Consider the following 72,089-nt stretch of genomic DNA (forward strand, 5'->3'; position numbering starts at 1 on the left):
TCTAATCTTGTTTTAAAACAAAACACAGTGCACACCCTCTGGGAGAAAGTGGACCAATACATGCATAATATCTGCCCTGGCCTTGCCCGTGAAAAGCTCCAACTGCTTCTCCTGGGTTGCTTCCAATTTCATTTCCACATTCAACGAGTGTTCCAGAGAGCTAGGCTCACAGGCTCACAGCTCTACTTGACCGTCCTACCAGGTTACAACATTAGTTGCATCAACTTACAATCATGTGGTTTATGGGCTAGAGCGGCCAACTTGGCAGCTGGCGAACTATCTTCGAGTCTGTCAACTGGCTGAAACAATTTCTGTGATTCTGGGCAAATCACTTAATCTCCCCCCTACCTAACAAAAAAATATGAACCTGTCCGTCTGTAATGCAACTGGTGCTCATGTAAAGTTCTCTGAGTCTGATACCTGCTGGTCCAGTTCGCTCTGTGTAAAACGGAAAAAAAGGCCATCCTAGCTTCTGTAACAATTATTTTATGCTCTATTAGCAGGTGAGTCGTGAGTGGAGTGCCATGCCATATACAACCAACCCACCAATATCAGATCTCTAGCTGTTACCAGTGGCTGCCCTCCATTTATTGTGTTGATTCAATTACTCCTGGTATGTTAAGTGTATATTATTTATGCAATACTTTCTAATCTTTGGTATATTTCATATGATGGGAGTATTCACTGGAGGCCGGTAGATTAGTACGTACAGTAAAGCTGGGTTTTAGATTCCTCTGTAACATTATGCTTAGGATTCTCGCTGTTCTGTGGTCATTCTTTGGCAGTCCAAAGTGTAGTCACTGTCTGACCCCATTCCTTCATTCGGTTCAGTGGATTGAATTCTCATTGATTTTGCTGTATGGGTGACATGGGTTCTTGTTGCTTGCACAAGCGAATTAAATGTCCGATTTTCTCACTTGTGGACTTAAGGCTGAGAATGTATTGCTATTACGTTAGTTTCTTGTGAATGCATTGGCAATGCTCTCTATGGAGAGCAAGCTTGTTCAAAATATTGCTGACTTTAACATTCAAGTAATTGAAAAATTTGCTGCGCTTAAAGACAGACGTGCTGAATTTAGATACAAAAAGTAAATATGTTGAATGGTGATAGTTTGTGACCTGTTTAGTTGGTTCTTTTGTTGTTTGCAGTTTAAATCAAAAAATGTGTTTGTTTTGTTGTTTGCAGTTTAAATAAAAACAATATGTGAGGTTTTCAGCATTATATCTTGAAGTCTGTTATAAAGCTCTGTGGTTATACTGAATAAGCAGCTACCTATGTTATATGACAGCTCTTTAATAATATAATACCTGCACTTTCACAATTGCTTTATTAACCTTCCTGCTTCCTCAAATTTGCTTGAAAATGCGCCATTTTTCCACTATTTTTTCAAAATTTTCTCGGGGGGAAATCCCCCCGAACCCTCCTTAAGGGGTTCGGGCTCGCTCGCTACGCTCGCTCGCTAACGTGCAGTGTGAATAGGAGTTTCTGCCCTGCCACTTTCAAATGTCACCAGCCGCCACTGCAGATAGGTTACTCTATCACAAATGTGCCAAATATCCCACCCACCTTATTCCAAGTGCCATTGAATGTAATTCAGTTGTAATGGCAAACAGGTTATCTGTCATGTTTGTGATGGAGTAATTAGTCCACTGAACTCTAAATCAGGCCCTCTGTCTGTAGAGCCTCTACTCTATTTCTATCACCTTCTGCACCCCAACAACTTTTTCTAGAGTAGGAAGCACCAAGAATGGTCTATCCATTTTAATCCGAGCCAAATTTTCTGAAGAGGTGGCCTTGTAGTATATTTATTCTCCTTATTATCAGTTGATCTGTGTGGGGGACATTGATCCACACACAAATTTAGGGGTGAATTTTTATTATAATGTTTTTGACCATAAGAAATGTGGAGTACTGAAAACACTTGAGCATGAAAATGTAGTGCCCAGAATAGTTCTGACTTTTCAATTTTGGGGATGGGAGATTTTAAAGCTTGTTTATGTAAGCTGCCTTCCAGATAAAATATGTGGGATTGTTAGCATGTCTAGGGACTAGCAGACTTATTTTTGCCTTTGAGTTATGTTAATCATCTGGCCTCTGAGTGCGAACTTTCACAGGTAGTGGAACATCTTCTACTGTAGATTTCATTGTTCTTTCAGAGATATTGCAGCTGTCCGCGTGTATCCAGTGCGCCCTTATAAGAGGGCTGCCCCTTAGTGCTGCATTCTGGCACCCTCACCAGGCTCTACTCACTGGGAAACCCCCAAGGGAGGCCCCCTATTTACGGTGCTCTTCTGGCATCATTTCCAGTGTCTAGCGGGTTGGGGCCAGCTACTTATACCTGATCCTAACAGGTGCCGGCCTCATTGTTCCCCTGCGGGACACACAGTCCACAGGTCGACCTGATGGTTCTGAGTCGTATCGTATTATATCATATCCTCAAGTCAGGAGGCAGTGGCAGTGATTTACTGTGGTGAGAATGTGCCCTTTGGGGTGGTTTCTCTCTTCTTCTGGCAGCACTCTTTTGGGGCCTGGATGCCCATGGCATTTTGGTGGAGCGCCTGGCTTTGGCGCTGTCGGGGGGTACAATTTGATCAGCATGTTTTTTTTATGTATAAACATGCAACATGCACTGGGGAGCTTAGGGGTAATTTGAGCATTCCCAGGCAGCTCAGGCTGGTTAGAGCATGGGTTATTGCTGCAGAGGTCATGGTTTTGATACCCCTACAGGGCAAGTGTTATGTTGAGCCAGCAGTTCATCATGGTGGGGCTTATGCTGGATGGTATAGGTAAAAGGTATGACTGGCAACCATTTAAGCACATGCACCTCTGCCCGCCTTAGCTTATTCATGGTACGGCCTCAGAGGGGAGGTTCTCAGATACCCCCCCTTTCAGGGTTAGAGCATAGGGCTTAGAACGCCAAGTTGTTGGTTTGATCCCGTATGGGCTGAGGTTCTAGTTAGGCTTTCAAATGCAATTTCTCCAGCAGTTTGTCAGTTTTAAACATTCTACCAAAAGAGCTTTGAGTCAAGGGAGATCAAAGACAGCCTATATTACCTCAAAGTATTGGCACAAGTAGGATACAATCTTGAAACTATGTTTTAACCATGTTTTATTACATGCTTTGCTATGTGCGGGCCATTACCTTTCATTTGCCTACAGGACGCGGTTCTTTTGCGAGGCAAAGCACTTTTGTCCTGTTGAGCATAACCTGGAGTGGTAGCTCAGAGGCAAGGTCTTCAGCATTTGTTGTTATGAACCCCTCCAAGACAAGGTTCAAGTCCCGGCAGTGGTGGCAAGGTCATCCTTCTGTAAGGGATTCATTACTGTAGGCAAACGGTGAATGCTATTTATTGTTCTTTTGTTAAGGAAGAGCATTATTTAACATAAGTTTGTTAAAGAGAGAGCCTCAAGAGTTCGGGCATCTTCTGGTGTGCCATAATGCATTTAGCCACCGGGTGGCATCAAAGTTTTACTTTAAATGTGCAGGAGGCCTATGGTAAATGGTACATGATAATTGTTGTTTGTCTATCTTGAGCCAGTCACGCTAGCACAGGTGAGGTATGCAGAAGGTTCATTGACGCTCTACAGAAGTACAATTGAAAGCTGCCATGAACTTATTTATGTGCTGATTTGAGGTGGCGAGATCACCCTCTCCACAGTTAGACGACCAAAATCACCCAGATTGTACAAAAAATTGACAGACTAATTTGCATGTAGCCAGGTTCTGAGCTGGGATGGTGCAGTGAGCTAAAAAACAGTGATGGATCAAGCCCTGATCTGTTGACTGGGTAGGAGTGTTCTGTTTAATTCAGATACTCTGTCCATCACCACCCCCTTTTCTGAATCATTTTGATCACCACAAGCGTGGAAGGGTATGCTCAGACATGAGTCCCTTGCTCACTGCACCATCAGGATTCAAGCAAGCCGGGCAGAAGACGGCTGTAATGCCAGAAACCGGTCCCCGGAAGCTTGTTTCCTTTCCAGTTAAAGAATTGGCTTGGTAGTTTGGTCTGCCCTGTTCCCATGATGCACTGGGCCAGGGACAGACTAATTTGCATGTAGCCAGGTTTTGAGCTGGGATGGTGCAGTGAGCTAAAAAACTGTGATGGATCAAGCCCTGATCTGTTGACTGGGTAGGAGTGTTCTGTTTAATTCAGATACTCTGTCCATCACCACCACCCCCTTTTCTGAATCCTTTTGTCCTGTTGAGCATAACCCGGAGTGGTAGCTCAGAGGCAAGGTCTTCAGCATTTGTTGTTATGAGCCCCTCCAAGACAAGGTTCAAGTCCCGGCAGTGGTGGCAAGGTCATCCTTCTGTAAGGGATTCATTACTGTAGGCAAATGGTGAATGCTATTTAATGTTCTTTTGTTAAGGAAGAGCATTATTTAACATAAGTTTGTTAAAGAGAAAGCCTCAAGAGTTTGGGCATCTTCTGGTGTGCCATAATGCATTTAGCCACCGGGTGGCATGGCATCAAAGTTTTACTTTAAATGTGCAGCAGGCCTATGGTAAATGGTACATGATAATTGTTGTTTGTCTATCTTGTGCCAGTCACGCTAGCACAGGTGATGTTTGCAGAAGGTTAATTGACGCTCTACAGAAGTACAATTGAAAGCTGTCATGAACTTATTTATGTGCGTGCTTTGAGGTGGCGAGATCACCCACTCCACAGTTGGACGACCAAAATCACCCAGATTGTACAAAAAATTGTTTTCGCCAGCACACGCTAATGTCAACATTTATTACATAAATAACAGATATCAACAATTCGTATCTTTCTTTGTATTTGTTAGGTTTATTCTCATATGTTCTTGTTTAGTTTTTTTTTGGACTCTTTTTAGCCAACACGTGTTTCGTTGCCCATGGCAGGTGGCTGCGACTTCCTCAGGACTGTTTCATCTGTATAGTCTGTATAGTTAGTGTTATCTTTTAACCGTTTGTAATTCCGTCCCAGTTTCCCCAAATAGTTCCTTATCTTTGTTAGTTTTTCTCTCCCAATTGTATCAGTATTATGCCTTATTATTGTTGTCATCCGTTTTACTGACTTCCGAGTGTTTGCTCGTGCAGCCTTCTGTCGTCCCAGCGAGTACTATCTTGTGCCAGTCCGAGGGGACGATATGCTTAATAGATTAAAATGCTTGTTTAATTGATATATTGTTTCAGTTAGAAGGGATGATTATCCTTATATATGATATGCCCCTGACAATTATCCTTTGATTTGAAATTCCTTCATGTCAATCCTGTTTAAGTTTGGTGGGACGAGTTGCCGAATAGCTGATAATGTATCTTTGACAGGCCAGGTCGCTGGCGGAGCGAAGGATGCTTTCCTCTTGGGGTTTTCACTGAGGCATAGTGGTTGAGGTCTTGGATTATTTGCTCTGTGGGTTGAATGTTCAGTTCCTGGTGTCTCAATGGTTGTGTGCATGCACTTTGCTCAGATGGGCAGTGAGGATTAATTTGTGGGCCAAGCCTTGCATGTCACTTTGCGTTTGTTTAAGTGACATGGGCGACGTATTGGAATTTGTTCCGGGCATGTGGCAGAGAGATATGGGGCCAGATGCATCAAGCGAAATGCACTCGCAAAAGGGCCAGATTCTCAGAATCTGGCCCTTTGCGAGTGCAATTTTTGCATTTGGGATGCATCATCCCAAATGCAAAAATCGCAAATAGAGAATTCGCTAAATTGCGATTGTTTGCATTTAAGGAATCTCAAATTGAGATTCCTTAAATGCAATGCATGAAAGTATCAAAAATAGCGAATTCGCTAATAGGGCACGCAAATTACCACGAAGTACAACTTCATGGTAATTTGCAAAAACTTTGAAAAATACACTTTTGTGCATTTTTCAAAGTTTCATGTTGCGCACACACATGCCCTAAAGGCATGTGTGTGCGCAACATATGTGCACAGATCACATTCAGGGGTGTAACAGGGTGTCCTTTGGACACCCCTGCACCCTTGAACTCGCAATCTCAATTTGCGAATCGCTAATTGCGATTCGCAAATTGAGATTGTCTTCCCATTCATTCCTATGGGCCTCTAGGCCAATAGGAATTAATGGGGAGGTATTCATTAATTGCGACTCGCAATTAAGGAATTCTAAGGAATCGCTATTTTTATAGTGATTGCTTGATGCATTCCATTTTGCTATTCCTTATTAGCGATTCCTTATTTTTTGCTAATAAGGAATCGCAAAATGGATGCTTGATGCCTCTGGCCCATAGGGCCAGATGCATCATGCAAAGAAATAGCGATTCCTTAATTGCGATTATGAAGGAATCGCAAATAAGGACTCGCTATTGGCGATGCATGATGTGGAATGCGAAAAAACAAGGAATCGCTAAAAATCGCTAAATACTATAGCGATTCCATGTAAAGTAATCGCAATAGTAAAATAACTCCTATCTCGCAATTAGCGATCCCGCTATTTGCGAAATCGCAAATTGCGAGATCGCAAATTGCGAGATCGCAAAAAGCGGGAGCGTGAAAATTACAGAGTCGCATTGGGAGCAGGCTGATGACATCACAACCAGGAAGTCAATCAGCCCATGCTGCCACCTGTGCACAGAGGAACACTGAGGCAGAAGCTGAGTGCAGGGAGTGAGAGCAGAAGAAAACAAACTGCAGGTTGCTAACTGGTGGAGACAGCCATGTCCCAAACAGCCACAGAGGAGGGAGCAGTGGGCAGGAAGCGCAAAATCAAGTTCAGTGAGGGTGAACTTGACCTCCTCATTGAGGAGGTCGCAAACAACCATGAAAAGCTATTTGGCAAGCTCTCCCTTAAAGTGCCAGAGGCAGACAAGAGAAGGATCTGGAACAGGATCAGGGACAAGGTGAATGCTGTGGGGGTCACACACCGCAGCATAGATGACCTGAAGAAGCGCTGGTACGACCTGCGCAGTCGTGCCAAGGAGCAGGTTGCTGAAAGGCTGAAGGAGGCGAAGGGGACTGGAGGAGGAGGACCAACAGTCCCAGACAACACACCCCAGGAGGACATGGTAGAGGCCACAATTGAGCCAGAAGCAGTGGTTGGAGTGACGAACCTGGACACATCTGGGGCAGCCTGTAGCACACAAGGTAAGATGCATGACTATCAACAGCACAAAGCACATACTGATAGTGACCAAATGTGATTTAACCTGCAAAAGAACAGCAAAAATAGTCCAGCACACATTTAACATAGGGAGACCAATGCATCATGGGACTTGTAGTCAGTAGTACCCATTTGCCTGTTAGAATCCAACACAGTAAGCCCAAATGCTAACAATAAGCAGTACAGTGACAGATGAGAGACAGTTATAACATAAAAGTATAATTTTATTAAGGTTGCTGAACTATTGAAACACATTTAAATAACATTGCACTGTTTCACATCACAGATGCAGCTGAAGCAAACACTGATGACAGTGATGTTGGAGACAGCACACAGCCCAATCAAGAGTCTGCGGTGTCAAAACCTGTGTCACCACCACCCAAAGGCAAGGCACCAGCAAAACACAGGGCCACAGTTGCACCACTACAGCCAATGGAGGTAGAACAGGATACATCTACCGCACCTAGTACAAGCCGTGAAAGTGCCAGACACACACCAACACCGCAGGCACATGTCCGGGCAGGAACACGACGCAGACCAAGGAGCCCTACTTGGGCACAGGAAGCAGGAAGTCCCAATCAGTGGGGTGGCGTGGAGTCACAGATGGTGCGGGTGCAGCGCATGCAAGCGAGGCACATGGGAGCAATCAACCTGCAGATGACAAAAATGAACACTAACATTACTGCAATGGCTGACAGTGTGAGGGAGCTCACAACTGCACTAGTGGAGGCTCACAGGGAATCCAACAACGCCCTGCTGGAGGTTGCGCGTGTGATGCACGAGGGACACACCACACAGAGGAAGAGGCATCACCAGTTTCTCACATGCATGGACGCCTATACCAAGTCAAACAACTAGATCAGCACTAGCGTGTCACACCTGTCACGTCGGTCTGTGGGAATGCAGATTGATATGGCCCATTGTTGTGGGGATGTGTCCAAGGCACTGGGGCAAATTACAACAGCCGTTGAACTGATGCAGGCTAGCACTGGTGTTCAGGGCGACGTTACAGGGGAAGAGGGTAGTGAGGCTTCCAGCCTCAGCAGCATCACTGCGCCACTCAACACTGTCAGGAGGAGCAGTAGCCGTAGACAGGCACCTCCCGCAGCATCTGGGAATGCAGATGCTGAAGCAGGAGAAAGACATTTGGGTGTGAGAGGGAGGAGACGGTAAACCAAATTGGAGGGGTGTTAGACCTCATGGTGACGTAACCATGTACAAGACTATCTTTGTGACTGCATTACAAGTCCTTAGTGTGTCTCCTCCGTCCATTGGTGCATGGAGTAAATGTGCTAATGGACACCATTTCAGGTTGTATTGACACCCCATACCGCCAGCCGTGATAATAAATAGTTCACCTTCAAATGCAAATGAGTGCTGTGTGTCATTGTTACATACCTTAGAAATAATGCTGGGTGATGTCAGCACGTTTCCTCTGTCCCTCCGCTGAACTACCAAGATGTGCACGGCGTGGTTGTGCTGGGGGCCGGTTGCCCTCTGTGTCGGATTCCTCAATGGGGATGCCTCTCCTTGTTGCTATGTTGTGCAACATTGCACATGCCGCAATTATCCTGCAGCAGGTTTCCGGTTGGTACAGCATTGCTCCTCCAGTTTTATGCAGGATGCGAAAGCGACTCTTGAGCAATCCAAATGTCCGTTCTATTACGTTACGTGTCCTGATGTGGGCTGCATTGTACCTCTGTTGTTGTGGGCTGGCTGGGTTCAGGTAGGGAGTCAAGATATAATGCCTCACCGCGTATGCACTGTCACCTACAGAGTAAGAGGCAAGATGTCAGAGTCACGTATGCTTTGCCAGGACTAAGTCAGTGATGTGTATGGTATTGCACTTACCTAGCAGGTGTCCATTGCCAAAATCTCCCCTGAGCAGACGTGTGTGCAAGCCGCTATGGCGGAAGATGTATGAATCGTGAGTGCTTCCTGGGTATTGTGCGACAAGGTCGGTGATGATGTTATCAGCATTGCACACTGCTTGAACATTCATTGAGTGATATGCTTTCCGGTTGCGGAATATATACTCATTCACGGCAGGGGGACATATGGCTACGAGGGTGCAATCAATGCATCCAATCTTGTGTGGGAACCTTGCTACTTGGAAGAAATCCTGTTTTGTTTGGCTCAATTCCTGTGGGGTGGCGGGGAAGGTGATGTGGTTGTTGATCACAGTCATCATGGCGGCCAGGAAGGATTTGAAGAACCGCGAAAGGGAGCTCTGTGATACCCCTCCTGCTTCTGCCACTATGTCCTGGAAGCTACCTGAGGCAAGGAGGTGGAGGCTACATAGCACCTGGACATGAGTAGGTATAGCCTGGCTCCTATGTGTTTGGCGCTGCAATAGTGGGTCCAATTCATCTATTAAGTCCAGTATCATTCCAGCATTCATCCTGTACTTATCATAAATTTGCTCAGCTGTCTGTCCTAACAATGTGATGCGCAGACGGAAGATTCTATCCTGGATTCTCCTTCTGGCCTGGCCTGCTGCAAGTATCCTCCTCCTCCTCGCAAATATGTAGAGTCCTGCCATTGTGGAAGGCCACTGGGGCCTCATGGGTCTGTTTAAATACACCTCTGATGCCAGGCAGGTGAGTAGATTTTTTTTTTTTTTTTACCACCTGATTGTGATTCCCTGTAAACTGCTCTTGTAAAATAGCGATTATTGACAGAATCGCAATTTGCGATTTTACATGCATGGGAATAGCGATTTTATTGCGAAATCGCTATTTGGATATAGCGATTTCGGAATATGATTCGCATTTCATTGATTTCTCGCTACTTGCGAGTCGCTAATGGGGTTTGGCCTTGTTTCTGCAATTTTATTGCGATTTCGCAATTTTGCGTTTGCGATTTCGCATTTTCTTGCGATTTCACTTCATGCATGCCGTTTCTTTACTTTGCGATCGCAATTGGTACTTCGCACCAGTTGCGATCGCATTTTTGGTTGATGCATCTGGCCCATGGTCGTTTTCAACACAATGCAACACCTAGAAACTTAATCTGGTTTAGTATTTAAGCCAGGAAATGGTTGCTGGACTCTCTCTGGCCACTGGAGTTGGTTAGTCTGCTGGCATACCGTTTGTAGCAAGCCTCGCACATTTTGTGGTTCGCCTCTCGTATTGCAATCTTTCTAATAATAAAACAGCTGGCTTGATTTGTTCTTGAATTTAGCTAGCCCAGCAACATCGCTAAATGGTGCCACATATCATGTTTTCACTTTCCCTAGAGTAGCCATCTTCTAGACTCTGTGCTACTTCTTGTTTCAGAAACCCGAGAGAAATCCCACAAAATGTGGCTACTGGCCTCGCCCAAGCTTCCGAAATGACATTGTGACTCTCTTGCTTGACCTTTTCACACAATTCAATGTCTGAAGAGTTCCTGCTGTGAAATGATGCAGTCTTCGCCAACCTGCTGAATTTCACTAACATTCAAATACTGGTGGTGCAACTCAGAAAAAGCAGAGTTCCCCCCCCGTTCGAAAACCTTGCATTCTTTATGGGGGTCAAAAGTTTTCCTGGGCTTCTTTTAGCATTTTATTACGCTTTAAATAGCCAGGGACTGTCTGGTCCTGAGTACCTGCAGTCCTTTAACTTGAAAATGAGAATTCAGTTTTTTCAGCTATACAGCAATATATGTATTGGAAGAGTAAAGGCACTTTCAGTAGCAAATAGGTACTCTGAATAGAGTACCAGCTCTTTTATGTTTCCATTGAAAGCACTGCGCTTTATTGAAAAGATCTCCCTTTTCTTCATGCTGTTCATTTCTGTAACTGAACTCTCAGGCAGGTGTACTGAAAAGACTGCCCGGCACACTTATTGCGATTTTACTGCATCCTCATTAATATTGGTAAAAAAAAATCCTCTTAAACATATTTACAGTACAAATAAGTGGTTGTGTTCTCTAATTATATGAAGAGATAAAATATACATTGTCCTTGGTAAAGGCATTTGCAAATGCAAAAAAATAAAATAAATCATTTGAAAAAAAGACCGCTGCCCTGGTGGCAAATAGGCCCAGATGCATCAAGCTAAAATCCGCTCGCGAAGGGCAGATTCTCAGAATCTGCCCGGTATTTTTGCATTTGGGATGCATCATCCCAAATGCAAAAATTGCAAATTAAGAATTCGCTAAATTGCGATTACTTGCATTTAAGGAATCTCAAATTGAGATTCCTTAAATGCAATGCATCAAAGTAAAAAAAATTGCGATTTCGCTAAAAGGAGTTGCGAATTACCATGAAGTTCAACTTCATGGTAATTTGCAAAAACTTTGAAAAATGCACTTTTGTGCATTTTTCAAAGTTTCATGTTGCGCACACATATGGCCTAAGGGCATGTGTGTGCGCAACACATGTGCACAGATCAATTTCAGGGGTGCAACAGGGTGTACTTTGGACACCCCTGCACCCTTGAGATCGCATTTTCAATTTGCGATTCGCTAATTGTGATTCGCAAATTGAGAATGTCTTCCAATTCATTCCTATGGGCCTCTAGACCCATAGGAATGAATGGGGAGGTATTCCTTAATTGCGACTCGCAATTTGCGACTCGCAATTAAGGAATTTTAAGAATTTGCTATTTTTTAAGCGAGTTCTCCTTGCATAACATTTTGCTATTCCTTATTAGCGATTCCTTATTTTTCACTAATAAGGAATCGCAAATGGATGCTTGATGCATCTGGGGGTTAGTGTTTAACACACATTGTAAGCATTTACACTGTTTCCCAAGCCAATAATCCATAAGCCTTTTTTTTAAACTGTGCCACAGGAAGCTGGTTGCTTCAAAATGGAGGGGGTGAGATTATTTTCCTCATTGTGAAACTGTTCAGAGGACAATTTTATATTTAGAAGTGTTCCTTTCCTCAGGTTCCTAAAACTTAAATCCTCTAACGCTCGCAAAGCCATAAAAATTCAAAAGGTCGAATCAACATCTTTGTCAGGCTCTTGTGTTATGCTGTCTGGGGAGATGTGCAGGCAGGGAAGGGCCCTGTAGTTTCAGTAAAGCCAATGTAGAAGTAAAGGGGTGTAGGGTACTTCCTTTCAGCGCGCGGTATGTTGTGTACAGCAGTATATAACAACAATCAGTTAGGTAGGTAGAGATGTAATAGCTTCCATGACGAGCCTTATTGTGAGTGAAAAAAGCACATTGTGAGGGATGAAATGAACTCAAACGTGACAGCTGTCTCGCAGTCTAATTATCTCAAAAATAACATCCAGACATGTTGTGTTATCGCATTTAACATTAAGGTGCTCCTTTTAACTGAATGAGACCAGCGTGATGTCATTAATTGCTCTGCTTACTTTATTTGTCCCAGCTGTGACCGCATGCAATGGCAGGTCTATTTATAGGTTATTTGTTAATCAAGAAGAGCCCTTCTGTGAAAAATTGAAGGGTTGTTATTCTTTCTTTCCACTCACAGGTTTGTTTGGGAAAATACTCACAGGAGGTAGAAGATCTATTTAAATATGAAGTATATAGGAAAGGGAGTGGAAGGAAAACTAAAAAATACAAGGCTTAGTACGAGAAAAAACATTTCCGTTTTAACCTTTAGCCGATATACTTTATAATATGGGGAAATATGGGAACTGTGGGGGAATCAATATTAGTTCCGCTGGACAACATGGTGCTGGCCCTACCCCAAGGCGTTTACCCATGACCACTACTCAATGATTTTCTTTTTGGAAATTTTTTCCTGGTTTTTTTTTTTTTACCTCCACACAGACTTTGACTACAGGTGTCCCTTCCCCCGTACGGTCTCATGTTGCCCCTTGGCTGCAACAGTTATGTACGTTCAGTGAAACTAGAGGTTTTTTTTCTCCTAGTAAGCCTGGTATTTTTAGGTTTTCCCACCAACTTTCCTATATACTTCATCCTTCAATAGATCTTTTACCACCTGTAAGTGCTTCCTCGTAACTCGTAGGATGTAGCATGCCCCGTTCCGCAGCAGAACGGGAAGAAACCCTCAGATGAAGCATGCCACCAAGGTGAAACCCTGGTGGGTGATGGATATTCATGGAAAACACACCGTTTTCCTAAACAAAGTTGTGACTGGAAAGAAAGATTAACAACCCTTAGATTTTTCACAGAAGGGCTCTTTTTGATTAACACATACCTGCTAAGGAGGATGAGCCATCTCTGAATCTTTCCTCTATCTCCTCCTTGTTTCTTTACACTATTTATGGGTTAGTCATTTTGAACATAGGAGCTAGGGTGGAAACTACTCAGGGCTCTAGAGGAGTGAGTGGAGTAAAGGAAGGACGACTACCTAAGCAAGGTACAGCGAGTGAGCTTGGTGGAGCGGTAGGGGAAGTGGGAGTGGTGCTCAGAGGCAGGAACTCAGGCCTACAGGTATCTTAGAGAGTTCCCTGGAAGGCCTCTGTCATTGAAAGCCGAAGTGAAACACAAGTTGGAATACAATGTTGAGAAACAAGGTATTGGCTTTGAGCTGGTAACCGGCACATGATTTACCTGCAGTCGATTAGGACCTATTTTACTGCCCAACGAGTCACTATGAATGTATAGCTGCAAGGGGGTGATGGAGCGAGGGTGAAAACAAAAATTTTGTATACCCCTCGTGAAATTGCCTTCCCATAACTGTAATATGTATTAATCGTGTGGTTTTAAAATTAACCAATGTAGAGTAGAAAGCACACACACCAATACACGTGGGAAACTAATATGTTTGTGCTGCAAACCTTAATCCATTAATTATGTGAAGCTGTCTTACTAATATAGGGGCCCATTGTGATCGCGGTTTTCTCGCATCCTCCGGGCCGGCGGAAGCCACCGCCGGCCCGAAGGATGCGGGAAAACCGCTGCGGACCCACCAAAGACCCACTGCCACATTAGGATGGCTGGTGGGTCTTGGTTTCAGTCCACCGCTTTTACGCCGCGGTCGGCTTACAACCGTGACGGAAAAGCTCTAATAAGGTGGCGGTGTCTCTCAGACACCGCCAGACATATTAGGATGGCTTCTAAAACATGCTTTTCCGTGGCGGATTCTCCGCCGTGGGAAAGCATATGGATCTTCACTTCGGAGGCCCGTTGCGGGCCCCCTGGGTGAAAGTTGGGTGGGGGGTGCACATGGGGGTACCTATGGTACCCCCCTGCATTTACATGCAGAAAGCGGCAGGCACCACGCGGTGCCTGCCGCTTCCTGCATGTAAATGCAATGCATGCCTTTTTAACATTGCGGCGGGTGCAGCTTGAAGCCGCACCCGCCGCAATGTTAAATATAGAGGATGTGACTGCCAGGGTGGCGGTCACATCCTAATTGCACAGGTGTGGAACGCCGCAGCACATGCGGATGTTCCCTCCTACTCAGGGCTCGCGACGGACGCAAGTCCGTCCGCAATCGTAAAGAGCCCCATAGTGTGGAAATGCTATAATCTAATGAAAGACTATGCATGCATGCATCCTAGATGTATTATTGTGGCAGAAATGATGGAGAATGGTAAGAAAACAATGCATAATTGTGGCTTGAAAAACTAGGTAACCACTAACAGGGTGAACATAGAATGGGGGAGGTAAACAGACGGGTTTTACTTCAAAATCTAACGTTTAATTGTGTTTGTTTCTATAATAGTTCCCATAATGGCAAATGCGACCTAGTAAAACATGGAGGGTTTGCGAGACTCACATTGAGTGTCCTTCCACGCATGCACGACTGTGCTCGAGATATGTGCAAGCAGCCTGTGCCTGTGCGGCTGGTGTCAAGGGCAGCGTGGCCTGAAAAGCAGAATGGTGCCAAGTTAAGATGTCCATGTCATGAACCTGGGAAACTATACGAAAGTGACAAGTTAAAGGACAAGGGTGAAGGAGTGTAATAATGGACAAACGGAATCTTATTGTGTATGAAGCAATGACTAGGCGTAAATATGGACAATGAGGAGATGAGGTTATTCTCATCCACCCCTTGAACGGACCAATGAGAATTGAATGTGGACCCTAAAAGTTTCAAATGTAGTCAGATAGTTTGAGAAAAAGAGTGTAAAAGAGGTCGTTTGGAGGAAAGAAAGGAGCATGCTTTTGAATTATTTTTCGCACCCCGACATGCTGTCGGACCGATTGATTTTTTCCATGGTGCAAAGACTTTGAAATTTTCCTGACTTTAACTTTTGATGGGACGGAGTCCTGCTGGGAGGTGAACATTGAGAAAGAACAGAGAGGCAGTTTTTGGGGACTCTTCTACTTTAACTCCAATTCTCATTGCTGATAAGATTGGTAATATGTCTTTGACTTATTTTTCTGAACTATTCTGCTAATAAATGTAAACTGTTTGCATTTCATTTTCTTTTTCTTTAGGTGAATGTATACATGTTTAATGGTATTCGAATTAAAAGGTTAAATAAAATAAGGTCATGCTAGGAGATTAAGGGCCACATGCATCAATGTAAGGTTTTGCGATTCCTTATTTGCGAAAAATAGGGAATCGCAAATAAGGAATCGCAAAACGGGATGCATCAATTTAATCGCATAATTTTTGCAATTTGGTAAAAATCGCATTTTTTACCGAATCACAAATATTATGCGAATTCCAATTTGCAATTTCGCAATTCCCATTGATTCCTATGGGTCAAAAGGCCCATAGGAATCAATGGGAATTGCGAATTCGCACATTGGAATTCGCAAAATGTTAATGCATTCCATGGGTGCAGGGGGGGTCCAAAGGACCCTTCCCTGCACTCCTAAAATGTATTTTTAAATGGATGTTTCACACACACATGTCCTAAGGACATGTGTGTCTGTAACATGACAGTGTTTAAAATGCTAATTTGAGCATTTTCAACCTTTTTCGCAAATTACCACGAGGTTCACCCTCGTGGTAATTTGCCCCCCAAAATGCGAATTCGCAATTTTAAAATTAATCATGCATTGCTTTTAAGGAATCGCAAATTTGCGATTCCTTAAGAGCAATCGCATTTTTGGAATTCGCTAAAAATAGCGATTTTTCCAAATATGCTTGATGCATACTACAAAGGTATTTAGGAATCGCAAACGGCCGATTTTACCGAATCACACCGTTTGCGATTCCTAAACAGCTTGATGCATGTTGCCCTAAATCTTTAAATAAAAATTAAATAAATGGAGAATTAGGCTGGTCTTGTTGTCCATTAGTTAACTTTTACTAGCTTATCCATTGACCAAACAGTGGGGTGTCTTAATGTTTTCTTAAGAGTTAAACCATGGTAAGATCCAATAAACAGCAGATGTATATAATGTGTAGAATTTAGATTAAATAGATGAAGTAGGACACTCCGCTATTCCAGCAGCTCATCCTCTGGTTTTCACTGATCTTGGGAGCATGGTGATTTGTGTGAGTGGATGACTTGCAGTGTTGTGGGCCCCACCAACGAGTAAAGTGTGATAGCTCCTAGGATTTATAGTGATGGTTTGGAGGTTTGGTTCAAAGCAGCGCTGGATCCATTTTTCTTGGTAGCAGGAGTCTGGTTGCTATAGATTAACTTGGACAGGTAATGAATAAACTTCGTAGGGTAATGTATAGAGAGTTTTTAATGTAAAAAATGATGACTAACATTATATTTTAAGTCTGTTTTACGTTATGTGTAGTCGGAATTTTGAGGCTTTTGAGAAGTAGGAAGCTGGTTACTCTGCCTAGGAAGAGGAAAGTGTGGCAAGTAAGTTGCACATTACATAGTCTGTTTCAGAATAGTAACTTCATCGTGTGTTACAAGTTAGGAATATTTTAAGTGTAAAAGTGGTGAATGTATAGCGAAGGACACCTGTAAATTCTTGGCTCTAAGCACAGGAGTCAAATGTACTCTGCATAAAACTTAGCCCTAAGAGAGTAACAGAGTTGTTCAGAGAAGGGTAAGGTAGAGGGAAGTGCTACTTTATCGGCGAAACAAAAATTCTGTGGTAGAGAAGAGGTAAGCGCTGTCTACTGGAAATACAGAATACTTGTGAGTTTGAGGAACCTATCTCTTTGGTTTTAGTGAAACAGACAAATGGAAATGTTTTATGTGGTTACTAACTGGTTTTAGTTGTATAAATGTGCTGATAAAATTTGTAAAGGAGGGGTTAGCCAAAGCTGCAGAAGCCGGAGCAGGGCTGACGTCAGAGGTGTTGCGCTAGGATTAGTCCGCGTGACTAGAACGGAGTGATTGCTGATTGGTGTGCTAGCAAAAGCTGTGTAAGCATTGGTTGAGTGCGACTGGAACGTATTCTATTCTGAACCACGCTGTGATAGGTTGGTGCAGTGAAGCAGTTTATGGAAGAATGCGCAATTGTTTGAAAATCCGGAAACAATTGAAAATATGGAGTTTTATTATTGAGAAGAAAGAGAAAAACCTACATGGTTTAAGAAATTGAAGAACGTGTTTAAAAAGGACAAGGAAATAGTGAAAAGAGAGGGAAAATTGCTTCCTCCACCTAAAACACCTGCATCGTATATGATGATAAAATATGGCTATCATACCTGTATATGGTTAGAAAATTGGGCTAGATACACTAAGAATGAGGCGTATTAGCATTTCCAGAAATAGATTCTTTTTTCGTACCGCTGTACTACGAAACTCAAGAGAAAAGATGACTAAGCTTGAACCGAAGACCTAGACCAACTCAATTTGAGGCATTGACCGAGTGGGAAGATGAGATGCATGAATTGGAGCGAGAAAGGTTTGAGGAGTTTAGAGGGCCTAGGAGTAAATTGCGAGGTTTATGGGGAACGACTCATGAGAGTAGAATGCGGAGATGGAGAAACGCTGATATGTGTGATGGAATGTATCCAGTAAGAACAGTTGATAAAATGGTAGGTCGAAAATGTACGGAAAAGAGAAATAATGTAGTCAAGTCAAGTCAGAGAATTTATATAGCGCACTACATACCCAGAGGGTCTCAAGGCGCTTAGGGAGGGGAGGACGCTTACTTGTCAAATATCCACGTTTTAAGTTGCTTTCTAAAAGCTAGGTGGTTCTGGGTAAGGCGAAGGTAGGTGGGGAGTGAGTTCCATGTTTTAGCTGCCAGGTATGAGAAGGATCTGCCTCCCATGGTGGTCTTGTTGATGCGGGGAACAGTGGCGAGGGCTTGGCTGGAAGAACGTAGTTGGCGGGAGGGGGTGTAGAAGGACAGTCGTGAGTTGAGGCATTGTGGTCCGATGTCGTAGAGTGATCTGTGTGCGTGGGTTAGCAGTCGGAAAGTGATCCTCTTATTGACGGGTAGCCAGTGGAGGTCTTTCAGGTGGCCAGAGATGTGTTCGTTACGCGGGATGTCTAATATGATCCTGGCTGAGGCGTTTTGGATTAGTTGGAGTTTCTTCTGGAGTTTAGCGGTAGTACCTGCGTAGAGGGTGTTTCCGTAGTCCAGTCGGCTCGTGACCAGAGCATGGGTGACTGTTTTTCTGGTTTCGGTGGGGATCCAGCGAAATGTTTTTTTGAGCATGCGAAGAATGTTGAAGCAGGATGAGGATACGGCGTTGACTTGTCTGTTCATTGAGAGTGAAGAGTCCAGGATAACGCCTAGGTTCCGTGCGTGGTCTGTCGGGATGGGTGCTTTTCCAAGGGCTTCCGGCCACCAAGAGTCGTCCCATGCAGAGGGGGATGTACCTAAGATGAGGACTTCTGTTTTATCTGAGTTCAGTTTCAGACGGCTTTGTTTCATCCATTCGGCAACTTCTTTCATTCCTTCGTGTAGGTTTGTTTTGGCGGTGCTGGGGTCATTGGTGAGAGAAAGGATCAGTTGAGTGTCATCCGCGTAGGAGATGATGTTGAGGTTGTGTTGGCGAGCGATGGCCGCAAGGGGGCTCATGTATACGTTGAAGAGAGTGGGACTGAGTGAGGATCCTTGTGGTACGCCACAGATGACTTCAGTGGCTTCGGATTTGAATGGTGGAAGGCGGACTCTCTGGGTTCTTCCGGTGAGGAACGAGGTGATCCATTCAAGTGCTTTTCCTTGTATTCCGATGTTTCTGAGGCGTTGTAAAAGGGTACTGTGGCAGACTGTGTCGAAGGCTGCAGAGAGGTCGAGGAGGATGAGGGCGACTGTGTCTCCATTGTCCAGTAGAGTTCGAATGTCGTCTGTTGCTGCGATGAGGGCGGTCTCAGTGCTGTGTTTTGCTCGGAAGCCAGATTGTGAGGAGTCGAGGGATTTGTTGGCTTCGAGGAAGGCGGCGAGTTGGTTGTTGACAGCTTTCTCGATGACTTTGGCTGGGAAAGGAAGGAGCGATATGGGGCGGTAATTTTTGAGTTCGGTGGGGTCCGCTGCGGGTTTTTTCAGAAGGGCGGTGAGTTCAGCGTGTTTCCAGCTTTCCGGGAAGGTGGCGGAGTTGAAGGAGCAGTTGATGACGTCTCGGAGGTGCGGTGCTATGACTGAGTCTGCTTTGTTGAAGATGTGGTGAGGACATGGGTCTGTGGGGGATCCTGAGTGGATAGAGTTCATCAGGCGGATGGTGTCCTCAGTGGAGATTGGGTTCCAGTCGTTAAGAGCGTTCAATGGGGGAGAATGTTCAGCATATGGTTGGGTGGGTTGGTCTCCGGGTTGGTTGTCGAAGCTGGTGTGGATGTCTGCAATTTTGTTGTGGAAGAATAAAGCCAGGGAGTCGCAGAGGGCTTGAGAAGGGGTGATGTCGCTGGAGTTGGCCGAGGGGTTGGTAAATTCCTTGACGATGTTGAAAAGTTCCTTGCTGTTGTGGGCGTTGTTGTCTAGTCGATCCTTGAATGCTGTTTTCTTGGCCTTTCGGATTAGTTGGTGGTGTGTGCGGGTGGCGTTTTTGAAGGCGTCCTTGGTGCTAGAGGTTGGGTCTTTTTTCCAGGCCTTTTCAAGGGAGCGGCAGAGTTTCTTGGACTTCTTAAGATCATCGTTGAACCATGAGGCCTTCTTGCTGCCAGGTTTGCGTTGACGTTTTTTCAGTGGTGCTAGGATGTCGGCGGTGTTGGATAACCATAGGGTGAAGTTGGCGGCGGCTTGGTCTGGGTTAGAAGAGTGGGCTGGGGTGTTTAGAAGGAGCGATGAGGAGATCTGGTCGATGGTGATTTTGTTCCAGTTTCTTTGCAGAGTTGGTTGGAGGTGGTTGGTGGGTTTCGGCTTGTTGTAGGTGAAGTGAACGCAGCTGTGGTCAGTCCAGAGGAGATCCGTAGTGTGGCTGAAGGAGACATGATTGCTGGAGGTGAAGATGGGGTCGAGTGTGTGACCTGCGATGTGGGTGGGGGAAGTGACCAGTTGTTTAAGTCCGAGGTTGGCGAGGTTGTCCAAGAGGGTGGTGGTGTTGCGGTCGTTGTTTTTTTCAAGGTGAAAGTTGAGGTCTCCCAGAAGGATGTAATCTTTGGAGGGGAGCGCGTGTGGAGTGATGAAGTCCGTGATGTCTTCACTGAATTTTGCGCGGGGTCCTGGTGGTCTGTAAAGGAGGGTGCCTCTGAGTGTGGTCTTGGGGTCGATGTGGATCTGGAAGTGAAGGTGTTCAGAGTTGGCGAGGTTGACGTCAGAACTGGTTGAGATGTGGATTGATTTTTTATGGACGATAGCGATTCCTCCTCCTGTGTGGCCGGTACGGTCCTTGCGAGTGATCTTATAGTCTTCAGGGATGGCAATGGTGATGTCTGGGGCGGAGGAAGCGTTCATCCATGTTTCTGTAAGGAAGGCGATGTCTGGAGAGATGGTGTCTAGTAGATTCCATAGGTCAATGGCGTGTCTGTGGACCGATCGAGTGTTGAGAAGGATGCATTGTAGGTGGTTGGGGTCAGGAATCTGTGGTGTGGTTGTAGCGGAGATGTTGTCGGTGCCGATGAATTTGCAGGAGTAGCAAGAGAAAGGTCCATGGGTTTGTCCAGGAGCGGCTTGGACGCAGTTGGGGGCGCGACCGGGGTTAAGGGCTAGGAGGGTGGCGGCATCGTAGGTAATGCGGGAGGGCTGGGCAGCGCGAAGGGCAGGGGGTCTGGCGCTGGGCGCGGGCCAGGCGCGGACGGGCGTAGACGGGCTTACCTTTGGCGCACCTTCGGCGTGGCCGTAGCGCGTTGGGACATCAGGCATAAATGAAGTGTGGAGGGGGCGGAGCGTGGGAGGGTCAGCTGGGAGGCGGGGTCTGGGAGGAGGAGACACGGGTGAAACTACAAACAAAACCAAATGGCCGCCCAGAAAGGAATCGAAAGTGGGGCACAGCCGGAGCTTCACTCTAAGATTCAAGTACAAAGTTAATGAATAAATGAATACACGCTACGCCGACAATAACATATGCCACTATACACAGATAAATGAATTGGAGCAGTGCGAGCGCGAACAATAACAAGCGCTCAGCGTTATGCAAATGCTTAGGAAAGGCAGTGCGAGTAGAAACGATACCAAGCGCAGTTAAGTGGTCTATGCGCTCTAGCAGGACGGCAGTCAGCAGGTCAATGCAGGCAGCAGGCAAGGCAGGCAGCGAGCACAAGGCTTCCGTGAAGCAAGTGGAGTGCTGGGGGAGCGACCGTGGTGGAGGGAGTCCAGACGGTCACAGGGAAAGAGAGGACGGGGCTACTGTTGTGTATCAGTGTGTGGGAGGGTCAGCTGGGAGGCGGGGTCTGGGAGGAGGAGACACGGGTGAAACTACAAACAAAACCAAATGGCCGCCCAGAAAGGAATCGAAAGTGGGGCACAGCCGGAGCTTCACTCTAAGATTCAAGTACAAAGTTAATGAATAAATGAATACACGCTACGCCGACAATAACATATGCCACTATACACAGATAAATGAATTGGAGCAGTGCGAGCGCGAACAATAACAAGCGCTCAGCGTTATGCAAATGCTTAGGAAAGGCAGTGCGAGTAGAAACGATACCAAGCGCAGTTAAGTGGTCTATGCGCTCTAGCAGGACGGCAGTCAGCAGGTCAATGCAGGCAGCAGGCAAGGCAGGCAGCGAGCACAAGGCTTCCGTGAAGCAAGTGGAGTGCTGGGGGAGCGACCGTGGTGGAGGGAGTTATGGGATTGTGAGACAGAGTATGAAGTGCTGGAGGAGATATTAAATAGAAGACCCCCTCCATATCAACCGAGTCCTGTAACAGTGACTCCAAATGCTCCGCCAATGGAGACCAGATTTAATGGTACATCAAGACGATATTCTGAAATGAAAGACAGTACAGAGAGAGAGGAATTGATATATGATTCTAATGCCCCATTAATGGAAACCAAACTTACTGGTACTCCCAGACAAAATTGTGAAATTAGAGGTAGCATGGATAGAGCAGAAAGGAGATTTGAAGGAAACCCAAGTACGTCTGAATATGTGCGGTCTACTAATAAATTGACTGAAAAGATACAGGAAATATAGAAGCTGTGACTGTCCCAGTAATAACAGGTCCTGTGATTCAAGTGTTCGAAAATCAGAAAATAAAAGAACCATCGTTAACTATCCCTTTGAATCAAAGTTTACAAAAAGTAAGAGAAAAGGTTTATCCAGATTTATCTGAAGTTAGGCATACTAGTCAGATGACACCGCCTAACTTGACCTTTAATCAAAGTCTCCCATATAAGTTTGCAACGGGTGGGGAGTCAGATTCTGCAACACCCGAGAGAAGTATAGAGAAAATTGATTTATCACAAAAATCCTGTAGGACCGACAGAAAAGGAATTAAGTGATTGGCTTAAAACGTTAAAAGTAAAAGATCAAGAAACTAAAGCATTATATGTGGTTAGATTGAAAATCGACAAGGAAGAATTATTAATTGAATCAATTGGAACAGATAGGTAAAAAGCATACCAAGATGAGGAGTTAATGTTCATGTGTCAGAGCATTACATGGAGAGCTACAAGTTTGCATAATCGACTAGAAGGATTTCATTTCCAATCTTTATTTCGGCCATTTGGCCATAAAAGATACACAATACACATAAACAATCACAGATAAGTCAATTCATAAAGGGATAAAATCATTGGAATGCATATGCTAAAAATGCTATAAAAACTATGCATCTAAAATTTTTAAGAAGGACCCAACACCTTTAAAATACGGTTACGCGTATGCCAAACATTGGTAAGAAATTTTGTTAATGCGAAAACAGTTGGGCCAGAGACATCAGATTTTAAAATCCTATACATTGGTGCATATTCCCTGCAGCCCATATTCCTTATCAATGGGAGTAGCCAGTATTTTCTCGCTACCTTGTAGGCTGGGCAGAAGAAAGCCACATGCAAGTCGGTTTCCTCCATTGTATCACAAGCCGGACACTGCTTTGTGGAGGAAGACGATGACCAGGTGCTTGTAAAGGACCGGAAGGGCAGTGTGCCATATCTCCATTGGAGAAACAGCTTTCTAGCGAGTACAGGGGAAATAGGATCCAATACCTTCTCAAACCTATAAAGATCCTTGCTTTGCAAAAACACAGAGGATAAGGACCCTTCTGCCTGGGTAGCTTGGGCCCTAGCTAATTTTTGTTCATGGTATACATTAGCCAGGGACCTTTTGGGGATGTTTAATGCGGCATTCGCCGGCTCAGTCCATAAGTCAGGGAGCCCTAATTCCATGCAAGTGACTTGGATGTTTTTGACCCAGGGGATGCGGAGCGCTTTTGGGTGATTCAATAATTCGACCAATTCTGCCCTGTATTCTGCAAGATCATTACTGCTCCACAGCCTACGCCAGAAGGCTATGGGTCTCAGGCTTATTTCATCAGCTAGCGGTCGTAGACCCAAATCAAGCCTCAAGGGGAGGAGCGGGGTGCTGGGCGGGAGTGCGGCTATCTGTCTTATAAACTTGTTTTCCGTTAGTGACAGACTCCGGCAAGGTGTATGACCCCACAGTTCCGCCCCATACATGATCGCTCCCCTAGCCTGGGCCTTGTATATCTGGATTAGTGCCCCCAATGGACGGTATGATGAGCCGGTCATCATCCGGGCGATACCCCCAGTAGTTTGTATAGGTTTGAGGTTTGCACTACTCTGGTGGGATCCCCAAGTCATGGTTTCGTTAAGAGTCACACCAAGGTATTCAAAGGTGGCTACTCTCTCGAGCCGTACAGCTCCCAATTGCGGATTCGGCTGCAATTTTTGGCTCGGGTTCAAAACCATGAATTTGGTTTTTGCCGCATTAATTTCTAGCCCCCTATCAGTACAGAAGGCTACAAAGGAATCAAGAATCCTCTGTATCCCCATAGGGGTTTTGGATAGCAGCAGGGTGTTGTCCGCAAACATAATTGCGGGCACCCTGCTGCCATTCAATTTGGGGGCGTCAGTATAGTCAGTGGCATTCAGGTGGGCGATTACCCCGTTGACGAAGAGGCAAAACAGGGTCGGTGCCAACACGCAACCCTGTCTTACCCCACGGTCAACGGGGAATCTATCGGTCAATTCCCCCGACCTCCCACACCTCACTCGGGCGTAATTATTGTGGTGCAGCCTCTGTAAGATCAATAGGATGTCCGGGGGAACGCCCATCTCTGCCAGGACGCTCCAAAGTTTCCCCCTGGGCACCAGGTTGAAGGCGGCCCGTAAGTCCACAAAGATTGTGTACAGACTACCGCCCTCGAATTTTGCTGCCCTCCAATAGATAAGGTTCAATCTGAAAACCTGGTCCACTGTGGATACCCCCTTCCTAAATCCCGCCTGGTAGGGACTAAGGGCGCCCACCTCTTCCATCCAATCCTGGAGCCGATTCAGCAAAACCCTACCAAACAGTTTCTGTGCTACCTCTATTAAACTGATGGGTCTGTAGTTGGCTGGGAGGAGAGGCGAGCCCTTTTTGAAGATGGGGACCACCTCTGCCCCCAGCCAAGTACTAGGGATTTCCATGCCGCTAAGAACTCCGTTGAAAAGGGCGGCAAGGTAGGGCGCCCAAACAGTGGGCTCCTGTTTAAACATATCCCCAGGTAAGCCATCCAGTCCCGGCGCCTTTCCGGAAGCCAGACCTGAGATGGCAGCAGTGACCTCACCCAGCGTTATTGGCTCCCCTTCATAGCCCGGCCAGCCCACCTCAGTGACAGCAGGAGATTCTCCCGGCTCAGAGCTGTATAGAGACTGGAAGTGTGCCTGCCACACCCCTGGGGCAATATTGGGCTCCAGTGCCGATTGTAGATTCCCCGACCCCCCGCTCACTATCCTCCAAAACAGACGATGGTTTTGGATCGCTAGGGCCTTGGTGAGTTCTTCCCACTGATTTTCCTCCCATTCGGCCTTAGCGTGGGCAACAAGTTTCTTGTAAGCTCGCCTGCTTTGTTTTAGGCTATCCCCCCCTGGACCCTCCTTAATTAGTCTGAGGAGTTCTGTTTTTGCCCTTCTACATGCTGGGTTATACCATGATGTTTTGCCTTGCCGCCCCTCTCTTAGCTTTCGTGAACTACAAGAGAGATGAGGGGCCGCAGCTTTTAAAAGGTCCTCATGAGCCTTGTACAATTTGGCCTGGGAATCTTTGTTGTTTGCCTCGGTATCCAAGCTCCCCACAGTTTCCAAGATGGGAGTTATCCCATCATAGAGCATGGGGAGTTTGTTCTTGCTTGTAACCAGGTGCTCCCACCTGATTCTTCTCCTGCTATTATCCAGGAGAAGCGCAGGTTTGTTCCCTTCCACATTAGTCGCGGGTGCTTGGGGACCAGGGTGGACAAGGTCAAGCTCAAGTGCATTGTGGTCACTATCGGTCCTTTCCGTCACCCTAAAGTCCTGGATTGTCGGCCACTTCACTATTTGGGCCAGGACATAATCCAGGCGGGACTCTCTTCCCAGTCTGTTACAGGTGGTTTTACTGGGTATGTCAGATTTCATTCGCCCGTTGCAAGCTCTAATTCCAAACTTTAGGGTGAGGGCTGTGATTTGTAGTGCTAGTGGGGTCCAAGCCTTCGGGGGGGGAGCTTCCACTAGGGGCACTGCCCATCTGGCCTCTTCTTCCGATGAGAACCCCTCCAAAAGACCAGGGAGTGGCTCAAAGTGAGAATTAAAATCCCCTCCCACCACGTAGAATGAATCACTCGGTAGTTCAGATATATAGTTCGAGAGTTCATCTATGGTCGGTGATTCCTTTGCAATTCCCACTGGCCTAGAATAGATGTTAATAAACACAAGTTTATCTTGGTTAGGCCAGGATAATGAAACCACAAGGATGTCTTCGGAGTTAGCCGACAACCGTGTTGCCACGCAGCCCAGATGAGATGCAACCCAGGTCGTAAGCCCCCCTGACGGACGGCCTTTGCCTTCCCACCTAGCTGGAATGAAGAATGACATGTAGCCTTGGTGACCATAGTCCTCTCTGGCCCAGGTTTCCTGGAACATACATACGTCTCCAGTCTCGATATAATTTGCCCAGTCCGGGTCACCCAATTTGTTGGCCAGTCCAGCAACATTCCAGCAAATTAGCCTCAAGTGTTCAGGGGTGTCAGTTGCCGTGCCAGAAGGGCTGGAGGAGATGGTTTCAGACACTGTTTCAATCGGAAGTTCTGACGCATTACCAACAGTAGGGGCAGATGGCTCAGAAAGTCTACAGGAGCCGTTATCCACAAGCACTGGCTCATTCAGTATTCCAGAAGCATTGTCAACACTATGGGCAGATGGATCAGAGAGTCCGCTGGTGCCATTATCCGAAGTCACTGGATCGTTCAGTAGACCAGGGGTTTTACCAACAATCGGGGGAGATGGCTCAAAAAATCTGCAGGAGCCGTTATCCCAGGTCACTGGGTTGTGAGCGGAGAGTCAATCAACCCCATCCAAGCCGTTTAAGCAATTAAAACGGTTGAAGTGAAAATAGGGTGTGTCCGGCAATTGAAGATTTGGGCGTTGTGCATAATCCTTGTGTCTGCGTCTACGTTCCACCCTTATCCATTCATCATGCGGTGGAGCATAGTGCATGTGAATAGGAGGGAAGAAGAAGGATACTGGAAGGGTCTGAATAGTGGAATCCAGTGATCTATTTATTCCTTCACAGATATGCAGAACAGTGCCTGGATCTTTAAAAGTTACCAAAATACAGTCCCCTATTATTGTTTTTCTGGTCTTCCCTAACCAAGGGACCCTTCTAACCATAATAATCTCATTATTGAAATGTGATGGTAGGGGTCGGTTCCAATTTAGCCATTTAATGACCTTTTTCTTTAGGGATTGGTAATCTTCATTTTCTCCTGTTCTTAGATGGGGGGCGCCTGCTAGCACCACCGTTAGACTATTAGCTTCTGGCGGCAGATCTGGTCTCCGTGGTCTTGGGGCTGGCCGACCCGGGGAGAGTAAAAGGGCACTGCCAGCTTCTTGGTGGCCATCATTAGTCCCTGTCTGGGAGCTTTGAGGGGCAGAGTCTATTGGTTGTGAAGGCCTATTGGTTGAGTTATTGCGCGGTGCCTGGACTGAAATAGCCATTAGTGGCTGCAGGGGGGGGACAGTAGGCGCGCTCTGAGGGGGGACTTTATTGGCACCCTGTGAGGCTGCTATTTTAGGAGGGTTTCCTGCAGGGAGATAAGGTCCCACATTTTTGGATTGCTTACTAACTAGGGTGTTCAAGGTAGTAAGAGATGTCTCTAGTAAAGTGAGCCTAATCTCAACTTTTTTCAGGCTGTCGCTAATGGGCTGCAGAAGGGAACGAAATAGGAATTCTATACTCCCTATAGATGTGAGAGGGGGGTTTGCATTAGATGTGTTGGCCACTGGATCGTTGTTGGTAACATCTATGTTGGAGCTTGGGACCTTAGAGGGAAGAGCGATAGGCGCAGTCTCATTATCCTTCCCAGATTGGAGTGCGTTTATATGTTTTTTACCAAAATCTAGATGGGATAGTTTGGTTTTCCCCCGCCCCCCCATTGACTTCCTACTGCGTTTGCTAGGTGGAGGCCTATGCAACTCCACCACAACACTATGTTTTGGCTTGCTCTTCTTAGTTATATGCAAAGGGGGAGTTTGGGTAACCAGATTATCGGGGGTAACGCATGTCATGGGAGGAGTTATGTCTATAATCTTTCCAGGCACCATACCAGGGGTGCTAGGAATTTCCCGAAGTAAAAGGGGGAAATCCTCAAGAGTCGGGGGATTTAAGCTATTGGGGGGCGTACCTTCCTCTTGAGAGATAGGATACGGGATAATTTCTGTCAAGGGTCTTTTCTTCATGGATTCAATGGAGCGCCGTCGCTCCGCCCTACGTCTCTCCAGGGAGTTTTCTTTGCCCCCATCTCCTTTGGCGTATTTAAAGTAATTGTCCAGCGTCCCTGTGTTGCTGCCCCCCTCCCTTAATGGAGTTTCACGTGGTGCCGGCGAGGGCATCACCTTAATCAGAATGGAAGTTTGAAGAAAAAGGTAAGGGATATGGCCCTGCCCGGCCTCCTTTGGCCCCTGACGGCCACAGACGGTCCCGCCCTTGTCCCGGGCTTCTCCCGGCGCGCTCCCGCGAAGCGGAAGCTCTGATCACCTTTGTACACAGCCTCTCCCTCTTGGAGGGCTGATAGGCGGGGGGCGTGGCCAGGGGGGAGAGCAGCCCAGGTGTAACTGGTTGGGCGCGCAGGGACTCCTGGACGCTGGAGTCCCTGCCTCAAGCTCGCAGCCCCGCTAGAAAAGGTTTATCCAGATTTATCTGAAGTTAGGCATACTAGTCAGATGACACCGCCTAACTTGACCTTTAATCAAAGTCTCCCATATAAGTTTGCAACGGGTGGGGAGTCAGATTCTGCAACACCCGAGAGAAGTATCGAGAAAATTGATTTATCACAAAAATCCTGTAGGACCGACAGAAAAGGAATTAAGTGATTGGCTTAAAACGTTAAAAGTAAAAGATCAAGAAACTAAAGCATTATATGTGGTTAGATTGAAAATCGACAAGGAAGAATTATTAATTGAATCAATTGGAACAGATAGGTAAAAAGCATACCAAGATGAGGAGTTAATGTTCATGTGTCAGAGCATTACATGGAGAGCTACAAGTTTGCATAATCGACTAGAAGGATTTGCAAATGAACTCAATATAGACCTTGCAAAGACTAAAATATTACAAAAGCCTTACAGAGTAGATTTCACTGAAAAAGATATTGACAATATAAATACTGCCGGAAGACTAACCCAGATAAAATAACTAATTATGTTATTGAGGAAGTGGGGAGATGTGGAACGATGGAAGAGTAAATGGACAAAGAAAAGGGGAAAAAACAATGATAAAACATCATTAGCGTTTCCAGTGAAAGTAAAAGAGCCTGTAGCAAATTAATTTCCTATGAGAGAAATACCAGGAGGAGGGTATGTGCATGTTCCTTGGACTAGACAGGATATATTGTCATTTACAAATGATTTCTCTAGGTTGAGAGAGAAACCAGTAGAATGGTACCAACAAGTGGATCGATTTGTAAAAGTCTCAAAAGTGCTATAGGAAGATTTAGATGGGTTGCTTGACATAGTAGTACCAGCAGACTTATGGTCTGAATGTAAGATTACAGTAGACTGGCAAAAGCTGAATATCCAAGAGATGCTCAAACAGGTCCTCCTGGACCTGAAGTAATGCAGAAATATGAACAAGTAATAATATTCTTGAAGAGTAAAATCCCTCCGACAGAAACAGATTGGGTAAAGATTGATAAGAAATTGCAAGAACCTAAAGAATCCATACATTCATTTTATGAAAGGTTGTTGTTAATGTTTAAGCAGTACAGTGGATATGAGGAATTGAGCGAAAAAGACATGAGTCATTTTGTGTATCGTTTTGTCTTTGGATTAAGACCAGAAATAGGGGATATGATCAAGCATAACTTGATGGGTTGGCAGTCATGTTCTGTCTACGAAGTGTTGAGGCATGTGAAATATTTCAGTGATGAGATTGAGGTTAAGTAAAGAAAGCTTAAAGAGAAAGCCATGTGGGCACAAGTGAAAGTGGTCGAACATCAAGTAGCTCAATTAAAGAACAAAGATCATGAAGGAGGTAAGGTGAAAATGAAAGAAAACCTAAATAAAGGAAAAGGAATGGGTAATCTGGAAGAGGTGAAGAAAAAGTTTCCATGTCACAATTGCGGCAAATGAGGGCATTGGAAGAACTAGTGTAAGTTGCCACCAAGAATTAATCCCGAAAATACATCATTGACTCCACAGGTGGAGAATGAGGTAATTCAGCAGTCATCGCCACCGCAACAGGTAGCTACACTACAGAGCCAGGTGCCACAACCACCACTTCCACTCGGTGTAAATCTACAGAAATACAGTGCAGAGACAAGATTCTTCAGAGGAGAACAGGTAACAAGATCACCTAGAGCAGGGGTCTCCAAACCGGTCCTGGAGGGCCGGATCCATGCCAGATTTTTAAAATAGCTACATGTATCTCAATGGGGATAACCAAAAATCTGGCATGGATCCGGCCCTCCAGGACCGGTTTGGAGACCCCTGACCTAGAGTGAATGTGAGTCCACAGTATTGGCTGAAGGAAGATGGGAATGAGTCCGATGAAAGCTACTGACGGTGCCTAGGCGAGGGAGAAGAGTGCGTACTTAACGCAACTCTAGAGGTAGATCAATCTGGTCCTTTTGTTAATGGAAAGGTGAATGATGTAAATGTGACTTTCCTAGTGGACACAGGTGCTACCCGTTCTACTGTTAGATCAGTAAAAGTTCAAACTCTTCCTCTCTCAGGAGACAGCATCCAAGTAGTAGGCGTACCGAATAGACAGATTACAACATCCCTAACTGAACCGGTTGAAGTGGAATTTGGAAATTTCAAAGATATGCATCGAAATGTAGTGTGTGACAGTTGTCCTGTAAACCTTCTTGGAAGGGTCATACTGTGCAAAATGAACTGTGCCATTTACTGTCCACCAGATGGCACTGAACTCCAAACTCCAGATGAAGATAGTTTGTATAAAATGACCATTTCACTGATCGATTCAGAACAAAATAGCATGTTTCCTGTATTTGACAAAGAAAAGATACCTGGTGAGTTAAAAGAGACAGTCAAAGAAAAGGTGTGGGATTTCACAGGAGAGGATATTAGATTAATGAAAGGTGTGGATCCTATGAAAGTTTCTGAAAAGGAAGGAGTAAGCTACCCAAATATTCCTCAGTATAAATTGACAGCAGAAATAATTGAAGGAATAACTCCCGTGATAAACAAAATGATCGAACAGGGAATTTTGAGAGAAATAATAAGCAGTCCATGTAATTCACCTATAATGGGATTGAAAAAGCCTAATGGAACATTTAGGATAGTCCAGGATTTACGAAGAATTAATAAAATTGTTATCCTATTCTGTCCTGTTGTGCCAACTCCAGCAGTGATCCTGTACTAAATTCCACATGATGCAGAATGGTATACAGTCATTGACCTATGTAATGCGTTCTTTATAGTTCCATTACACCAAGATAGCCAGCCAATATTTGCTTTCCGGTTTGGAGACGGTATTTTGGCATGGTGTCAAATTCCTCAGGGGTATACTGAGAGCCCCTCCATCTTTAATCAGCTGTTAAAGAAGTCATTAGAGAGTTTGAACATGCCTGGAAATTCAGTATTGGTTCAATATATTGATGACCTGTTGGTAGCATCAAGAACTAAGGTCGCATGTGTTTCAGATACCATTTCATTACTGAATCATTTGGCAGAAGGAGGACATAAGGTATCACCGTCAAAGTTACAGTTCTGTCAGAAATAAGTACAGTATCTAGGTCACAAGATTGCCCAAGGAATCAGACAAGTTACCATAGAAAGAATACGAATGATACAGGGAATGAAACCTCTTAAAACTCAGAAACAGGTGAGAATGTTCCTAGGAATGGTAGGTTGCTGTCGACAATGGATCAGTGGATTTTCCCTGATAGGAAAGCCATTGCAGAGACTGATAAGAGCAGATGTAAGTGACCCCATAGTGTTAAACAAGGCAGAAATGGAGGCTTTTGAACAACTAAAAACCAGTCTGTGTGAAGCACCAGCATTGGGTATGCCTGATTATGAGAAAGAGTTTGAACTGTATTGCAGTGAATGAGAGGGATGTGCATTATCAGTTCTAATTCAGAGACATGGGAAATTGAGCAAGCAAATTGCATATTTCTCAGCTGTATTGGATCCAGTTGCCAAAGCATTGTCAGGATGTTTGAAAGCAGTAGCTGCTACAAGTGTGAGTTTGGAACAGAGTGAAGGTATAGAGATGGGATACCTGTTGAAGGTATATGCACTTCATTCAGTGGAAAATCTCCTCACTAGGACCAAAACACAGTTCCTTACCAATAGCAGGATGGCAAAGTATGAAAAAGAAATTCTGGGTGCAGATAATGTGACAATAGTGTGATGTGTAAATATAAATCTATCTACTTTGTTACCTGATGCCATGGATGTGGAGGTGAGAAATGAAGTTGATCATAAGTGTCTGGATGTTCTTGAGTATTGTACAAAACCAAGACCTGACATTAAGGATGAGCCATTGCCTGAATCTGATTATGTAATGTTTGTAGATGCTTCATGCCTGAGAACAGATGAGGGTGCTCCGGGTGCTGCATAGGCTGTATGTACAGTGGCAGATGTCCTGGAAGCATCTTGGATGAAACGATTTCGTTCTGCTCAAATAGCAGAATTGATTGCTTTGATTCGAGCATGTGAACTGGGAAAAGAAATAAGAGTCACCAAAGTGACTGACAGTCAGTATGGTTTTGGGTTGTCCATGATAATGGTCAACTGTGGTCCCAAAGAGGTTATTTAACTTCTGCAGAATCCCCCATCAGAAATACTGAGTTTGTGAAAATGTTGATTGATGCAATCTAGTTACCTGACAAAATTGGTGTTGTAAAATGTGCAGCTCACAAGAAAGGAGATGATTATGTCACCAGAGGCAACTGATTTGTTGACTCTATTGCTAAATACTGTGCTAAAAATCTTGCATCTATAAATCGGGACAGAAAAGCTGGACATGTTTCAAGTCCTTTAATGATAACCACAGTAGTTGAGACTTGGCAGGAGGTAAAACAGATGCAGGAGGAAGCAAGTGAGGGAGAAAAAGATATTTGGTTAAAATCAGGATGTAGACAAAGAGAAGAGGATGAAATTTGGGTTTACAAAGACGAAAGACCAGTAAAGCCTGATAGCATGATCTCTAATATGGCCCGATTGTACCATGGTCAAGCTCATATTGGGAGGGATGCAATGATCAGGATGTTTAGACAGACATGGTACAATCCCAATTTCAGGATGATTGCTGAGAGCCTCTGTCAGCGATGTCTTGTTTGCCAGCTGATGAACCCAAGAAGAAAAACAGTTTTGAGTTTGGGAACCATAGGACAGGAAAGAGGTCCATTTACATGAATGCAATTGGATTTTGTTGAGTTGCCACCCTGTAATTGGTTTTGATATGTACTTGTGATCATTTGTCTATTTTCCCGGTGGGTGGAGGCCTTCCCTACCAGACGGGATGATGGAATGACTGTTGCAAAATTAATGTTAAGAGAAATCATTCCACGCTTTGGTTTCCCAGTAACAATTGAGACTGACTGTGGGACTCATTTTCATAATGAGTTAATGCAGATGATTTGTGAAGCACTGGACATCCGTCAGAAATTACATTGTGCTTACAGACCAGAGGCTTCTGGAGTAGTTGAGCAAGTAAATGGAACCATTAAGAACAGAATTGCAAAAATGTGCTTGGCCATTGGACTGAAATGGCCTGATGCTTTACCGCTTAATCTGATGACCCTAAGAAGCATACCTGATAAAAAGACAGGATTGAGTCAACATGAGATTCTGATGGGAAGAGTGATGAGACAAGCATCTGTGCCAGTTGATAAACTATTGACTATTAATGATGATATCATACTGGATTACTGCAAAAACCTGCCTGACATGGTAACTTCTGTGTTCCATCAGGTGGGAACTGAGGCAAACTCGAAAGAGAAACATCCAGCTCATGATCTAGTCCCTGGAGATTGGGTTTGGATAAAAGTACACAGGAGAAAAAACTGCCTAGTTCCTCGTTGGCAGAAGCCAAGACAAGTCATTTTGGTTAGCACAACTGCAGTTAAGTGCGCTGGTGTAAAGAGATGGGTACGTGCCTGCCACACCATCAGTGTGCCTGAGCCTGAAAATCCACAGGATGAAGCAGAAAGCACAACTGACTCAGATTCCGAAGATGAACCTGATAAAAGTCCTGATACTGAAGCTCGACCTGTTCGTCGACATCTGGAAATATCAGATGCAAGCTCTGCGTCTGAAGGAGCAAGGGAAGTCATCAAAATACCAAATTCTGAAGTTCGACCTGAAAGTCGAGATTTGGTAAGGTGTGATACCAGTGTGGACACTGATCAAAGTGAAGACAAAACTGGTAGTCAGATAAGTATTGCAGGACAGTCTGAAAGCTCTGAAAGCAGGAACAGAAATCTTGAAACTGGTGAAAAGGAAATAACTCACGAATAAGGATGAGCTTCCAAGTACCAGCTATGGAGAGGTTCCTAACAGAGTGAAAGAACTGACCAAAGTGAAAACAGATTCAGTGAAGAAAACAGACATCATAAAGTTCACCATAAAGGAAACTGATAAGAAATCCGAAACTGAGTCTGATGACAGTGAGGATGAAACTCAATTGAGGAGAAGCTCAAGAAAGAGAGCTTGGAGAGTGGAACGTAGCACTGTTGAATCTGAAACTAAGTAACCACGTAAGGGAGATAATTGGCCTAAGGAAAATGATGGACTGAGATTCAAACTTGTTAACAAAACTAAAATCCAAGAAGATCAAGTAAATGAACTAATCAGTCAAAAGGAGTTGTTGGGAGAAAAGATAGAGATTGTGCAAAGGCCAACAAGATTAAGAAGACCAAATAAAAAATACAAGTCACCTGAATGGTCGTATATCGCTTTGCCTCCAAAAAGGGAAGTAAATAGCAGTCAAGAAAATTTTAATTATCAAAGTGGTGAAAAAGAAAGTGAGTGAACTGAAACTAAACAGAAAAAAAACGAGTACCTAAACTGGGAAACCAAAGAGAGGGAAAGGTGAAGGAACAAGATTGTTGAATTCTTTGATGGTAAGGACACTTTTTAAGTGCAAAGAGATTTGAATGAGGTAAAATAAGGACAGAAAGGATTTTGAAAAACGCTGTGTAAAAAAAATATAAATGGCTACGTAATGATGTAACAAGATCGATATGTACTATTCTTAGAAAATGGTGTAAAATGTGGTTAATATGCATAGGGTTATTGGTATGGTTGATATTAGCTATTGTGATTCCTTTTAGGCCTAATTTTGAAAAAGCAAAGGCAAATGAGAGTGGAGAGAAAAGGCCTATGAGTCAAAGGGTGAAATAATACATATGTATAACCCTGAAGTACATCAAGATAATTCAATAAGTGATTACTCCAAGAATATATTTTCAAAATTATTATCTGAATATGTGACAACTATAGAAGCCAGTGATTGATATGTGTGTGTGAAATTACCAGCATCTGTATCACAGGGTATGACGTACCACCACCTTCCATTAACATATGGGGTTACATGTAGTGTGTTAACTAGTTTGTTTTATAAAACAGGTAAATTAGATTATTATTATTCAAATTCTGATGATGCTTTTGCAAAATTGAAAGTTGTGGCTGAATATAATCAAATCAAACCTGCAAAGGATTTTGGAGAATATTTTTGGGAAACACAAGTACTGACCCATGACTATGCATTCAAACATAATTTGACCTGTACAATGAGAAATGAGGAGAAAGCCTTTTTGGACATGGTAGAAGAAAGGAGAAACCAATATAAAAGAAAGGAAAAAGCAAAGAAATCTTAATCTAAAATGTGGACATTTGATGATGATAATATAGAGGGACATACTGTGAATGTGGATCTAAATATAGATACACCATTATTAGGGAAATTATGTATTCGAAGAGACAACACTGTGTATGATAATTATTTTGTGGGAGCAAGTCAATGTGAAGATACATATATAATTAAAGGGGGTTGGGGATTTAAAGGAGGTAATGATCCAGTTTTTCCCGTTATCAATTTCTTATGTGGTAACAAAGCTTATTATAGATTGCCTGATGACTGGTATGGGTCCTGCTATGTAGGCCTGGTCTTTCCTAAAATGTTCCATGTAGATAGAGGAACTAATGGAATTCATGAGATAGGTAAACCTTTAAGTCATAGAAAAAGGCAAAGTGTGATAGAAAAAATAGGAGATGTTTTTGTGGGTATATCTTTTAATGCAAACAAAATTACGAAGTTGTCAACAATAGTAGATCATTTATCAACAGATACTGCAGGGGGATTTTAATGGTAAACACAGAAATGGTGGCTATGAGAGCTATGGTGATGCAAAATCGACTTGCTCTTGATATAATTTTGGCAAAAGAGGGAGGAGTCTGTGGAATTTTGCAGGTACCTATTTTCCTGATAAAAGTCAAAACATTGAAAGATATATTACAAACCTTACAGAATTGCATAAAGAAATTATACCACTGGAGGTTGATGGTGTTCTTGAGAAACTTGGTAGCAGTTTTTCAGCTGTTAAGAAATGGTTTTATGAAATAGGTAGATCAATAATAGGGAAAGTATTAATTCCAGTAACCCCAATAATAGTGATATTCTTGGTCTTAAGATTAGGTTGTAAAATGTGTCAAGACAGAAAGAAAATAGAAGATACTAGAGTATAACTCATACTAATTGAAAGAATTTGAAACATGTTTTGAAAATGTTATGAAAATTTGGGGTGTTATTTGGTGAGAAATCATCAAAAGGTTGGAGTTTATGGAGCGAGGGTGAAAACAAAGATTTTTGTATACCCCTCTTGAAATTGCCTTCCCATAACTGTAATATGTATTAATCGTGTGGTTTTAAAATTAACCAACATGGAGTAGAAAGTACACACACCAATGCACTTGGAAACTAATATGTTTGTGCTGCAAACCTTAATCCATTAATTATGCGAAGCCGTCTTCCTAATATAGTGCGGAAATGCTATAATCTAATGAAAGTCTATGCATGAATGCATCTTAGATGTATTATTGTGGCAGAAATTATGGAGAATGGTAGGAAAACAATGCATAATTGTGGCTTGAAAAACTAGGTAACCACTAACAAGCTGAACATAGAATGGGGGAGGAGGTAAACAGAAGGTTTTTACTTCGAAATCTAACGTTTAATTGTGTTTGTTTCTATAATAGTTCTCGTTATGGCCCATGCAGCCTAGTAAAACATGGAGGATTTGCAAGACTCCAATTGAGTGTCCTTCCACGCATGTGTGACTGTGCTTGAGAGATGTGCAAGCAGCCTGTGCCTGCGCGGCTGGTGTCAAGGTCAGCGTAGCCTGAAAAGCAGAATGGTACCAAGTTAAGATGTCCGTGTCATGAGCCTGGGAATTTATACGAAAGTGACAAGTTAATGGACAAGGGTGAAGGAGTGTAATAATAAACAATCGGAATCTTATTGCGTATGAAGCAATGACTAGGCGGAAATATGGACAATGAGGAGATGAGGTAATCCTCATCCACTCCTTGAACGGACCAACGAGGATTGAATGTGGACCCTAAAAGTTTCAAATTCAGTCAGATAGTTTGGGAAAAAGAGTATAAAAGAGGTCGTTTGGAGGAAAGAAAAGAGCGTGCTTTTGACTTATTTTTCGCACCACGACTGATTGATTTTTTCGATGGTGCAAAGACTTTGAAATTTTCCTGATTTTAACTTTTGATGGGACGGAGTCCTGATGGGAGGTGAACATCAAGAAAGAATAGAGAGGCTGTTTTTTTTAACTCTTCTACATTAACCCTGATTCTCATTGCCTATAAGATTGGTAATATGTCTTTGACTTATTTTTCTGAACTATTCTGCTAATAAATGTAAACTGTTTGAATTTAATCTTCTTTTTCATTAGGTGAATTTATAAATGTTTAATGGTATTTGAATAAAAGGTTAAATAAAATAAGGTCATGCTGGTAGATTACATCTTTAAATAAAAATTAAATAAAAGGAGAATTAAGCTGGTCTTGTTGTCCATAAGTTACCTTTTACTAGCTGATCCATTGACCAAACAGTGGGGTGTCTTTATGTTTTCTTAAGAGTTAAACCATGGTAAGATCCAATAAACTGCAGATGTATATAATGTATAGAATTTAGAATAAATAGATGAAGTAGGACACTCCGCTATTCCAGCAGCTCATCCTCTGGTTTTCACTGATCTTGGGAGCAGGGTGATTTGTGTGAATGAGTGACTCACGGTGTTATGGGCCCCACCGAAGAGTAACGTGTGATAGCTCCTAGGATTTATAGTGATGGCTTGGAGGTTTGGTTTAGAGCAGCGTTGGATCAGGGTAAATAAGGCTGGCTGGATATAACTCTTGCTTCTTCTACCCTTAATGGCAACATGTGGCCAACAGGATGCTTAGTGTACTAAGGCACCTGTAGCTTGCCCTCAGAGCAGTTAGCAGTTACAGGTCACATTGGGGTTGCTGCTAGCTGGCCACTTTTGTGAATAGGTTAACTGGTGTGTATTAAAAGGGAAGAGGATGGGTGATGGCATTAAACACAATGTTAGTAGAAATAAACCTGGGGAATAGACAACGTTAAAACGCATGCAATACATCGCATGCCATTACAACACGGTCATTACAACGACCGTGCTGTTACATTGCATACCATTACTACACAAGTCATTACAACGACTTGCTGTAGGGGGCGCGTTGGATTTTGGAATAGTATAATTTACTATTCCAACTCCAGTCTGTGCAACATTGGGGAAGGTGTTGGATTTTAAATCCAACGCCTTCTGCCCCCTACAGCAAGTCATTGTAACGACTTGCATTGTAATGACCGAGTTGTAATGGCATGCAATGCAAACAATGTTTCCCAAACCAGGGACCAGCAATTTATACACAGGAGTAGAAACAACTAGTTGAAGGTGTCAAAAGTCTTACATAGTTGCGGCCATTGAAAATGATGAGGACATGCATGGAAACCCATCTAATTTTCACTTTCATTACTTACCCACTTGGGCCAGTAGTCAAAATATAAATGTGCTGATATCATTAAGTGATGAATGTCAACACTGCCTACATTTACATAAGTTGGATCACAACATTACAATCTTCTCTTATACCCAGGGCCACAGGCATTATGTAATGCAGTAGAAATTTTCACAGAACTATTGGCCTATATCATTAGCCATTCAAATACCTCTTACTTTCTGGCCCACACTAAGACGACTCTGCTCTGACTCCAACTCTTGGTGTGTCTGATAGTATAGAGCTTTTAACATGTTTACTCTCATTGTAGATACAGATGATCATGTTACTGGCCATGCAAGGTTTGTGTCTTAGCATGAGGTTCCTACCTTTGGGTCAGCTGGTTTGTACTTTAAGAGTCCAGATGTGAACAGTGCTGCCATTAATGGGCATAAACAGTCTGAATGATGTACAGAGGTGAGATTCAATTTGGAGAGCAACTTCAAGGGCTTCTACAAGCTACCAGTAGTTCATGCTTTGCCCTTTTGAGACCTGTGATCTTGAATATTATGCTCTTCACACATAGTGAAGACCTCTTGGAAGGAATCATAGTTACGAGAGAAGTTTCAAACAACTGGAACAGTACTCTGCATCCTTTATTGCCCAACTGTCTTACCAGGGTTTTGGCTTAGGGAAGGGCACTACAGACACTAAGGGCCAGATGTAGGTAAATCTGAAATACCGATTTCTTAATAGCGAATTTTACCGATGCGCTATTAAGAAATCAGTAGTTCTTATGTAGGTAAAGAATCGTTAAAAAATACTGAATCCTTAATATTCCTTATTACCGAATCTGTAATTGAGATTCGGTAATAAGGAATACCTACCCATTCATTTCTATGGGCTTAGAGGCCTATGGGAATGAATATGAAGACATTCACTATTAACGATTTGGTATTACCGAATCACTAATAGAGGGAGCGCTTTCGAGGGTGCCAGGGTGTCAAAAGGACACCCTGTTGCACCCCTGAAATCTGCATGTATGCACATGTTGCACACATACATTCCTTAAGGGCATGAATGTGTGCCACATGGCACTTAACAAAAAAACAAAAAAGTGATTTTTTAAAGTAAATCAGTAATTCCCCCCAATTTGAAGTTGATGGTAATTACCGATTTCTTAAGGCTCAAAAGCACTCTTTAATGTGCTCCCTACATTGCATTTAAGGAACCGGTATTACCGATTCCTTAAATGCTGATTCCTTATTTATAGATTCCTTACCTACATTAGGAATGGCTAAATACTGGTCTGTAACGCTGAAATTCACTGAATTTCGGTGTTACCGACCAGTATTTAGCCATCTACATCTTGTCCTACATTGGGCTGTGGGACTAAAGAGGGTCAGGTTCAGGGTACTGAGGCAATATTTATAGCATGCCTCATACCACAACAAATGATTTTCCTGAACGACCCTGTGCAACAGGCTTCCTGTCTTGGGTTAGCCAAGATTAAGGATTTGAACACAAGTTGCATTCCCTCGCGTTCACACTTTGAGGATTGGCAAAATTACACAGAGAATGGGAAGGGTACACTATATGACATCATACGGACATTTCATACAATTCAACAGACCCCAATTGTAAGGGATGGTTAGTTTGGCCTACTGACATAAATAGGTGTCAGTCAAGATTCAGGGGTACCACCGAAGGGTTTAGTATCCATAGGCCTCACTTGCGCTATGTACAACGAGAACATCCCGGGTGGTGACATCATACAGTGTTGAGAAGTTATGCCTACATTGGCTAAAAACCTTGACACTGTCTCAGGTGAAACAATAGTTGTCCCTATTGTCAGATGACAAGGATTTCAGAATTTTTTCTTGGTCCCCGAAAGCCACGTCAGAAACGCTTCTTGTATGCTGATTATAATGAAATGTGGAAAATCTCACAACAGGAATCTGCGGAGAGATTGCTTGAAATTGACAGATTTAACGTGGAAAAGGCTTTGGCTGTGGTTGACAATGGCATGACCACTTTAACATCCAGAATTTATTTACAGGGCAACATTGTATCTTCTGCTATAGATATATAGGAACAGGATCTGTCCATCTTACAACACAGACAATCACAATTACGTTCAACTATGTTATTAAGCTGGATGCTACAGGCAGGGTGCTCTGGTTATATGCCCTGGATATATATCAACAGTACGCCTCTGTTCTCTGCATATAATTTGAGTGAAAAGCAGACAACAATGGCACAAAGAGATGCAAAATATTCAATGCTGCACATTGAAAAATTAGATAAATTACCTTTTACCGTGGCTGAGTCACAGTCCACAGAATGGTCAATTTATGTCCATATCACATTACCAGTAACAACTTTCCAGTTTCAATATTGCCTAGAACACCACCAGGTAGGCAGGTATGAATCGTTGGGTAGGGAATTCATCAATGAATCTTGGGAATTAGCGTATATATTTAGATGCAGGTACAGAGACAATGAAGTGTTTCTCAGTCGTACAGACTGCGAGAATTCGTTGAGTGGATCAGTCATTTGCCAGGACATTACGCTTCACAGGGCCCGTAGAGGTGTAGTAGCTAACTTATCCTGTCACTTGAAAGGTTTCCCAGCTGCAGTTATTAATCAAGTATTCAGGCTGCTCTTGAATGGGAATGATCAAAGTTGTTGTGGGATGCTTCCAGGCATCACATAGCTTGTCACTGTAAGTTCCAGGGTTACTTGTTGTATGCAAGTATTGTTTCCACGAAAACGCACAGTCAGGGAGGCGCTATTATGGCTTTCATTGAATGTTTTCTTTATACGGTTTGATACTCTGAGTTGAATGAAATCCATGCTTTTACAGAAAGATGTACCCTTAACCTCAGCCTGAGAGACTTTTGATCTCCAAGTTGCAAGAACCTCCGCTGAGATACAAGCACTGGTACGAATAAATTGCCCTTTCCATTTTGGAGAAATGGTACAATGTATCTTTAACATGTCTGATACGAGTAGTGTAGTACACCTATTTAAGACCATAGGTTCTGGACTGTTAAGCACCTTTCAGACAGTTTTCGGATTGATTCCAGCTTTCATACACTCCGTATTCGGTAGCATTTTTGGAGGGCTTATGCTAATCCTGCTACTGATAGCGGGAATCCTGATTTGATATAATACGCATAGAACGTCCCAGTCATTAAGGAAATAGAAAAATGCTCTAGGAGTGATGTTACTGTGATCGCATGGACCTCCATGTTGGTACACCTCTACTTTGGGAGTTATGCAAGTTTTGGTTCCTATCATTTTGACCAGTCTGGATTGACTGTGTTCTGCCTGTTCTGCGCTGCCCATTCTGCAGACTAGAATGCATGTTGGACCTCTGTCTAACACTTCCATCGATTTCGCCGCCGGACTTGGAGGCATTACTGGACCCGTTTACGGCCCATGTACTGCAGTGTCCCCAGCGTATTCCAATGTTGATGTCAGCATTCTTAGAGCCAGCATGGGATGCTTCAGCACCTGTTGGCTCGGATACTGGCTCTACCACAGGGACACAGGCTTTGGATACTACAAACACTGCCCCAGGGCTGGCTTTGGGAACTGAGGAAGAACATCTTTGCTCAATTGACCTGATCGGTGAGGTGTTACAGGGACCATCATCTGCGAAGGCAAGCTGCAGTGATGTTGCGTCTCCCACACGGGACACATGAACATTTGGCTATCTGTGTGCTGGGAAGAATTCAGCCTTTTTCAAACCAACCAAAATTGGAATTTTAAACATTTTTTTTTTCTTTTCTATACTATTACTGAGCTACATGGCTTTCAGATTTGCTCAGTGGCTCAGACAATATATATGAACATATTTTAAAGGGCTATTAGAGTTTATTGGTTTGAGATTGTATGAATTTTTATTTTTTTTATTTTTTTTATTAATTATAGATAAACAGTGGTGGTTGTCACGTACATTCAATACAGTGGATTACAAATATTCCTGGTAAAACCTTCATTACATAACTTAGATGGTTACAAGCAACTGTTTCAGTCATTCAATGAGCATTAGGTCTTACAGTTTGGTCGTCAGCCGGGGCAACATGTGGGAGTTCGCAGATATGACCCCTGTACTCGTTCAGTTGGTCCATACACCAATCCATTTCCGGGGACAGCCTCTGGCCACGTAAACTGTCTTTTCCTGGAGCATACACCAGTCCATATCAGTTTGCCATGAGTCCAATTTTGGATGAGTACCTGCCCCCCATAGCCTGGCTATGTTCCGTTTAGCGATTGCAAATCCTAGTGTGGCCCACAACCTCCCATGCGTAGTTAAGTCATTAGGCTCCCAGATATTTAAAAGACACCTTTTTTCCTCTACTCTCAATGCCACCTCCCACACCTCTTGCATGCATTGGTGAATGCAGCGCCAGTAGGTTTGGACCAGCGGATATTCCCACAGTATGTGGAAGAACGACCCTTCCGCCCCACACCCTCTTCTACAGAGCCCGTTCTCACTGCCGCCCATCAACCTCAGCCTAGTACCATATATGTAGACTCTATGAAGAATCTTAAGCTGAATCAGCCGTAGTCTGGCCGATATGGCCACTTCCTTTGGGGACGCAGGGGCACACCTCCACTCCTCCTCATCGATTTCCAACCCGTCCGCCTCCCACTTCCCTTTAAGAGGCTGGAGTAGATCTGGGGAGTTATTGATAATCTTCTTGTACTTAAGGGATATGGCATGTTCAGGCAGGTGGCCATCAAGGAGTCTGTCCTCCAGGGGGAAGCAGCAGGGGGCATTGTACCCTGGGGAATGTTAGATTGCAATGAGTGTCTGACTTGCAGGTATCTAAAGTGTTCTGTGCATGTAAGCTCATACGTGCGCTGAGTGAGTCAAAGGAGACGACCCCCCCGGGGCCCCACAGGTCACGGATATAGGAAATCCCGATGAGGTCCCAATTGTGAAATCCCTTCGTACGACCGAGGGTACCCAACTTTTGGGACACCCACAACGGGGTAGCCATCGTCAAGGTGTTAGCCCATCCCAGCTTTTGCTGGACCGTATGCCATAGTTTGACCGAGTGATTGGTGGGCCCCGTAAGGGGGTATCTGCCGGGCCTTGAGTATAGTGCAGCCTCAAAATTACCCCCGGTAGTAGCCAGCAGTCCATTGCAAAACCTGGATCATCGCCGGCTGCTTACGTGCCTTGATTAATGGCCGAAAGGTGGGCGGCCCAGTAATATGTCCGAATGTCCGGTAGCACAATACCCCCGTCATACCAGCCCAGGGTGAGTTTCTGAAGGGAGATGCGAGGCATCCCCATCCATAGCAGCTCTCGTAATACGGATTCAATAGACGCAAAATAGGATTGTGGGACCAAATCAGGGTAGTTCTGGAGGGAGTGTAAAAATCTTGGCAGCACCATCATTTTAAAGAGCGATGCCCGTCCAAGGAGGGAGAGCAGTAACTTCCTCCATAAAGCTGAATCCCGCTGGAAGCGCTGCAGTGGGGGTAGGAGGTTATGTTCGTATCTGGTGGTCTTATCTTTGGAAATAAAAATTCCCAGATAGCGGAACCCATCCATGGTGGTAGTAATGGGACAGTTCAGAGGGGCCACGGGAGGGACCCCGTGAAGAACGTACATCACTGATTTGCCCCAGTTAATACTATATCCCGAGTTCTTTCCGAAACTCGTAAAAATATCCATAGCTACGTTAAGTGATCGACGGGGTTGCGTGAGTTAAAGCAGGATATCGTCAGCATATAACGAAATCCTGTCCTCCCACCCATCAGTCCAACGGATACCCTTCAGTGACAGGTCCTGCCTGATCCAGGCCGCAAGAGGTTCCAGGGATAAGTCGAACAATAGTGGGGACAGGGGGCACCCTTGTCGTGTCCCCCTCTCCAGATTGAAAACTTCGGAGAGCTTGTTATTGTCTGTCACCTGGGCCAAAGGCTCAGCATAGAGGAGACAAACCCACCTCATGAACTCAGGACCGAATCCCAGCTTCCGGAGGACCGCCATCATATATGGCCATTCCAGGGTGTCAAACACCACCGTGGCATCCAGCGATACCACTACCGTGTCCTCCCCAAGAGTGTGGCAACGCCCCAGAACTCTGTGTAATCGTCGAAGATTAAGTGCCGTGTTGTGGCAGAGCATAAAGCCTGATTGGTCCGGATGGACCAGCGTTTGAAGGACAGGTCGAAGTCAGTTAGCCAGCACTTTGGCCAACACCTTTGGCTCCGCGTTGAGCAGCGAAATGGGTCTATATGAAGTGCATGCGTCTCTAGGCTTGCCTTCTTTAGGGATGGCCACTATAGTGGCTATACGTTGGTCCCGCGGCAGCCGACCTCGATCTCTGCTTTCTTCAAACATCTGCTTTAAGTAAGGACTGATAGTATCAGCTTTGAGCTTGAAAAGCTCAATGGGCAGACCGTTCGGACCAAGAGCTTTCCCTGAATGAAGGTCGCAGATGGCACGACCCACCTCCTCAGTAGTGAGTGGCGCCTCAAGGGCCTCACGGTCCTCCTCCGACAGGGCTGGCAGCCGGATGTCCTTCAATAAGTCAGTGGAGTCTTCCTCCGGCCTCTCTGACCCCCTGCTATAAACCTTCCGGTAATGCAGTTCAAACTCACGAACAATGTCAGCTGGGTCTGTGACAGTGGCTCCTGAGTCAGTTCTAAGCTCCGTTACTACTTTTTGCATCTGCTGTTTCCTATCCAGCCAGGCTATCAGCTTGCCCGCCTTATCTCCCTGGTCGTATATCCTCCCTTCCTTGTCTGTGATGACTTTTTTAGCGGCATCAGTGGCCAGTGCTCCATATTCCGCGCTTTTAAGCTGCATCTGATGGGTCGCCCTCGGATCGTCCTGGGTCAGTGCTGCCGCCTCCAATACCTGGAGGTCTGTCTCAAGTTCGACCAATTGAGCCTCTCGCTCCTTGCGGCAACCAGCGATCGCCAAGAGGGTTTCCCTTCGGATTACCGTTTTGAAGTCAATGTCTTCCTCGTATCTTCATTATGGAGGTACCACGCATTAATCGGTGCTATGCAGCCCACCCTTCTTTCGCCCAAGGTGAAATGTACCAGCACTGGGGAGTGGTCTGAAATGCCCCTCGCCAGGAGCGTGGCTTCTCGCACGGTAGTTCCCTGCTGTATAGGTGCTAAGATGTAGTCGATGCGGGAGAAGGAGCGGTGTGGGCCCGAGAAAAAGGTGTATTGGGTGTCTTGTGGGTGTTTAAGTTGCCATAGGTCAGTAAGGCCGAATGTGTCAGTGAAGTCCGCCAGCCATGTGTGTCCCGATGGCAGGATCCTAGGGGGGTGCCTATCCAGAGTGCCCGAGACCACCGCGTTGAAGTCACCCCCCACTACCAGTTGCCCGTCCGGGAGGGACAGAAGCAACTGTCCCAAGTCTTGATATGTTTGTGTCTGCAGCCCCGGTGGGACATAGGTGGAAACCAGGCTCACCCCACTGCCCTCCCATTTTCCTGAAATAGCAGCATGGCGGCCTAGTGTGTCCAAGTCAGTGCCATCGACTACCAACCGAAGATTACGACGCACCATTAGGCCTACCCCGCGGGACCCCGAGGTGAACACAGCATGTGCCAAGAGCAAATACCCACACCTGTTAAGAGCATGGCAGGAGTTGCCCAATAAGTGGGTCTCCTGAAGGAGTACAACATCAGGCCCGTGTTGTTTGATAAATTGCATCACAATAGTTCTCTTAAGCTTGTCTCCAAGCCTGTTGACGTTCCAACTCATGACCTTGAGGCTCTTATCCCACCTGGTACTGGCAAGTATTCCTTCCCGCTATTGATTTCACAGGGTTCCAGGCAAAGCGTAAATCTAGAAGTACAGAGATCTGTAGTGACCTCACCAGGCAATCCCCAACGTCCCACCCTCCCTTCCTCCCCCAACTCCCCACCCCCCCAACAGCCCAACTCCCCAGGTCGTCCCATCCCACCCCCCTCCCTGCTGCCCTGCTCCGTAGGTTCAAAACTACACACATCCGCAATTAGCAGGGTGCCTATCGACCTACCCCAAGGAAGAAGAACTCAATTGTATGAATGTTTAAGCTTTTTTAAACGCCTTTTCAACAATGTTTGCATGCTATTTTAAAAGGGAATTCCTTTTTTAATATGTCACCTAGTTGGATGAGGAGTGGGTGTTATGTTTAATAGGGTACCCCAATATAGGTCTAAATATTCTCCTAACCTTTCACCTACATTTACTGTACCATTACACTACATAACGGGTTTCGGTATAGACCTTTTACCTAGTTAAGCGCTCCATAAAGTGTTGTGTGGTTTTCCATGAAAACTAGCCTCATTAATTATGCATAAAGATTCACAGGAGTATTACCATCTTCTGCATAATAACTATGTATAAGGGTCATCCCTTCCGTCATCCTTGGCCGACATGACACAGCAACGTAGAATCCCCTGAAGGTTCATTTTGGGTATATATATGCCATATCTTTGCCAAGGCAGGGAGAGGAGAAACAGACTTCCATGCTGACACACTGACGCAAGACGCTGAGGTTCCTGCACGCAGACACTCCAGCTCGCAGTGGTCTGACATCCCTCATGGGGTGTCCATCTCGAGACCAAGACGGGGTCCCACAGTCTCTCACATCAGGTAATGGAGTTGGCTTCAGCCTAAGGGGATTCTTATTTTTATTTATTTTTATTTATTTTTTGCACTTATAATGCGCACAGATACCCACAAAGGGTTTCCCGGCGCAAAATAGGAAAGCTGAGAACACAGAAAACACAGAACAGCAGCCCAATTAAGACCACAATTATTTATCAAAAAGCCAGGTCTTTACGCCTTTCTTAAAGCTGGCGAGATTTACCTCCTTATGCAGGGTTAAGGGCAGAGAGTTCCAAAGAACTGGTCCCAGATGGGAAAAAGACTTTCCCCCCATACGGGCCAGTTTAAATCTAGGAACCACAAAGTTAGCTCCATTTGAAGAGCGGAGGTTTCGTTCAGGAACATAGGGCCTAACCAGATTCTGCAGGTACTTTGGTGCGGTCCCTGCCTTGATCTTAAACATATAGGTCAATGCTTTGAACCGGACCCGGTTCTCAACTCTAAGCCAGTGCAGGTCCTTTAGGTGCTTCGAGATCCTAGCTGTCCTAGGGATCTTACATAGCAGCCTGGCAGCGGAATTCTGGACCAGTTGGAGCCGCCTAATCACAGCTAAGTTGGAGCCCAGATACAAGATGTTACAGTAGTCAAGCCTAGATGTAATCTTGGATCTACACCTACATACATCCTAGGTACACCTAGGTACATCTAGTTAGGGTTGCATCGTAGGAGTATGCAATATTATTGTCATGTATTTATATGCTTGCATATATTGATTGTTTTTAGCACTATTGTAGAAATCGACCATCCATTTACTCTATTGGTGCTTATAATCATTTATATTTGTTTCTGTCTTATGGTTGTTTCAGCACACCTATTTTACACTAGAATGACGCTGGCTCAATAAATGCTTATTTAAAACGTCCCCACCATTTATTCTGTGTATCTCTCTGAGACAAAGTGATCAAAAGTAACTAAGCGAAAAGCACTGGACTGTTTCCACAATCCCTGATGGGACAGGGTTGTCATGTTTGATAGTTGCCAGTAACTATTCGCTCCTTGGTAAGAGGAGTTTATAGTGGCACTGTGAGCTAGCTAGATATACAAGCAAAAATACCAGGTGGGGGTGGGGGTGTCTGGAATCAGTCTGGACACCAATCCCACAATCTATGTTGTCTAAACGTGCAGATCCTATATAAGTTTATAGGAACTACATGACAATGGTTACCTGAAAGCAGGTTTAATGCAGGTTGCCTTGTCATGAGTTAGGATAGATGTAAAATAATAACAATTATAGCTACAATAGGTAGGGTAATAAAAGGGTCATTAAACACATAATCATGAATTGGCATACTAGGGAGGTTTAGGTTCAGAGAAACAGACATGACTCTTGATTATCATGAAGTGGCAGGGCAATTTATAACAGGTCGAAGGGAAGCAAATAGAGTACTACCAGTAAAAAACGGGTGAATTTGCTGAAGGGGACAACTAAGACAGCATGAGGATGCCCCACAGCCTTCCAGGTAACAGGATCAGTTAAAAAATGGAATGGGAGATTCCAATTTATCCAATATGTTTTTAGACTGTATTTGACTTGTCATGTTTGCTGAACTTCAAAGACAAAAGGCGAATAGGAGGGTCTGCTTGCATTTCATTTATTTTAACACTGGGATTGGTGGTCAGATTGGTGCTCATAACTCCTTCCATTTTGTCGGTGAAAGAAAATGTAAAGAAATATCTGTGAATGGACTGGGCATACAAAGCAGTCATGAAAGCAAAAATGAAGCACATTTCTTGTGATTCTGAAGTTTGACAGAAGCAATGATTTTGATACAATCAAAAGAAATTGATGCACTTTACATGGCGATGCACAACAGGTAAATATTCACTGAAACTAGATTTGACACATTAATAATTTGTTCACTACAGTTTTATCAATAAAACTGTCTGCACAAATTTGGTGGCCATTTCAATAGAAAATGTGCTCTCTGTAAGTGAAAGTGCGTGTAAAAGGATGCTTCAGTTAAACTAAACATCTCACACCTCATCACCGTTAAAGCTGGGTGGTTTGCGTACGTTTGTCATTCTATAAAGTGTGTTGTGGCTCCAAAAGTTTTTGGAAACACTGGTTTAGAGCACAAATGCTGTCAATTTATTAGAAAACATTTAGCATTTCCATACTTTACGAAAGTGCAGGTACATTTGTATATATGTTTTACTCCACGTTCTCACCCTCCGAAAGCTTTTTCATCTACTTGTTTGCATTCTGGTATTCCTTGATCAGAGGTTTGACACTGGGATACCTACGCTAGGGTGAAGATATCAGTACGGCGACACAGAATGTAAAGATCACAGTCGGAATGTGATGGGTTGGCAGGCAATGAAGACATAAAATGAAGCAGAATACTAGAAGTACATTTAGGAGGACCTCGGACCACACTCCCTCTGCATTTGGTTTTACAAGCCCGGGGCACACACAGTGCACTGTACTAGGGTCTGACAAGTAAACCGAACACTGCAGTCATGGAATCGCTAATCCATACATTAATTTACAATAGGGAGAGCATATGCACTTTAGCACTGATCAGCAGTGGTAAAGTGCCAAGAGTTCTATTGCCAACAACCACAGGTCAGGAAAAACAAGGGAGGAAGAAGCAAAAAGTTTAGGGATAACCCTGCATAAAGGGCCATTTCCAACACTGCCATTATTAAAAGCTCCAAAGGCAAAGCTTAGTGGCCCTTTTGGGTCCCTATGAACCTTTATAAGGACAATGTGAACTTATGCGCACCGTTAATTAAGTTGGAAAGCTAAGCTGATGAAAATTCTTTTTTTTTAAACCAGTTTTTGACAAATACAAAACGCAGCACAATACAACAAATCACTTGTCTGAATAGTGTTACATCCAACACATTCGTGATAATACGGATATGGAGACAGTGCTGGATTTGCACAAACCTGGCGGCGCCAGACAGGAAACAGTGTACTTCTATTGCAATGTAATTTCATGAATGAAAACGTTCTCAATGCTTGTAACTTTGGGAAAGATGAAAAAACAGAAGGAGTAAAAGGGTAGAAGAAAGAGAAAAGGAAAACCTAGAACACCCCCCACCAACACTCACCAAGATGAGAGTTTCAAGCACGGTATACTAGGGTTTTAGTATCTAAATTCAGGCCCATTGCCGTGGGGGTAAGGGTTGTAAAAGTGTGGCGCCGCAGAGAGGAACAGGCAGGGGGCACTGAGAGGGAAGGAGGAGCAGGTTGTAGGAAAGATTAGGAGCTGGTGTCGGGCCATGAGTTAGGGTGGCTGGGTATTGCATCTGGCCTGATACTTGAAGTCAGATCCTGTATGATCGCGTCCCAGAAGGTTGCTATGGGATAGCTTCACAGCCCTTGCTTATCCTCTCGGCCGGGGGCTGTGCTCTCTACTTGGACCCATTTAATGACCTAAACGCACCAACACAATATCATCAAGAGGGTGTTGCAGATTTCCACTTCATTGGTACTGCTTATTTAGACAGGAGAAGGGAAACGTGGCTTTCGGACTGAGAAAAATGTGATTCTCTCCGGCATCCAATAAGGCTTTCAACAAGTGGCACTGAACAATGTTGCAATTTGTACATGATAACCACTAAATACACAGGGAGAGATTTCCTAACTTTCATGCAGTCCACCTTACTGCACTGCAATGCGTGAAAGGGAGAGAGCAGAAATTTGCCACATTTAACCGCTTAACCGCGGCTGCGGCAGTTTAGAAGAGTGGGCAGGGCCACGTCGGCCAACGGACGTGCACAGCACTACAGAGGTAGTGCTCACGACGGCCGTTGGCCGACAAGCGCAGCGAAAGGGTTAACAATATATACCACATTCCTAACAATTGCGGGGTCTCACACTGATCTTGGAGACCTGTACTCATGATTTTACTTCCTTGTTTCAAATGGTGTGGTGATGTGTGTAGATAGCGTGAGAATGCAGAGTATGTGGTGATTGTATGCATATGTTAGTATCTCTTTTTTCTACCAGGGGGTTAAATGAAATTCAGTTTTGTGCATAGTCATGTTTCATATGTATCTCTCTATGTTGTTTTTTGTCTATATTATTTTAAAAAAATCTTTATCTATTTAAAAAAAATTGTAATTTTGTACTCTGTGAAAAACGGATAAAAAAGTGTCAATCTATGCATATAAATGGTAACCAAATTATTTATATTCATAAAAATGAAATAAATCATATATTTTTTGAAGAATGTAAATCATTGTTTAGCCTTTGTCACCTATATCTGATGATAATCTGAAATACAATTGTACTAAAATGATGTGGTAGGTTAGGGAATTCTGTTCTCTCTGTTATGTCACATACCTAACAATATACAACACATTCCTAACAATATACAACAAATTCCTGCCTCATTGTGCAGCACATGCTCTTTCTGCATGTGCTTCACAATGAGGCACAAGTAGAAAGAGGAACCAACGAGGAGAAGTAAAGATGTTTCTTCTCCTTGCACCTCTGGTGGGGAGGCATACAGTTCTGACACATTCCGAGGTCTACCAGTGTTGGTTAATCTGGGAATGTGTCAGAATCCGTGGGGGAATGCTTGGGAACACCCACTCTCCACCCATGGCACGCCTCCCTGCCGCAGAGTAACGCAAGATAGCCACTTGCACTGCCTTATGTTACTCCACATTTGCCAAGCCACGTAGGGCCACTTGCATGGCCTTGCAGGCTTGGTGAATATAATTGCAGGTTTTGCATTGCCTTTTGCACATCGCCCAAGTACAACGCAATCCCATGATAAATATGGGCCACAGTTGCTAAATGTGGTACAATGCATATGGCATTTATGGATTTATCTAGTGCCCTTGAGCAAGTAAATCATGCTATATTATGGTCCAAAATGATATCCCAAGGATGACAGCATCATAAAGACGCTTGTAAAGGAAATCTAATCAGATTTGTCATCCTGAGCTGGAGATTACTTCTCGTCATGTTTTAGACCACTGGCACTTAGCATCCCCATATGGTAAAAACCACAATTAAAATGTAATATGTGGTTATTTCTGTTTAGCTTTGGAGAATGGGCAGTGAGCCCCGTGGGTGAATCATATGTGAAAGTGGTTTGAATGGTTTGGGGAAGCCTTAGTTTATCTCTAGTCCAAAATTAGTTACGCTTTTTACAAAAGATATGTCAAAATATTTATCTTTTGTAAAACGTAACAACTTTTAGCTTTTTAAATGAGACTAGTAAATCTACTGTGGAATCCTACATCACAATTTCTTCTATTAGTAATATTGAGCCATATCTTATTTCTATAGTTAGTATGCATCATACATGTTTTTACCTTGTTTAAGGTTTAATAATTGTAATGCTTTACTTACTTTTTCCTGGGAAGGACTTAAGGAAGGACGGTTGATCTTGCTGCCCATTTCATAACAGTCCTTTTCAATCAACAATAACATTTATGTTCTGGAGGGCACCTAAGAACCAGTTGTTGTTACCTTTATTATGCACAATTAATTGTACGCATTATATAGGACTGGTTTTCATTTTTTTTTTTTTAAATAACAGGGTGATCGATGGAATGCTTGAATTAATCTCAGCCACTGGCAATCGCTCGGAGCTGCATTCCAATTCATCCTTTTTTTGTCCACCATGCCACCTCAGTTTGGACTCAGCAAGGTGATGGATGGAATGCTTAAATTATTCTCAGTCACCGGCGATCGTTTGGGCCGATTCCCAATCCACCCTTTCTTTGCCCACCGTGCCTCCCAATTTGTACTGAACCGTATGAAAATCAGTGTTGACACTGCTCCCCATGGGAATAGTCCAGCCCAAACTCCACTGTGGATTAGTACATCACAATTTCCTCTACTATCAATATTGAGCCATAACGTATTTCATTAGTAAGTATGCATCATACATCTCTTTTCACTTGTTTTAGGTTAAATAATGTTTATGTTTTACTTACTTCCCCTGAAAAGGGCTTATCGAAGGATGATTTGTCCCGCCGCCCCTGTGATAGGGGTTATTTCAAACAACATTACATTTTAAGTTCCGAAGGCTGCTACAACCCAGTTTTTGCTACCTTTGTTATGCACACTTAATTTTAGGCAACATAGGCCTGCTTTTCTATTTTTTTGTTACAGCAGCTATCCATAAATTCTATTTTTTTTCCTGTTGACAGTTTTATTCAGCAGACCATTAGAATCAAGAACTGTTTGGCAGTGAGTCAGGGGAACATTTTTCACGTATAAATGCTTTAAGGTTGCTGATGTTAAAATAAAATTATATTTATAGTTTGATTTTATTGTGCATTTCTTATGGCTCTGATGCCAATGATGAAATGAAATTATTGATTGTTTTTATGATGCTTTATGCTTCTTTATGGCATACAAGGCAAATAAAGATTTTCTTGACTTATCCTAAGTGTAGCCAAATGCTACACGGGCAAATAGGTCTGCATACTGGGATGATGCTTTAATTAAAAGTGAACTCTGTCCTTATACAAGTGATGATACATCCTCTGTTAAGCACTTTGGGGCATATTATCAAGGGGGTTTATCTCCGCTTTTTTGGCTTTAAAAGCCAAGAAAGCGGAGATAAAATTATCTCCCTATTACCTAGCTGTCGCTAACACCAGTTAGCGACAGCTAGTAGGAGATAGCGACCATCTTGGGCCCCACTTTGCATGTCAGTGATATTTATCACTAATGATATGCAAAGTGGGCGTGCCAAGATGTTAGCGACTGAAAACAGTCGCTAACATTGCTATCTCCTATTACCAACTTTTGAAGATATTCGCGCTAAGCGTGAATATCTCCAAAAGCTAACATCTGCCCTGAGCAGTTCTTAGCCATGTTATCCAATGGGAGGTGGATAACATGGCTAAGAGCATTAGCTCGGTAATGCATGAATATCGCTGACTTTTCAGCGATATTCATGCATTGCGGCGATTTTTATCGCATTTGCGGTAAAAATCGCCGCAGCTCAGCGGTAAATTTTTGTCTCTAACCAAGCAATAGCGATAATTATCGCTATTGCTTGGTAATATGCCCCTATGTTACTTTTAAGGTGGATATAGATATATTAATTTAGCCTGTAGGGCTGCTTCTGCCTTTATCTGCTGTGCCCTGTAATCACATACACGCTGTCAGGCCGCCTGTTCGGCATGATCACAGATTAGTATTGTGGGAGGGGATTCATGAGACACGTGCTTTGCCTATGCTCCGCAATGATACATAAATCCTTGAAGCTTGAGACCAAGGTGCTTTCAAGTGGCCTTGGGGTATATATCTTTGTTAAAGTAACAAGCTCAAACGAAGTGCATGCTAGGAAGGCACTTCCAATCAGAATTGGAAGTATCTACATAAATCCTAAACAGCCCAAGAAGAAAATAGCCACCAGAGAAATTTTAAAAGTATTACAATCCAGAGAAATGTTAAAACTATTACAATCCAGAGAAATGTTACAACTATTACAATCCAGAGAAATTTTAAAACTATTACAACTATTGCAATCCTAAAGCAACCACACAATGAAGAGATCTGGGTTTTGGAGGGAGGCTTCAACATGTTTTTACTAGGAATAGCAGAGCCCTCCATATGGCAACAATAAGAAGACTTTCCTCAGAATGTTTTGGAAATTGTTTTGGGGTAAACAAAAAAGGCCGGAGAACACTTTGACACCACTCTCAACTCACTGGGCCTCAGAACCCTAAATGGAAGAGGCTTCTTAATGAACCTCCATCCTCCACAAACACCACAACCTCACAGGGCAGTGGGACTGGTGCCATCTCACTCGGTGCTGACTTCAGGGGGCGCTGAGTTTGCAAGTTAATTTTGGTTTTAAAAGCATCTGCTGGTGTGTTCCTTGCCTACAGCAATTTCTATACAACTATAAAAATGTCAAGATAACTTCGGTGATTAATGTTCTTCCTGAAGAGAGATTTTAGTTTTGTATAGTTGAGGTTTTTACTGATAATAAATAGCACAGAGGATTAATATGCCTACTGCAAAGAACGTGTACCATGCAGGTCACAGAGTGCATACAATGTAAATAGGTCAGTGGCTTACTGCTTTTGTTAGAGCTATATTTTTGTTACTTGCAGTTTATAAGTTAAAATCCTAATATAGACCAATGAATTATTAACTGCCATCAAAGAACTGCATGCACACTGCAAAGTATAGATTGGAGCATAGATTAATGTTGCAAAAAGGGTTAATTTGGGAACAATATGATTCCTATTATTAAAGAGAACCCCCACCCATTGGTTTATGTTTTGAATACCCACTTTCTGCTTCCCCAGACCAAGCATTCTTAAACTATAATGTATACCAGTATGAATGATGTGTGACTCCTATACTTTGTAGTCCTTTGTCTTATGTAACGTTTGGTATACACAACTATGACCAAATTTGTCTTGTAGTGTATGTGATGTAAAGTGCTCTCGCACCATATGCAGGTATGAGTGGTGCTTTATAACTATTTAAATGCATCTGAGATAGAATGGTTATGGATACTTGAGAGGCACTGTTAAAGGGTGGTGGTGAGGGAATCCATGGTGGGGGTGGTCATTGGGGAGCATTAACAAACATTGCTGCACAGGGCGTCACCAGCACTAAAGCCGGCTCTGCAAGCTCGAACACCTTGGTAATGGATTACATCTGTGTATCCAGGGGCTCTAACCAAACCGGGGGCAAAGTTTCATACCTGGCAGACCGGCGGGACATTTCACAACACGCCGCTTGGCTTGCTTCCCTCCGCCGCCGCATTCTCCACCGCGGCCGCAGTGAGGGGGGAGCACTGCTGCCTACAAGTCCCAGGGTCCTCTGCTGGGACTCGGAACGCCGCCTGCAGCGCCGTTCTACTGCGCCAGGAGGCGCATAAAGAGGCGACACCTTTGCAGAGGAGCGGGGGCTCTAACCAAACCGGGGGCAAAGTTTCATACTTGGCAGACCGGCGGGACATTTCACAACACGCCGCTTGGCTTGCTTCCCCCGCGCCGCCGCATTCTCCACCGCGGCAGCAGTGAGGGGGGAGTACTGCTGCCTACAAGTCCCAGGGTCCTCTGCTGGGACTCGGGACGCCGCCTGCAGCGCCGTTCTACCGCGCCAGGAGGCGCAAAAAGAGGCGACGCCTTTGCAGAGGAGCGGGGGCTCTAACCAAACCGGGGGCAAAGTTTCATACCTGGCAGACCGGCGGGACATTTCACAACACGCTGCTTGGCTTGCTTCCCTCCGCCACCGCATTCTCCACCGCAGCCGCAGTGAGGGGGAAGCACTTCTGCCTACAAGTCCCAGGGTCCTCTGCTGGGACTTGGGACGCCGCCTGCAGCGCCATTCTACCGCGCCAGGAGGCGCATAAAGAGGCGACGCCTCTCCCGCATCGCGGGATGCACGCGGGCGACACCGGGCTGAGCCGGGGCAGAGGGCGGGCCGTCTGTGGCCGTCAGAGGCTGAAGGAGGCTGGGCTGGGCCACCCCCATAACATGTACTGCCGACAATGGGTAAGCGCAAGAAAGCTACAAATATGGAGGAGGGCGGGAAGAACGCTAAGGTTCCAAGGCACTCAAATTCAATAATGACCTATCTCACATCGGCGGTGGGTGCTTTGATGAAGGAGATCGCCAATGCTGTGCTCGAACTGGGTCTGGCAGCCACTCCCTCAGTAGCCACTTGCCTATCTATCCCCCCGGGCTTGAGTGATATAACACCTAATGTCAACCCCCCACCACCACTAGACCCCGTTGTGACAATTGTTAATCCTCCTCCCATATGCCATACAGCTAGGGTACCTACCCCAGAGCTGAGCCAGCAGCCAACCACTCAACCAACCAGGAGACCGTTGAATGATAACGCTACCAGTATCTGCCCTTCAAATTTGTCAACTGACCTACTGGGGGACAAATTAGAGGAACTTTTTGTTGCCAGGATCGAACCACTACTTGTTGGGATTGCGAAAGACATTGTCGACACACTAAACACCTGCCTAGAAGGATTATTAAAGAAATGTGCTTTAATTGATAGACTTGTCAACAACCCCCGCCTCATATGGTCCAACACCCCAGAGTAATGTGCTCCGAGGGCAGGGGAGGGAGGAAGTCAATTGACAAGGGGGATTTGGCACAGGCAACAGGCGCAGCATCGCAACCTGAGAGTAGTACAGAGGTTTCCAATGCTAATACATTAATTCCAGTCAAGGATACACCCCCTCTAACTTTGGAAGGGCAGCACCAGCCTTGCACACCTGAACTTGGGAGGGTATCCTACAGCAAATATAAACTTAATTTGCCACCTGAGGGGTACCCACTAGTAGCTGTTTTCATCGGGGTCCCCCCATTAAGGGTCGGGGAGGTGGAATCTACCACGGACCTCATGGCTAAAACTAATAAGTGGTGCTCGGCTAAATGTTGCGGGGAGAACATCGCAGATGAGATTATTTATGCAAGGAGGGTGGGTTGGATTGGCAAACAACAGAAATCTACCCAAGGAGATTGTGTGGTCATCAATTTTAGCCGGGCTAACCTAGCAGATAGGCTCTTCTGGGATGGCTCTGACCTATCTTCAAAGGACCAACTGAGACCTGTACAGCTGTTTTTTTTTACCCCCCCCCCATTTGCACTACGCTATTTAGACGCCCCTGGAGCAGTAGCCCTGGAGGGCGCCCACCACTGGGAGAGGGCAGGACCAACACTAATGTACCCCCACAAACCCTAAGGTGCCCAACTATCCCATTAACTTGCCACCCCCGTGACCACCAGAATGTCCGGGAGGCCCGATGTTGGCCACGGAAAATCATTTTGACCCCCTGTTGGGCTTGGAGGACATAGACTGACTAGCAGTCAATTGTACCCGTGCAACAGAGGAGGCAGGGCATTTAATAAATGATGAAGCTGGGGCTTGTAAGATATTAAGCTGGAATGTGGCAGGTATTAACTCCAAACGCAAAGATAATGAGTGGATTACAGGGCACAAGGTGGCACAAGGTGATTGCCTTACAGGAAACATGGGACAGCACTGCTAATTTTTGGTTGGATGGGTTTATCAGCTTTGCTAAAGCTGCTACCCCTAGTTGTGCTGGCAGAGCTAAGGGAGGCCTTCTTATCTTATGTTCACTAGAACTCAAAGGATCTTTAAAAAAGATCAATAACGCTTCTCCCAACATCCTCATTGTTGAAAGGGAGATTAGCCCCTCCAGGAGGACACTATTTATAAACTTTTATTATTCCTGGAACAGGGACAATAGTTACAATAATATTGCTAGACTAGATGCTGTTTTAATGTCTGTCAGTCAGAATACACATTTCTATTCGGAGTACATACTATTGAGAGATTTTAATATTCACCTCTGTAAACAAATATGTGGCCTAAGTAACAAGGAAGGGGGAGATGGTCCAGAAGAACCGCACTTCGAGCACACTACATCAGGTGAGGAGCTAGAAGATTTTCTGGCCAAACATAACCTCTATGAACCGGAAGGGGGCACAAGAATAGCTACCTTCACGGGTACTGACCCTGGAACAATTATCGATTATATCTTTGTAACACAAGGTATTTTAAACAGGGTCATTACCTATCGTACAGTCCCTTCCCATTACAGTGACCACAATCCAGTCATACTTGATGTAGCTTGGGGGAATTATATGGGGCAAACCCCGGGGCCAGCTAGATTACAGCACACTTTACGCACATCCGACCAGGGTAGAAGACTCAAATGGGCCAAGGTGGTTCCGGAGAACTTTTATGCGGACGTTTTCCCGAAAATCGAGGCCCAGGTGGCGGTGTGCCAAAACCCAAATGCCAGGGAATGGGAGATTATAGGGGCCTTTGAGATTATGTGTGGGCAGGTCTCACAGGATCTTTTGGCAAAACCCAGAAAAGGACCACGTAGTAAGCAGCGCTGGTTTGATGCTTCCTGCTCAAAGGCACATAAGTCCCTAATGACAGCCTTGAAGAGAACTCCTAGGATAAGGGATGATATTGTAACGTTGAGGAAGAACTACAAGCTAGTCGTCAAGACCAGACAAGATAATATCAAACGTGAAGCATGGGAGAATCTCCTCTCCGTGGCCGTCCTGAAAGATAGCAGGCAATTCTGGGAAACAATTAAACAGCCGTTTTTCTCCGATTTAACTAACGATGTCATGGACTGTGTTATCCCGGATGACAAATGGCTGGACCACTTCAAAAAGGTATATGGGGATGATGGTATGGGTGGTCAAGTATGCCCCTTGGTGGCCCCGGATGCCGCTCCCATTCTTTTTAATACATCTGAGGTAGAGAAAGCTATTTTGGTCACTACCAAGAACAAGGCCCCTGGACCTGACGGGGTGCCGGCTGACTTTTTCATACATGCACCGAAGTTATGGGCGGGGGTTTTGGCTAATGTCTTCACCGCCGTCAATGGCAACCCCATACCATCCACCTGGGCCATTTCTACCATCGTCCCCATTTTTAAGAAGGGCCAGCGGGACGACCCCGGGTGTTATAGGCCCATATCCCTCTTGGACTCTACAGTTAAGATCCTAGGTAGAGTCCTCCTGGATAAATTGAGGGATAGTTTAGAGTGTTGCGGGGGGCTGGCCGACATTCAGTATGGCTTTAGAGATAAGAAAGGAACGGTAGAGCAATGCTCCAACTTACACCTGTTGATCTCGAAATATACGGTGGCCAAGGAGGGGTCCCTATTCCTAGCGTTTATGGACCTCTCCTCGGCCTTCGACCTGGTGAACAGGTCTAAGTTATGGACCACCCTCCTGAAGATGGGGATAGATGAGGCACTGGTCAAGTTCATGGTCTCTTTCCACCAAAAGCTTTTTGCTGCAGTGCGGGTCGCTAATGAGGGAAGGTGCACGTCCCATTTTAAGTCCATGCCAGGGGTTAGGCAGGGCTGCATACTGGCCCCGTTGCTCTTTACCATCTACATTAATGGCTTGGGTGCCTACCTGGAGGATGTTGATGGTTATGTTTCGCGTGCAGGAGCAGTTAAGATCCCTGCGCTCCTGTACGTGGACGACGCAGTGCTGATAGCCCGCACTGGTCTCTGCCTGCAACATCTCCTGGACGCATTTGGCACATTTATGGACCATTTGGACTTAAAAATAAACACAAAAAAGTCCCATACCATGGTTGTGGGGCACCAAGGTAGCAAGGGGAAATCTAAAATCTTTAATTGTAAGGGAGAGATCGTCACCAGAGTCTCCACGTTCCCCTACCTGGGGGTTCTTTTTGATCAGAGGGGATCCTGGGGACCCCAGGTCAGGGTGAAAAGGCTGGCGGTGACTAGATCTTCAGCAGCTATCATGGGATTTGCGAGTAAGTTGGGCGCTAGGCCGATGGAAGCTCTTCTGAAGATTTATAAAAGCAAATCAGTTGCTTTGGCTTCATATGGTTCACCCCTTTTGGGTTACGTAAACTTGGAACCAATTCAGAAGGCGGAAAACAGATTTATTCGGACCCTCCTGTCTGTCCCACAGTACACACCAACTTTTTCAATGCATATGGAGGTGGGCCTGGACTTCATCACTGATGGGCTGAACATGGCACCCTTGACCGTTTGGTTGAAGACCTGGCTCAACGAGGAGCTGCCCCTTAACCATAAGATCATGGCTGATGTCATGTCCTTGGACCACTTTAAAAGGGTGCCATGGCTGGCCTACTTGATGAAGGCGTTCTCAGACCTGGGACGACCAGAACTTTTTACATCCCCCGGGACATCAAAAAACAAGATATTGACTTGATTAATAAGCAATTTATGGGTAGGGCAAGAGCATCCAGCGAGGAAAAAGAACTAGTGAAAATGGCAGTGAGGAGGCATTATCTGATTGTAAATTCATTTGCACTAGCACCTTACCTTGGCTTGGTCACGATCCCATTCCACAGGTTCCTCCTAACTAAGTTTAGGTTTAATTTGTTACATTTTTATTTTGGAAATTTTAAAACGTGGGAAAAACCTGATTTAGCCCCCCCCCCTGTTGTTGTGATCACTTTTCTGTACAAGATACCATGCACTTTGTTATGTTTTGTGGGTTTTATTTAGAGCCCAGGAAAAAATATCTGTTACCTGTTTTGAAGGAGGCTGGTTTCACACATGTGAGGCCAGCCCTGCTCTACCTACAATCTTTGAACAGCATACGCATTACATTTTGTATGGCCAATTTTTTAGTGGCAGCAGTTAGAACCCAAAAAACACATCAGAACAACGGGTCTTTTTAATACCGCGTCTAATCAATGTACTTAAATTTTGCTTAATACCAAATGAATTTAATTTGCCTTTTTATAAACCCCATGTATGCTCTGATTTGTATGATATTGTAAATAGTTTTAACATTGTATGAAATGTTTTTATCTCTTTGTATGATTTTTAACTAAATCGAATAAAGATATTTTTGACTGACTGTGTATCCAGGCAGAACTTTCCTCAGGCAAGTAACTTCTAAGTCCAGCACGTCTGACCAGCGACCATGCAAGGTTAATTTGCACTCTCTATAGGATAACTTCCAGACTCCCACAAACTCAAAAAATTGGCAATGAGGAGACAGTCTGTGGGTTTCGAACAATAAAATAGTTGACAATACCAACAGCTATAAAAATGCAAGAACTGATGGAGTCCCTAAAACTAGGACCAGGGAACATCATCACCCGCAAATTAGACCCAGTCCTCAACAAGTTCATCGAGAAGGAGAGTGCTGTGGGAAGAAGTCAAACAAGTAGCTGAAAGCTCTTAAAAGAGAAAACTGAACAAGCTCCTGAGAACAGTTCATAAAAATAGATGCACCCTCCAACAGCAGATGAGATTCAGAATGTAAGGAAGACCTAAAGAGCAAAAGAATGGGTAATTGCCCGGCAAAACAAAGAAACAGTGGGTTGAACTCCATGAGGCCTCGAAAACAAAAACCTATGCAAAATGAGAGTAGTCTAGAAAAGATCAAGCAACAACAACTAAAAGGTTACTCCCTCAATCTCTCTTTTGAAGTGAATGGAGTATATTGCCAATCTGTAACACCATGGAAAAAGGGTCTGGCCTTGATCCACCCGCTGGCAGAAAAAGTTGGCCTTTTTCATGAAAATCATGAATAATGAGGCACAGCACTGCGGTCGCTCCTCACGCTGCTCCCTGCTGAAATAAGTGGTATTGTAGCGCTTACTGCCAGACTGATAATTGCCATTAATTTGAATTGCGCACTACTCGCTCAGCTTACTGTAATTAATTGTGCCTGATCACATCGACATCGTAGCGCTATACTGCTAGACTGCTCTGCATTTATTTTTCAACTGTGCACTGCTCGCTTTGCCTGCTTTAACTATTTGTGCCTGATTGTGCCGGTGCCACTGCCCATTTAATAGCGATTTCAGGTTGTGCCCCAATCTCCTCCTGTTTTGCTTTTGGGCTTGCTGCCATTTCGTTGTTTGTTGTTGTGACTCCCAGCCCGGCTCTCCACCCCGCTCCTGCCTCCCAGCTGCTCCTCCCTCGCTCCGCCCCCTCCACGATCCATTTATGACAGATGCACTTACGCGCAGCGTTCACGCGCTGCGGGTGCGCCCTATGCGTGCCGAAGGCGCGCCAAAGGTAAGACCGTCTACGCCCGTCCGTGCCTGGACCGCGCCCAGCACCAGACCCCCTGGCCCCCGCAAAACCCACTCCACCCGCATAACGTTCAACGCTCCAACCCTCTCAGCACTTAACCCCGGCCGACTCCCAAACTGCTACCAAGCCGCCCCAGGACACACCCATGGACCCTTCACCTGCCACTCCTGCAGGTTCGACAGCATCAGGACCCACACAAAATCCACAAACTCCAAACAGAGCTCCGACAACAACCACCTGAAGTGCATCCTGCTCAACACCCGCTCGGTCCACAGACACGCCATTGAACTTTGGAACCTACACGACACCACATCGCCGAACGTGTCCTTTCAGCGCCCGACATCGCCATAGCCATCCCAGACGGCTACAAGATCATCCGAAAAGACCACACCAACCAAACAGGAGGAGGCATCGCCATCATCCACAAGAACACCATCCGCATCACGACCAGTTCCGACGATAATCTCGCAGCCGCCGAACACCTTCACTTCCAGATCCACACCGACCCCAAGACCACACTCAGAGGCACCCTCATCTACAGGCCACCAGGACCCCGCACACATTTCAGCGAAGACATCACTGACTTCATCAGCCCACACGCCCTCCCCTCCAAGGACTACATTCTACTGGGAGACCTCAACTTCCACCTGGAAAAGAACAATGACAGCAACACCACCACTCTTCTGGACAACCTCGCCAATCTCGGACTCAAACAACTTATTGACACCCCCACCCACTATGCTGGGCACACGCTCGACCCAATCTTCACCTCCAGCAAGCACATCTCCTTCAATCACACCACAGCTCTCCATTGGACGGACCACAGCTGCGTTCACTTCAACTACAAAAAGACTACGACCTACAACAACCCACAACCAATTCCCAGCAGAAACTGGAACAAAATCACCACCGACCAGCTCTTCACATCGCTCCACCAAAACCCTCCTGCCAATTCATCGGACCCAAACCAAGCAGCCACCAACCTCACACAATGGATCACCCACAGCGCTGACGTATTAGGACCCTTGAAAAAAATCAAACCAAGCAAGGTAGCAAAAAAGCCCCCTGGTTCAATGCTGACCTTAAGAAATCCAAGAAGATCTGTCGCACCCTCGAGAAAGCCTGGCGAAAAAACCCAACCACTGACAACCTAGCCACCCTCAAGAACGCCACCCGAAAACACCACCAACTGATCCGATCCACCAAGAAAGCAGCATTCAAGGATCGACTCAACAACAATGCCCACAACAGCAAGGAACTATTCAACATCGTCAAAGAGTTTACCAACCCCACCGCCGGCACCAACAACATCACTCCCTCCCAAGACCTCTGCGACTCTCTAGCCTCGTTCTTCCACAACAAAATCGCTGACATACATAACAGCTTTGGAGACCAGTCCACCCCACCCACCTCCGAACTAAAACCTTCCTCCAACAACCTTTGCGCCTGGAACCCAATCACCACTGAAGACACCATCCGCCTGATGAACACCATCCACTCAGGATCGCCAACCGACCCATGCCCCCACCACATTTTCAACAAAGCAGACTCCATTATCGCACCCCATCTCCGAGACATCATCAACTGCTCCCTCAACTCTGCTACCTTCCCGGAAAGCCGGAAACATGCCGAACTCAGCGCACTCCTGAAGAAACCCACAGCACACCCAACTGAACTTAAGAACTACCGCCCCATTTCGCTCCACCCATTCCCTGCAAAAGTCATTGAAAAAGCCGTCAACAATCAGCTCGCCGCCTTCCTCGAATCCAACAAAGCCCTCGACCCTTCACAGTCCGGCTTCAGAGCCAAGCACAGCACCGAGACCGCCCTCATCGCAGCAACTGACGACATTCGAACTCTACTGGACAACGGAGAAACAGCTGCCCTCATCCTACTTGACCTCTCTGCAGCCTTCGACACAGTCTGTCATAGCACCCTTATACAACGCCTCAGCAACGTCAGAATACAAGGAAAAGCACTGGACTGGATCATCTTGTTCCTCGCCGGAAGAACGCAGAGATTCCGCCTCCCCCTTTTAGATCAGAGGCTACCGAAGTCATCTGCGGCGTACCACAAGGATCATCACTGAGTCCCACCCTCTTCAACGTATACATGAGTCCCCTCGCATCCATCGCGCGCCAACACAACCTCAACATCATCTCCTACGCAGACGACACCCAGTTGATCCTCTCCCTCATCAAAGACCCAAACACCGCCAAAACCAACCTACACAAAGGGATGAAAGAAATAGCCGAATGGATGAAGAACAGCCGTTTAAAACTGAACTCGGACAAAACGGAAGTCCTCATCCTAGGATCATCCCCCTCTGCCTGGGACGACTCATGGTGGCCACCGGCCCTGGGAACCACACCCATACCGACGGACCACGCACGTAACCTGGGCTTTATCCTGAACTCCTCCCTCTCGATGACCAGACAAGTCAACGCCGTATCATCATCTTGCTTCAACATCCTACGTATGCTCAAAAAAATCTTCGGTGGGATCCCCATCAAAACAAGAAAGACGGTCACTCATGCACTGGTCACAAGCCGGCTGGACTACGGAAACAACCTTTATGCCGGAACCAAAGCCAAACTACAGAAAAAACTCCAAAGCATCCAAAACGCCTCGGCCAGACTCATCCTAGACATCCCCCGCCAAACTCACATTTCCGGTCACCTGAAAGACCTCCACTGGCTCCCCGTCAACAAGAGAATAACATTCCGCCTCCTCACCCACGCACACAAAGCCCTCTACGACTTAGGACCCGAATTCCTCGACACGCGCCTGTCCTTTTACACCCCCACCCGCCAACTACGATCGTCCAATCAAGCCCTCGCCACAATTCCACGCATCCAAAGATCCACCATGGGGGGAAGATCCTTCTCCTACTTAGCGGCCAAGACCTGGAATTCTCTCCCCACCCACCTCCGCCTTACACAGAACCACCTCTGCTTCAGAAAACAACTAAAAACTTGGATATTCGATAAGTAAAGTACCCCCTCCTTGAGACCCTCTGGGTGAGTAGTGCGCTATACAAATTTTTTAACTTGAACTTGAACTTGATTCTTTTCGATCAGCAGGGCCCCTAGAACCAAACAGTCTTTGAACCAGAAAATTCAAATCAGCATCGGCAGAATAGGCCTCCCTGCTAAGCCCTCTCTTCAAAATCTGCATTTATATATTAATGCCAATCCGTAAAAAGGCGCAAGTGACCAACAAGCCAATTTTAGGCTTATTGCTCTCCTTGACATTGAAGGGTAAATGCTTCACAAAAATCTCGAACAAAGAGCTAGAGGAGTGGGCTAATTTTGAGACTTTAATTCCCACTACTCAATCGTGCTTTAGGCACTGTCATGGCACCGAGGACAATCTGATGATTGTTTCCTCCCTAATCAAGGCCGCTGACATCAAAGATGCCCCTCCTGTGTATGTAACATCTATCAATTTTACCACTGCATTCGATAAAGTGGATAGACTGAGACTCGGGCATAAGTTGTCCAACTGTGGCATCCTGGGAAGCCAACTGAGAGCCACAAGGAACCCTTAGGTCAGTACTTGGGTGAAAGTGACAATATTGGCGAACAGAGTTACAACCCATAACAACTGGATCAACACCGATGTAAACCAAGGATGCATCTTAGCGCCACTTTTGTTTAACCTTTAGCTTGTGGATAGAAGCGATGCACTAGCTTTAGACTGTGCCTTCCCTCCCAAATTTGCAGGCATACACAGTCAGTGCCTGCAAACTTGTCCAGTAAGCAGATGACATACAATGATTTGATCACACAGCAGTAGGACTTCAATGGCCTTTGGAAGCACTCACATTGTATTTCAAGGAAAACAAATAAGCATTCTATAATTCAAAAACAAAAATCATGAAATGTGGAATTAAAAACAACAATACAGCTAACACATTCAAATTTTCCATGATTGATGTGTAAATGGAGCAAGTATCGAGCCTAAGGTATTTGGGCATTTACTTTAACCAGCCTGGCTCTGACTTAAAACAGTGCACTAGCTTAAAAGGGATCGCTTTTTTCCATGACTATCAACTTAAAAAACACTGTCAAGAAAATATGAGTGGACGTTATAGGCATTTGCTAAGTAATTGATGGCATGTTTATGACACTTCTAACTTAGAGCTCATTGATATTCAAAGATCAGACCACAAAATGGCTGGATAAAGCCCAAACTCAATGCTACAGACATCTGGTATATCTTCCTGATGCACCTTTATCGCCTCAAATACGACTTGAAATAGGTCTTTTCAAACAATCAGTTGAGCTGAAAGTTCGGTGTCTGGGCTACTATACTAAGCTCAAGGAAGCCACCACAGGATCCCTCAAAAGACAGATATGGCACGACATTCGAGATAAGAAACTCCAATGGGAACACTTTGTGAGAAACTCACCTGACTTTTGGGAGCTCAGTGATCTTTGATCAAAACATGCCTCCAATGTTAAACTCCAAAATGCTAGCCAAAATCACAAAAATAGTATTGTCAGACGAATACCGGCAAGAGTTAGCACGAAAGGCCCATGCAGAACTTTGTGTGACTTTTTGTCAAGACCAGCGAAAAGCCTTATACCTATCTAGCCCTATGAAACTGGCCTTCAAACCAAGAACTCACGAGGCAGAGATGCTGACTAATTCCTTTAAAAAACATATACATTTAAGCTCTGAAAAGGCACTCTGGAGCATTACTGTCAATTGTGCAATTTTGGGCAGGAATAATTGATGCATGTTAACTGCATTTGCCCCTCTTTAAAAAGTATAAGGTACTACTGGTTAAACAAAATATATTGAACCTTGGGCATAGTACAATGTAACACCATTACTACATGTCTCAGTAGAGTAGTAGAGCTGACACACAGCTTTCAGCTGGGTATATGAAATTCCCAGGAAAGCGCTCAAGCTCCTGAACTCGAGCCCGTGGCAGTTAAAAGTGGTAGTCTGCCTCCTTTACCTTAATCCTAAATACTGCTGCCCAATGCGATCCCACTGTCCACTCCTACTCACGGCATGCAGCCCTGCAGCTATAACCTGCCTAAGACCAGCAGGAACTAGACACGCCCGTTGCTATCGCAAAAGTTATCTTGTGGGCCAAATGTGAATCATTCTGGCTCTTGAAGTCCCATTAAATGGTTTTAGACACATTGTCAACTGGTCTATGAATTGACTGCTTCAGGATTGCTAGGATTAGTGTGAGGCAAAAACAATAGGGCATATGATATTGCAAAATGCACTTTATTAACTAAATTTGTTTCACAAGTTTAATGAATGTGCATAGTGCTTGTCATTTATCTGGCAGTCATCATTAGACTTCTCTAACCCAATGTAATTGCACTCTGCACTTTACTCATTGGCCTGTGACTCCCTACCCCTCTGATGGGATCCCCCAACATCTGTCACCTAGTGAATCAGTTACAAGCACGTCAGCAATTGGTTTGTGTACTAGCTCCCTCAGCCTGAAAGACTACTGTGCTGTTTAATAACTCGCCCCTAGGCTTTCTGCCACGTCTTTGCCAGGTCTAGCAGGGACTAGGTATGGAAGGCCGTTTTACCATCAATAAAGCACTTTGGGAATTTGCGGGGAATCCTCCTGGCTAATAAAGTCCAATAAAATTGCCAGTATATGTCACTAATCAGTTTAGGATTCTGTTCCCTCAGGTTGGCCAGGATTAGTGTGAATTAGATTTGATTGGCCATCTGACACAAACCTCACAAACCTGGTTAGCACTGCAAGCCCGAAGAATTCGCACAACACACTTTATCCCTCTGGTTGTCATCACCAGTCTACTTATGTCAAATGAGATTGCTCATTACACTTCATTTTCTGGCCTGTAGTTTATTGCTACATTTTAGCTAGGTTTAAAGGAGATACTTTCCAACCTTACATTTCTGGCTGTTGGGAATAGCCCGTGGTTGGGCTTGCAGGATCCGTCATTCACAGCGTGGCTTGCTATCTTGTTCTGAGTCACCACCCTTGCAATTTCACAGCATAGCCTACACCGATGTCCGGCTCGCTGCTAGTAACACCAGCCCTTACCACAATAAGCCTACCAAAAGAACCTGCATACAAATGGCTCTACGGTGCTGCCAACTACAACCTACCAAATTTCCAATGTGGCATTCTTGCCAAATTTATACTGGTTTTTTAAATATGGCTAGATGCATCAAGGGTTTTTGCATTCGCAAATGGTGCGAATTGCAAATTTCGGCCGTTTGCGAATGCAAATCCCGTTTTTGGGATGCATGAAGCATTTTGCTATTTTCGTAATTTAAGAAATCGCAATTTTATTGCGATTTCTTAAATTGCGATTGCATTTAAGAAATAGCAATTTTGCGATTTCTTAAATGCAATGCATGATTACTTTGGAATTGCGAATTCGCAATTTGGAAGGGGTAAATTAGCATAAAGTTGAACTTCATGCTAATTTACCGAAAACTTTCAAAAACACACTAGTTGCATATTTGAAAGTTTTCATTTACACACACACATGTCCTTGGGTCATGTGTGTGTGTAAACTGCACTTACAGTTCTATTTCAGGGGTGAAGGGAGGGGTTCTTTGAACCCCCCCTGCACCCTTGAAATTGCATTCACATTTTGCGAATCGCAATTTGAAATTCGCAAAATGTGAATGCCTTCCCATTCATTCCTTTGGGCCTTTTGGCTCATAGGAATCAATGGGAAGGGTTTTCCTTAATTGCGATTTGCAAATTGTAAGTCGCAATTAAGGAAAAATACCGAATCGCTATAAAATTTGTGATTTTTTAATGCATAGAATTTTGCGATTTCTTAATTGCGATTCCTTAATTTTCGCAATTAAGAAATCGCAATATGTTACAATGATGCATCTAGGCCATAGAGTGAGCAGAATAGAGCCCCATGTTTTTGGAAATATACTTTATATATTAGGATTTTAGAATTAACTTAAAAAACGTGAAGTATAAGCTATAAAAACGTTTAGGCATGACGCATTCAGCGGGCGCGCCGGACTCGCGCCGGAGTCAAGCCTGAGTCCTGCCCGTCTGCTCCCGTCCGCGGCCGGACGCGGCCCAGGGCCACCCCTCCTGTACCCAGCGCCCTAGAGATATCAGGTAACATTACCTATTCGAGCGCCCAACTACGCCATCTCTGCCCCACTATACCAATAGGGTGCAAACACTCTCTCAATCCTGAACAGCTTCCCCTCACATGCGCTTCATGTGTATTTAAATCCCCTCTTGTTAATACCTCACAGAGTGACACCGCCGTTAAAATGCCTCTGCTGAACTGCCGCTCGCTGCGTAAACATACTACTCAAATTCATGATCTGATCATGGACCATCAGCCTGAGGTTTTCTTTTTAACAGAAACATGGTTAGACGAAACCTCCTCTCCAGAAACACTTGATGCTATCCCGATGGGATATTGCTTACTTAGATTAGATCGTGAGAAAGAAAGAGGAGGTGGGATTGCGATTATTTATAGAGAGGAACTCACATGTACCCTTGAACCTGTAAATATTACAAAATGTGAGTCCGGTGTCTTTTCTATCATGATCTCTCCGAAACTCACCATAAATGGCTACTTGCTCTATAGACCACCTGGTCCTGCTGCAACTTTTTGCGACAGTTTATTGGACGCAATTACTCAACCAGCAGTTAGATATAACCACTTTCTCCTGATGGGGGACTTAAATATTCATTTTGACAATACAGAGTGCATAGAAGCACAAATTCTTCTAGGGGCACTCAAATCCCTGATGTTAGAACTGCAATTTACTACGCCCACACATCAATCAGGCCATCTACTTGACCCGCTCTTTGCTAACTGGAATTCCATTCTGACTGCCCCTCCCTTCACAATTCCTTGGTCAGACCATAAACTTATTGTCTTCGAAATCTCTCATGTCCCTAACACTACGAAACTCCTTAAATCCCTATCCCATAGGCGCAGGAATTGGAAGAGATTTACGCAAGAAGCTTACAGGCAGGCCCTATTGGAAAACCCCCCTCCCTTGAGTGATAACCTGTCCAAAAGCAGGGCGGCTTATGAAGAATGGATGGAAAAGGCATTGGATAAAATCGCACCCTGTACTACTAAAATCCCAGTAAGAAGTAATAAAACTGCTCCTTGGTTCTCTGACGAATTAAAAAAGGCTAAGGCCACATGCAAAAGATTGGAACGCCTTTGGAGGAGAGATTATAATACAGGGAGTAAACAACTTTACAAAACTGAACTTAGCAAATACTCAAAAATGATCAGAGCAGCAAAGAGTAAATGTTTCAACGATAGAATTTCGAATGCAAACAATCCTGCCAAAGAACTCTTTGCGATTTATAAAGAAATAACGGTCCCCAACAGATTATTGGCCCATGACACGCTGTCCAATGAACTATGCAACTCCATAGCAGATCACTTCATAAACAAAGTGGACACAATACACGCTTCATTTACTAAAATACCTGCGATTCCTATGCAGGTGAAGATGACAGCCAGCTGCCCGGACAGAACTATGCGCCTAAACAGTTTTGTGATGCCAGACCGTCAGTCAATGCTTTACATTGTTAAAAGTGTGAAATCAGGCTCACCTAACGATGCTGTTCCACCCAAATGCTTCACTGACATCACAGATGTTTTATTAAATCACATAAGTCATCTCATCTCCCTATCTTTCCTTGAAAAGCAGGTGCCTGAACCTTGGAAAAGAGCTCAGGTTATTCCATTAAAAAAGAAAGCTAACTTGCACGTGTCTCAACTTCAGAACCTCTGCCCAATCTCTCTGTTGCCCTTCTGTATGAAAGTGGCAGAAAAAATTGTAAATATACAGCTCATGAAACATCTGGAGCAAGGGCGATTCCTTCACCCTACTCAATCTGGCTTCAGAGCTCAATACTCTACTGAATCGGCAGTCCTTTACTAAACAGAACTACTGAGGCAAATAGCTGATAAAGGCCAGACAGCAGCGCTTGTGTTACTTGACTTAAGCGCAGCTTTTGATACTGTGTCACACTCCACACTGCTGTCACGTCTATCAGAGATTGGAGTTGAAGGAGATGCATATGAGTG

Source organism: Lissotriton vulgaris, chromosome 1_1, assembly GCF_964263255.1.
Source record: "Lissotriton vulgaris chromosome 1_1, aLisVul1.2, whole genome shotgun sequence".
NCBI classification, from domain to species: domain Eukaryota; kingdom Metazoa; phylum Chordata; class Amphibia; order Caudata; family Salamandridae; genus Lissotriton; species Lissotriton vulgaris.